General features: G+C 40.7%; 3 protein-coding genes across 3 annotated transcripts in view; all 3 read left to right on the forward strand.

Moving 5' to 3' along the window:
* Positions 1-21,373: 21,373 nt before the first annotated feature.
* LOC147855451 (GTP-binding nuclear protein Ran1A-like) lies at positions 21,374-24,097 on the forward strand. The gene is made up of 8 exons (XM_087330702.1): positions 21,374-21,503; positions 22,078-22,144; positions 22,370-22,426; positions 22,523-22,640; positions 22,952-23,041; positions 23,186-23,365; positions 23,542-23,619; positions 23,819-24,097. The coding sequence occupies exons 1-8, from the start codon at positions 21,501-21,503 to the stop codon at positions 23,886-23,888; spliced, it is 663 nt and encodes a 220-aa protein (XP_087186828.1). The 5' UTR covers positions 21,374-21,500; the 3' UTR covers positions 23,889-24,097.
* Positions 24,098-49,557: 25,460 nt separating this feature from the next.
* LOC147855452 (Insulinase (Peptidase family M16) family protein) lies at positions 49,558-63,261 on the forward strand. The gene is made up of 24 exons (XM_087330531.1): positions 49,558-49,752; positions 51,417-51,648; positions 51,932-52,182; positions 53,712-53,910; positions 54,002-54,049; positions 54,163-54,270; positions 55,313-55,501; positions 55,846-56,136; positions 56,771-56,872; positions 57,845-57,979; positions 58,063-58,287; positions 58,829-59,032; positions 59,121-59,291; positions 59,713-59,862; positions 59,940-60,077; positions 60,155-60,382; positions 60,480-60,638; positions 60,728-60,854; positions 61,275-61,413; positions 61,488-61,608; positions 61,725-61,805; positions 61,889-61,990; positions 62,636-62,804; positions 62,885-63,261. Exons 1-24 carry the CDS (start codon positions 49,589-49,591, stop codon positions 62,962-62,964), a joined length of 3,813 nt encoding a protein of 1,270 aa, XP_087186657.1. The 5' UTR covers positions 49,558-49,588; the 3' UTR covers positions 62,965-63,261.
* Positions 63,262-71,018: 7,757 nt separating this feature from the next.
* LOC147855453 (putative indole-3-pyruvate monooxygenase YUCCA9) overlaps positions 71,019-72,089 on the forward strand; it is a 2,396-nt gene continuing 1,325 nt past the window's right edge. Inside the window, exons 1-2 of the mRNA XM_087330804.1 lie at positions 71,019-71,775; positions 71,997-72,089. The exon at positions 71,997-72,089 is cut by the window's right edge and continues 156 nt beyond it. Of these exons, the coding sequence (XP_087186930.1) occupies positions 71,050-71,775; positions 71,997-72,089 (819 nt within the window). The 5' untranslated portion in view covers positions 71,019-71,049. The remainder of the gene's footprint in view (positions 71,776-71,996) is intronic.

Genomic DNA, 72,089 nt, shown 5'->3' on the forward strand with positions numbered 1-72,089 from the left:
GTCGGCTACCGCATCTAACACCCCGTCCGTAAATGGTAGTGGAAACGCATCGGTCACTGTTGCGGCATTTAGTTTCCGGTAGTCCACGCATACCCGGATTTTGCCGTTCTTTTTCGGGACCACCACTATCGGACTCAGCCAGGTTGCCTGCTTGACCGGTCGGATAAATCCGACCCGGAGGAGCTTATCAATCTCCTCCTTCACCTTCGCCGCATAATCCGGATTCATCCGGTACCTGCGTTGAGCGATCGGTTTCGCGTCCGTACTTAGGTGAATTTGGTGCTGATAGAGCTGGGGGTCCAGCCCTCGCATGTCTTCGTACGACCACGTGAACACATCCTTGAAGTCTGTTAATAATGCTACCATTGCCTTCCTCCGGGTTGGAGAAGAATGCCGGTGTTGGCGTCGGCTTCGGTTTGCTCACGGATGCCTGTAAGTCTGCCGTAAACCGTGGCACCAACTTGTATTAGCCGTGCTAACGGCAGCACGATTTGAGAGTCCTGTAGCGCTTGCCACGTCGGGTTTTCTCCCGGCTGTATGATTTCTTCGTCTTTTGGCATATTTTGGTCTCTTACTTCTGCCGCATTCTGTTCATTGGCCTCCTTGATCCATTATGCCGCTTGTTTTCTGATTGCCTCCTGGGCTTCCCACTCGGCGGTCTTTCCCTTTGACCGGGTTGTGACCTGCTGTACTTCTGTTATTTCGGCTGTAACCATGTTGACTACCGGCTGCTTGTCATTGGTCTTGCTTGGGCATTGGTTACTATAGTGGACTTCCTTACGGCAGTAATAACAGTACACCTTGTGACTGTTGCTCGTTTCTCCTTTGTCCCCGGTTTGGAGGGTGGTTATGCTTCGGCAGTCGTCTTCGGTTTTTCGGTTATCCAGTACCGATACCGGGTTGTCATTCCTCGCTGCCTCCCGACGTTCCTCTCTTCGGAAAAATCCACGCTTCTGATTCCGTCGGAAATTTCGGTTCCCTTGTCGCCTCTCTTCTCTGCGTCGTTCGTATTCCGGGGATTCGTCTCGGTCGTACCGGTCCTGGGGGTAGCTATCTCTGCGTTTCTCCTCTCGGTCATAGTTATCGCGTCTTCTATCAGCGTATCTGTTACCGCGTTCGCATTGGTAGCGGTCCTCTCTCCAGAATCGATCCTCATCCGGGTTCTGATTGCGCGGTTCTATGTGTCGAACCGGTGCTGCCTGCCGATTTAACAGGTTATATTCGCATCGGTCCGTTGTATGGGCTCGAGAGTTGCAGATCATACATTGTGTCCGCAGGGTGCAGTCTACTGTTGAGTGGCCCAAATTTAGGCATGTTGTGCATTGTAAGGCCTGTCGGAACCTCAGGTCTTCCTCCTTCGGGAGTGCCCGGTGTAACATCCCCATCGACAAGAAGGGGCTAGTCTTGTCCATTTCTAAAACCCGATCAATAACTTGGTCCATTGTGCTGGTGTGGAAATCAAGGACTCCGCACATTGTTCGAAGTGGCTCTTTCAGCGCGGCTAAAAAGACTGCTTTGGCTTCATCTTCGGGTGGTGCTCTCATCAGTTGGCTATGCAGGGTCTGAAACCGAATGATGAATTGTGACACAGTCTCGTACTCTTCCTGCCGGGTGGTGTAGAACTGCCCGACCAATTCCCTTTGCTCAACTTGTCTGTGAAAAAGCCTGAGGAATCTGGCCTTCAAGGCATCGAATGTGGCAAAGCTGCCCGGTAAGTGCTTTGCGTGCCATCGGGCCGCTGGTCCTTCTAAGGTTATGCCGAATTCGGCGACTTTGGATCGTTCGGCTTCGGGCTCCGTCAGTCTTTGGGAGACATGGTTGGCTTCCCATGTTTGGAGGAATGCGTACACGTGTGCCTCCGCGTCGGGCTCATCCCGGTACTTTGGGTATGGGTACGGCATCGTGTCGTCCAACTGACTCTCCTACTCTCTCCACTCTTTGTCCGCCGTTGGCGTCGGTGTGAGAACCTTTGGTTCCTCCGCGGTTGGTGCCGGTATTCGCTCCTTCAGTTCCTCCGCGGGTGTTGCCGGTGTCCGGTCCTTTGGTTCCTCCGCGGGTGTTGTCGGTATCCGCTCCTTCGGTTCCTTCGCGGGTGTTGTCGGTATCCGGTCTGTTGGTTCCTCTGCAGGTGTTGTCAGTATCCTGTCAGCCTCCCTCAGCGATTGCCGGTCACCGAACTCCAAGGTTATTTCTTCCTCTGGCTCCGGTGTTACTGAGTCTTCCGACCCCTCTTCCCCCGGGTCGTTTGGTGTGTCGTGGCTGCTTTTATACCGGGACGCAACGCTTCCGTCGCTTTCCGACTCCGCCTCAAGTGTTGCGAATGCTTCCGAGTCCCCGTCGCCCCCGACGAGCGCCTGTAGTATCGTTTCCGCCTCTTGCAGGCTTGTTATGCTACTGCCTTCGTCGGGGATTTGCAGAACCCGGAACTGCGGTGTATCGTCTCCCTCGTTCGGTGATGTGGTCGTCGTTTGGTCTAGACATCCATCCCCCGGTTGTCCTCTGCACTTTGCAGGAATCGTGGTCGCCAAAATAGTGTTGTCTGCCTGGCCGGACTAGCCTCAACACAGGTGTCTATCCGACACTTCTCCAAAGGGGTGGTAAGGATTGGATGCTAGGTTACACGCGTAAGATGATTACAATTAAGCACAGACGGTAAACAATACGAAGATACAGATAAACACGCAATAATTACTTTTGTATTACTTCTGTCAAACCCTTTACAAATCATTGGATCCTTTTATAGGCATCCGGCAAGGTTACAATCGGTGCGCTTAGGCAACCGACATCCGAATCGGTCTGGATCCGGATCGGTACAATTGTACCGGATCCGTCCCTCCGAAGAATAATTCTACTATTATTTACTTCCTATTATCCGATCCGACTCCGCCTTCCCACTTTTCCTTGCTCTTCTGATACCTGATGAGTTGCTCCAGGGTTGGATTGTCGATCGTGAGTATGCCTCCCTCCGGAAGGCCTGTTAACGCTCGAATCGCCTCTGCCGTTATGACCTCTGTGTCGATTTCTTTGATCACTTTGTCGGCTTCTTTGTGTGGCGGTACTTCCATCATCATCAAGAAGCCCTCGAGCCCGTGTTGCTTTAGCCATGTCTTGGCGGCTTCCGACAGCGTTTGCGGGTCCATTTCTATGTCGAGGTCGGATTGCGGTGGCGAGGTTGGATGATGATGAGAGTGAGGTTGAGAGAGAGAGAGTTCAGAAGGCGGAGGTTCTCTGTGTGCAGGTTCTCGTCTGATGATCTTGCAGCGTCTTGGTGCTTCTATGCTCCTGGGTTCGCGAAAGTAAAGGGTCTCTACGCGCAGTGGTTTTTGTCTGTGCATTCTGGCGCCTTTTTCGAATGTGTGCATGTCGTGTACTAAAATAGCATTATGTCCTATGTTGGCGCTTTAAACGCCCACTACGTACCTTTTCGCTCCTCGCTCTTTCATCCATTCATTCCTCGCTTTTGCATGATTGTTTTTTTTTTTTTTTTTTTTTTAATTTAATTTAGTGTGATGTCACTTGTCCGTTGGTCCTCTTGGACCCTTACCGGCCTCATTCTCCCCAGTTACCGGCTCGCCTTCTCTGCCGTCTTGGTGGTTGCCGTTTCCCTCACTAGTGTCGGTCGTTTGCTCAAATGGGTTCTTAGGCATCGGTCCTCTATATGGCTTCAACCGGAATCCGTTGACCCATTTGCCTAGCACTTCGCTGGCAAGTGTCCCTAACTGGTAGGACCCATTATACTCCCGTGTTAGCCAATACGGTCCAGTCCATCTAAACCGTAGTTTACCCGGCATCTTGCCCATCCGGGTTTGGAAGACTAACACCGGTTTGCCGATTGCGAACATTTTTTCGTTACCTTTCCTGTGCCGGTCAACAAATGCTTTCTGTCGCCGTTGCTCCAATTCTAAATGTAGGATGTTGGCCAGTCATTGTTCCTCGAGCTCACACAGCGCTGTCAACCGTATTGCCTCCAACTCCTTCTCGTTCAGCCGTTCCCGTAGCTGGATCTGTAAGCTGGGTACTTGGAATTCTACCGGCATGACCGCCTCTAGTCCGAATGCTAACTGGAACGGTGTTGTTCGGATGCTCGTTTTGTATGCCGTCCGGTATGCCCAAAGCGCGCTATGTAGCTTTGTGTCCCAATCCGTCTGGTTTTCGTTGACGATCTTCCGGAGGATATTCTGGAGCGTCTTGTTCGTTGATTCCGCTAACCCGTTCGCCTGTGGATAGTAAGGTGTGCTCCGTTTGTGGACAACGGCATAGAATGTCGTCAAGCTTTCCACTACTTGGCCGAGAAAGTGCCCCCCTTGGTCACTTATTAATTCAATTGGGCATCCGTAACGGCACCAGATGTACTCATATAGAAACTTCGTCGTTGACGCAGCGGTGTTATCCCTTAATACTTTGGCCTCCACCCATTTCGTGCAATAATCCGTAGCAACGATGACGTACCGATTACCCATTCTCATTGCCGGTGGCTTGAAGGGTCCTACAAAGTCCAGCCCCCACTTCTGGAATGGCTCGAGTGGTAGTACCGGCTGGTGTGGCATACGAGCCTGCTCCGTTGGCTGGCCCATTCTCTGGCATAGGTCACATTCTTTTGCGTATCGTACCGCATCTCTTAGTGTCGTTGGCCACCATAGGCACTTTGCCATATTTTCCTGGCCGTCGCATCTCCGGCATAGTGACCTCCGGCAACTCCGCAGTGGGCTTCCCTCAGTATCAGTTCCTTTTCATCGCTGCGCACCACCCGTCTCCATATGCCGTCCGCGCCCTTGTGGTACAGTGTGTCTTGCAGTAAGCAGAAATGTCGGCTTTGCACCGCCAGGCGTTTCCGTTCGTCCCGGTTCATCTCTTCCGGAGGCAATCCTGTGCTTAGAAACTGGTGCATATTTGTGAGCCATTTGTCTTCCTGTGCCACCGTCTCATCTGCTGTCGTCTCCGTAGTGACTCGAAACAGCTCTGCATCCGGAAACTCATCCGGTACTCCGTCTCCCGTCTCTCTGGACTCTAATTGGCTTAAGTAATCCGCCACGGTATGTTGTATACCGGGTCGGTGGAATATTTCAAACTCGAACTCCTGTAACAGTAAGGTCCACCGGGCCAATTTTCCGGTGAGTGACGCTTTGGACACCAGGTAAAGGAGTGCCGAATGATCTACATGGAAGGAAAACTTACTTCCCAATAAATAATGCCGAAACTTTGTCACACTGTAGATCATCCCTAGGGCTTCCCGTTCCGTGGTAGAGTAGTTTTGTTCTGCTTGGGATAGCTTTCGGCTAGCATAGTACACTAGCCGGTACCATTTTGGCTCTGTAAGCTGCATAAGTACGCTTCCGATTGCGATGTCGGAGGCGTCTACGAACACGTGAAATTCTTTACTCCAATCCGGAGGTTGTACTACCGGTGCCTGCGACAATAGTACCTTGAGGGCCCTATATGCTCTATCCTCAGTGTCGGTCCACTAGAATGGTGTCCGATGTACGGCGGCATGCAACGGTGTAGCCAGGTCGGCTAAGTATCGGAGCATCCGGCTGTGCCACCGGATCTGGCCTAAGAACCGGCTTAATGCCTTTGCCGTTGCCGGCACCGGTGCTTCTAATATGGCTTTCACTTTGTCCGGGTCGACTGCAATACCTTCCTGGCTCACAATATGTCCTAATAAAGTTCCACTGGACACGCCAAATACACACTTTGCCGGATTCAAGCTTAGCCGGTACGCTCTACACTTTTCTAGACAAAGACGGAGGTGCTAAAAATGGTCCTCCTCCCGGCTATAGACGGCGAAATCGTCAAGGAAAACCTGCATAAAAGCCGGTATATATTCACCAAAGATTTCCATGATGATTCGTTGAAATGTTGTCGATGCCGTTTTGAGTCCGAACATCATCACCACGGCCACAAACACCCCCCATTCGGTGACGAATGCCGTTTTCTCTTGGTCATCGGGGTGCATCCGGATCTGATTATACCCGCTGAATCCGTCTAGGAAGCTATAGACCTCATGGCCGGCGACGGCATCCAACACTCCATCTGTGAACGGAAGTGGAAACGCATCCGTTACCGTAGCCGCATTGAGTTTCCGGTAGTCCACGCAAACTCGAATTTTTCCATTCTTCTTCGGTACGACTACGATCGGGCTCAGCCATGTCGCTTTCTTTACCGGACGGATAAAGTCAACTCTTAGCAATTTGTCGATTTCCTCCTTGACTTTGGCGGCATAATTGGGATTCATCCGGTACCGTCTTTGTGCCACTGGTTTTGCGTCCTTGCTCAAGTGCACCTGATGCTGGTATAACTGAGGGTCGAGTCCTCGCATATCTTCGTATGACCAGGCGAACACATCGCGGAATTCCGTGAGAAGTGTGATCATCGCCGTTTTGTCTTCGGACTTCAGCTCCTTGGCGATGTGCACCGGTTTTGCTTCGTCCATGGTGCCTAGGTTCACCTCTTCCAGATGCGACGCTTTCACGCGCTGTGAAACGGCCATTTCCCGTTCCAACGCTTCGTGCGCTTGCCGTAACTCCCGGATTGCGTCTTTATCCGGTTCTGCTTCAGCCTCTTCCGGTTGCGGTAAGTATGGTGCTACTGCTTCGGCAATGTCAATTTCGAAGAGGGGTATGATCTTCGGGTTTTCCTACAGGTACTGAGCTTCTTCTTCGTCCGCTAACCCTTCTAGCATGTTGACGCATTCCGCATACAACGGTGTACATTCCTTGCCAGTGCTCGTCCTTGGCTGTGTTGGTACCCGTACCTTGGCTTTTCCTCGCCGGAAGGTAATTATATTTTTCTGCCAATTCTGTTTGATATGTGTCGTTTTCAACCATGGCCGCCCCAGCAATAGCGGGTATGCGCCTTGTGCCTGTAATTGTAGCACTACGGCCGAGATGTAAAATGTATGACCGCCAACGGTGACTTCTAATTTCCGTATTAATCCTGTCGGCCGCACTGAGCTTGTATCGGCCATCCGCAACCAGAACGGACACGGCTCCCACTCGTGAATTCCTAGGGCATCACACGTCCGGAGGCTTATTACATTCACCCCAGAGCCTCCGTCTATAACTATGCCGGGGAGTTCTTTCCCTTTTACAATGGCAGTGATTACCGGACTGCTGGTGTCCACCACCGTTGGTCCCTCCTCCGGATTCGAGAAGAGTACCGATGCCGGTGATGGTTCTCCTGCCGTCATGGCCGTCTTCAGTCCTTCCGTGAATCTTGGCACGAGTTGTAGGAGTCTTCCTAGTGGCAACGTAATCTGGCACTCTTGCAACGCCTGCCATGTCTCGTTCTCGGAGTGACTACCGCCGGCAAGCCCTGCGGTGTTCTCCTTTTGCCACTGTAAATCTGGGACATTCTGTTCGTTTGCTTTCTTTACCCATTCCGTTGCTTGTTTCCAAATGGTCTCCTGCGTCTCCCATTCCTTGGCCATGCCCTTCGACCTTGTGGTCACCTACTGCAGATCTGCCACCTCAGGGACTACCATATTTACCGCCGGTCGTTTTTCATAGCTCTTCACCGGGCATTGGTTACTATAATGGCCTTCCTGTCGGCAGTAGTAGCAGTAGGCTTTCCGGGTATTGCTAGATTCGGCATTGTCTGTTGTACCCGGGGCAGGTCCTGCGGTACGCGGGGGGTTTTGTACCGGTTGGCTGCTTGGAGCTCCTTGTTCCGGATCCCGGGGGTAGCCGCCTTTTTTAAAATGTCGTTTTTTGTTATAGCTCTTCTTATTTCGGTACTCTTGACGGGGTTGCCCGTTATATCTGCCGTATCCCTCCCGTTGCTGACGATACCCGGGGGAGTGCTCCCGGTCGTAATGTTCGTATCGTCTATTGTAAACCTGGTACCGATCATACCGGTCATAATTATCCCGCTAATCACCGTACCGGACATCATTTTCCTGTCGATCGTTGTGCCAGACATCCTGTGCTGGTCGGTCGCGGTCCATTCGCCGCCAACGTTCGTCTTCTTCATCCCGGCTGCTGCATGGCTCAATTTGTCGGACGGGCGGTGCTTGCCGGTTCAACAGATTATACTCGCACCTATCCTTCGTATGGCTCTTGGATTGACAGATTACACATTGCATCCTCATAGTGCATTCTAGAACCGAGTGTCCGGAATTCAAGCAGGTTGTGCACTGTATTGCTTGCCGAAACCGGAGGTCTTCATCAGACGGTAACGCCCGTTAAAGTGCTCCCAGTGTGAGCCAGGAGCTTGTTTTTTCCATCTCTCTCACCCGGTCAATGACCTGGTCGATGGTACTTGTGCAGAAGTCAATTACCGTGCAAACCGTGCGTAGAGGTTCCCGGAGCGCTGTCGTGAAGATTTTCGGCAATAGTGTGAAAATCCCATAAAACGTACAAAATCGAGTATGAATCATGTAATACAATAATTGTGAAGATAACATTTTTAATATCTAAGTACAAAATGATGGAGGTTTCGAATGCACTTTATTACACGAGAAATGGACAACTAAATGTCAAGATATGAGGGTATAAAGTTTGTGAAAAGAAAAGAGAAAATTGTGAGATATCCCACATAGGCACGACAAATACGGCTCTCATCATATATAAGGTGGAGCAAAAGATATTATCTTTGTGTCTATGTGTGGAGCATAGAGAGTTCAAGGTAACTTGAACTTAGAGTGGAGGTGGCTAGCTACTCGAAAAGGGTTTTGGCCAACCAAAACCGGACCGGCGATGGAGCCGGTGATCCGACGGCATCCGACCGGTATCCGGCGTCGGCGTCGGCATCCGGCAACGGTATCCTGCGAACCGGCGACTAGATAAAATAAATATATAAAAGTATATACATATACAAGGAGGACAAGTATGGATTCGAACCTTGCACCTCCAAGTTAGGAGTCAAATGGCTTACCATTAAGCCATAGTATTTAGTTGAAATTATATTTTTATCATTATACTTTTACATGTAAATTCTCATCCATGAGTGCTAAAATGAGTGACATGGTTAGCATGCACCACATGTAATACTTAAGCGCCAAATGGCAAACATGCAATTTATGCATGTCTTGTACCCTCACATGCATCATGTGCATGAGAGCATCTATAAAAGAGGGAAGGGGGAGGAGAAAAACACGGTTTTTTTGTATGAAAATTAAGAAGAAGAAATTCGTTTTGAAATCAATCGTGTAATCTCATCTTCTCTCTTTCCCAATCTATCTTAAGTACTTTCTCGCCAAAGCTTGTATCGACTCTAAATCCTTCTGGTCCAGAACCCCGGCGGTTCCGCCTCACGATCCGCGCGTAGTGACGGATCTTCACGACAGCGCGTTTAGGAATATAGTCCGTAATTCCTCCTCCGGGGGTGCGCGGGCAAGCTGACTATGCATCCGTTGAAACCGGATGACAAATTGGGGAATGCTCTCCCCTGCCTCTTGCCGGATGGTATAAAATAAGCCTACCATTACGGTCTGGTCCACCTCCTTTTGAAAAAAATGCAAGAATTTAGCTTTTAAATCTGCAAAGGTGTTGATGGTAGACAGGTCCTGCGTCCGGCGCCATCTTGCTGCCGGTCCCTCCAATGTGACGCCAAATTCCGCTATCTTAGAGCGTTCTTCTTCCTCCGGGGTCAATCGCCGGGACACATGGTTGGCTTCCCATGTCTGTTCAAAGGCGTTCACATGAGCTTCCACGTCCGGATCATCTCTATACTTGGAGTACTGGAACGGCATGTCGTTGTCCGGTATCGGTGCGCGAGCTGGTAGTGTTGGTGCTCGTTCCGGAATTTTCTCCGGCGTCAGTGGTCTTTCCCGATTTGTTTCCGGCGTCGGTTGTTTTTCCTCTTCCTTTGGTGACGGAGGCCTCTGTCGAATACATGTGTATAATGGACGTATTCACACTATCCCGTTTTGGCCATTTATGTAATTAGCATAAAGGGTAGTTGCCCTAAGTCGGTCACTATATATAGTGACCTTGTAACCTTTTTGTAAGGTTGGGTTGTTGTATTACTGCTTTGTGGAATAAAGAGTCTTTTGTGTCTCTCTCTCTCTCTCTCTCTCTGTGCAACGACCTAGAAACTGTCATACGCAGGTACTCAACAGCAATCGAATGCTTCTTGATCTTCCGCATAGACGACCTTGTTTCCCAACATCTGGTATCAGAGCCTGCACAGCATTCGGTCCTTCAATCCGCTGTCGGCCGTCGTCTCAGCCTGCACAGCATTCGGTTTCTTGCGTCATTCGAAGAAGAGAGAAGAAGAAGAAAAACGAGGCTCGCATCTCATCGCGTTAGATCATCTTCACTTGGAGTAAGCCAGCAGGTTGTACTCTGTTCCTTGTGATCGTAACCACTCGAGGTGAAATCCCCCTGTGCAACATTGACACGATCGTGCTCCACTCGGTTAAACGGCATCCGAAGAGGTCATCAAACGCCGCTCGTTGTAACCACTCGGTGCAGATCGGTCTCAAGACAACAACCCCAATTCGCGCTTCATCCGGCTGATCGACATTCAGGAGGATCAGTTGGATCTGTCTCTCTCGTCGCTGCAGCCACCCGAAGCAGAATCGGTCCAGATAATCGGTTTCAATAATCGGTATTCGGCATATATATCCGAAGCGAACCGGGCTCACTCCGACTCGGCAACATTCGGGAAGACCAGTCGGTTCTGTCCCTCAAGTTACCGGAGTCAATTCGAGCAAGTTCCGAAGCCGAACCGACTCGGGTTCAAATCCGACTAGAACGATATCGGGTGAGCCAACTGGCTGCACTCCAACAAGGTTCGTAGTCAACTCCGAACCGAGCTTCGTCAACCAAAACCGAACTTGATGGCATCAACATCCGGCTCGTCAGAAATGAGTCTACGAAAGTTCGATGGATCGAACTTCAACTTCTGGAAGGAACAAATGCAGGACTATCTCATATTCAAGGGGCAAATCGATCCCATCGAAAATGAAGAACCTCCAGAAGGATACAAACCAATTGAGTGGCAGAAGCTGGACAGAATTGTCCGCGCCACAATTCGGATGCACCTATCGGAATCGGTATACTTTACGGTGCAATCGTGTACGACAGCATTCGAACTGTGGAAAACACTGTCGGACACTTACGAAAAGAAGGTCGCCGCAACGAAGATGTTTCTGATCCGGCGCCTCTACAACTTGCGGATGAAAGAATCCGATTCGGTTCAAGCACATCTCAATGAGTACGAAAGCATAAGCTCCCAAATCTCATCACAGGGGACGGCAATCGAGGATGAACTCAGAGCAATGATACTCATGAGCAGCCTTCCCTCATCATGGGAAACTTTCGTCACAACCGTGTGCAACGCGTCAACCACGGCTGTTAAATACTCCGAAGTCACGAGCACAATCCTGACCGAAGCAGCTCGGAGAAAGTCTTTCGCCAAAGACTCAACAGACGACGCTTACGTAGTACAAGGTTCGACAGACCGATCGAACATACGAGGAAGAGATTCCTCACGGCCGCCGAACAATCAGCGAAGACGGAGCCAGTCACGGGATAACCGAATCTGCAACTATTGCAAGAAACCCGGACACATCAAAGCCGACTGCCGCGCACTCAAGAACAAGAACAACAAGAAGAGTGGCCGGCATGAGGAGATCAATTACGTCAGCTTCTCAGCTGATGTGCTACCAAACGACCCGAATATACTATCAATCGAAAATCCAGTCGGCTCAGAAGTTCTGCTCACGACTGAAGAATCGAGCACATGGCTCTTGGATTCGGGTGCGTCATTTCACGTGACTCCTCATCAATCCCAATTTCGGCAATATACGATCCGTCACTCCGACTCAGTTCGAGTCGGCAACTCACAACACTGTGACATCATCGGAATCGGCACAGTAGAGCTCAACCTTGCAGGTGGCTCTACACTTGTACTTCACAATGTCCGACATGTACCCGAGCTCTCAAGGCCATTGATCTCAGTCGGACAACTAGATGAAGACGGCATTCGTGCCGGTTTTTCTTCGGGAGGGTGGACACTCCACAGGGGGAACCTCCTGCTTGCTAGAGGACCCAAGATACACTCACTGTATCCGTTACATGTTACGCTCAGAGAGGGTAACCTGTTTTTGGTGGATATCCCTGTGTCATCACTATGGCACCGAAGATTAGGACACCTCAGCAAGGCCGGCATTACGCATCTATCTAGAGCCGGATACATCCCCAAACTCTCCTTCTCCGACCATCAATTCTGCGAGCATTGTCAGTATGGCAAACAAGCAGCCGCATCACACCCGACATCAGCACCAAGAGAAACGAGACCTCTTGATTTGGTCCACTCGGACGTCTGTGGCCCAATGCCGCATCAGTCTCTCGGCGGTGCCTCTTACTTCGTCACTTTTATTGACGATTCGACTCGAAAGGTGTGGGCTTATCCAATTCGCACCAAAGATCGGGTCTTCTCGATCTTCACCGATTGGCTCGCTATGGTAGAAAATCAAACCGACCGAAAGCTGAAATGCTTTCGGACAGACAATGGGGGAGAGTTTAAATCCGAAGAATTCGTCAAATTCTGCCGACAACGCGGCATCCGACGTGAATTTACGGCACCACACAGTCCGGAGCAAAACGGGATTGCCGAACGCATGAATCGGACAATCCAAGAACGGACAGTTTCCATGCTCCAACACTCCGGACTGTCGGATGGCTTCTGGGCAGAGGCTCTACTCACGGCAGTACACATAATCAATATGTCGCCAAGTAGACCTCTAGGACTTCAAATTCCTCAGGAACTATGGATCGGCAGTAAGCCGAATTACGACAAGCTGAGGATCTTCGGATGCGAGGCGTACGCCCTTATTCCGAAAGATGATCGCCGAAAACTTGCACCTCGGTCCAGGAAATGCATTTTCCTTGGATATGGATCCGACGGCGAAATGGGATACCGACTCTGGGACCCCGAACGCAGACAAATCGTTCGAAGTTCGGACGTTGTGTTCAACGAGTCGGCTATGAATCCATCAGTCGAAAAACCGATCGAAGTCCGAAGGGTAACATTTTCCGATGTGCCGACCCTTCAAGAAGGCCCCGCTCTCAACACACGGTCAGCTTCACGGGTAGCTGAACCTTACACTACCGACTCGGACAACCCCGACTCGGCACCGCAGAACAATCCGCTTTCGGACCATCCGACCTTGATACCCGATGCGACCAGTCCAATCATACCTCGACGATCCGAGAGACTGTCGCAACCTCCGGAGAGGTATTCTCCTGGAATTTTCTTCACCGACGCCGGCGAACCGACGTCTTACGAAGAAGCATCGACATCTGTCGATTCAGCCACCTGGCATCTGGCGATGGAGTCGGAAATGCACTCCATTCGGGCAAACAAGACTTGGGATCTGGTCGACTTACCTAGGAACCGACGTGCTCTTCCTTGCAAGTGGGTTTATCGACTAAAAGAGACGTCTGATTCGACCACCCCAAAGTACAAGGCCAGATTAGTTGCGAAGGGCTTCCGACAAGAATATGGCGTCGACTTCGACGAGATTTTTTCACCAGTGGTGAAAATGACAACCCTTCGTTTCCTACTCGGCGTAGTGGCAGCCGACAACTTGGAGCTGATTCAGCTAGATGTCAAAACAGCCTTCCTCCATGGTGATCTTGACGAGGAAATTTATATGGAGCAGCCAAAAGGCTTCGTGGCGACTGGCCAAGAACATCTAGTCTGCCGACTCAGGAAGAGTCTATACGGCCTCAAACAGGCACCGCGACAATGGTACAAGAAGTTCGACGACTTCATCCAATCGATCGGCTTCTCAAAAAGCGATGAGGACCATTGTCTTTTCACCAACACAGCTCAAGATGGATCACCCATCTTCCTCATCATTTACGTGGACGACATGCTAATTTCTGGACGCCACGCGGGCGAACTTGCCGATCTCATTCGGCAACTGCGGTTGAAGTTTGCCATGAAGGACCTCGGTCCGGCACGACACATCCTTGGCATGAAGATTAGTCGGCATCGCGATAAATGACATCTTTTTTTGTCTCAGACCGACTATACCCGACGTGTCTTAGAACGCTTCAACATGCAATCAGCCAAATCTGCCTCAACCCCGCTCCCCATGAATCTTCGGCTCTCTCAGCGAGACTGCCCGACATCCGGTCCGGAGGGGGAAGATATGAAGTCGGTACCGTATGCACCGGCAGTCGGCTCCCTTATGTACCTGATGGTCGCGACACGACCTGATATTTCTCACGCCGTAGGAGTCGTTAGCAGATTTATGCACAATCCTGGCCGATCGCATTGGAACGCAGTCAAGCATGTGTTCAGATATCTGGCTGGCACAAAAGACCACGGCATTCTTTTCGGTCCGAACCGAACCTCAGGCGTAGTCGGTTACACCGACTCGGACTTCGCCGGCTGTATAGACAGTCGGAAATCAACAACCGGATACTGCTTCAAATTCGGCAATGGAGCAATCTCGTGGAAGTCGAAACTTCAGGAGTGCACAGCGACCTCAACGACCGAAGTAGAATATGTAGCTGCGTCCGACGCAGCAAAAGAAGCTTTGTGGCTCGGTCGGCTGGCGCACACGTTTCGACAAGTCGACCATGACTCGGCTCCAGTTGTCTACAGCGACAGTCAAGGTGTTGTTGCCTTGTCGAAAAATCCGGTTCACCACAACGCCTCCAAACATATCGACGTTCGATATCACTTCGTTCGGGACTGCGTCATTTCAGGGAAAATCGGTCTAAAGAAAATATCCACAACCGACAATGTCGCAGATGGAATGACCAAGTGTCTTTCGGCAGACCGTTTTCGGTCTCTTCGGCATCAGATGGGCGTAACGACAAACCAGTCCGGTTAGAGCCGGACACAGAGCAGGATGGTTCCCGACAACCGACATCAGTTCCTTAATGATCGGCTTCAACTGTTCCGACCCGACCAGTTCGGTCTTCTGCCTTCGGACCCTGCCGACTCGAACAAAGCTGATATGTCCGAGAACCTAAGTCTATACCTATAATCTTAGATAACCCATGTATACGCCCATTACGGGGGAGTGTCGAATACATGTGTATAATGGACGTATTCACACTATCCCGTTTTGGCCATTTATGTAATTAGCATAAAGGGTAGTTGCCCTAAGTCGGTCACTATATATAGTGACCTTGTAACCTTTTTGTAAGGTTGGGTTGTTGTATTACTGCTTTGTGGAATAAAGAGTCTTTTGTGTCTCTCTCTCTCTCTCTCTCTCTGTGCAACGACCTAGAAACTGTCATACGCAGGTACTCAACAGCAATCGAATGCTTCTTGATCTTCCACATAGACGACCTTGTTTCCCAACAGCCTCTCCTCTTTGACTTCCGGTGTCGGCGGTCACTCTTCCTCTGCTGGTTCTGGGGGTTCCAGCGTTAGCACTTCCGGTTCTAATGTCGGTAAGGTATCCGATCCTTGGTCCCCCGGTCCGCCCAGGGTTTCGTTGCTGCTACGGTAGTTCGTGTGCACGCTGTATTCCCCTTCGGAGTCCGATTCATATGCTGAAAAGGCTTTTGCTTCGCCTTCTCCGTTTGCCAACGCATGGAGAAGGGATTCGGTTTCCCGGAGGCTGCTTAGGCTGTTGCCGTCGTCCGGGTGCGATGTTTGCTGTAACCAGAGGGAGTCCTCCGCTACTCTCCGGATTACGTTGGAAAACGAGCGATCCGCTCTAATTTCCTGCACCGCTCGCTGGAAAGCCTCGTGTCTCCTTTGCCTTTCGGCAAGGCGTCGAGTTCGATCTGTAACCAGGTCGTGCGTTGATCTAGACATCCATCCGTGCCGTCGTTCGCTGCAAAAACAGGAATCGTGGTCGCCAAAAACTGTGTTAACTCTTAGGGCCGGACAATGGCCTAACACAGGGTGTCTACGGAAGACACTTCCCCAAAGGGTGTTACGGCAACCGGATCTGCCTCAACGCTTAATCCTACTTGATTAAGTTACTTATTATGATCGTCTTTCATAACACATGCGTAAGATATAACAATTAAGACAGAACGGCAATTAACATAGAGAGATAACAACGCTTAAGCTTTCATTAATTAACCGCTAATGATTACATTGTATCCGGCCTTTAAATAGGTTTCCGGTCTGTTCGGGATCGGTCCGGATCCGGAACGGCATACCGTTTCCGGTCCGTCCGTCCACACTCATAGCTTAATTACAACCACATTCCTACTACTTAAATAACTCTCCGTTTCCCACTCTGGAATCCTTTGCCGGCCGGTAACACACACGGCTCGCGGCCTGCTCCCACGCTAGGTAGTCGGCGCGTGTTGGGTTGGGTTGCATTTCGTGAGCTCCCTCAATGTAGCTCCAATAACCTTGTCCGACAAGGTACTGATGCATCTTTTACTCCAAAGATGCGAAGTTTGTTCTATCGAGCTTCTTGGTGAGAAGAGCGCTTCACATCTAGGTGTTCACTGTCGAACTTCTTCTACTCTTGAAGTGAGTTGTGCAGGAATCGTTGCTATTGCAATCAGTCGGTTCTCTGTGAGCTTGAGCACAACACACGTGAAGGCGATGGGCTTGGATCAAGCTACCACGCGCTTTGATACCATGTCAAGAATCGAGAGTGATTCTATGTAGAGGAAGGATTGTGTGTGTGTGTGTGTGTGCATGAGACAAGAGAGAGAGAGAGAGAGGGGGGGGGGGGGAGAGGGGGAGAGGGAGGGAAGGAGGGAGGAAGAGGGAGAGAGCCCTCAAAACAAGAAATTGTATATTACGTTCAATAGTAACTAGGTTACAAGAGGTTGGTTTAAATACCAACTGATCTAGGGCAAGTGCCCAAGTTTCTACTAATTACAAACATATCCTAGTACGATGTCCATTGACTAGTGTGAACACTCTCTCTAGGGGAAGTTGAGTTCAATTCTCAACAAGAATCAACAAAAGAGCCCAATGGTGTGAAGATCTTTCGATTGTCAGGGGTATGAACTAGATCAGTTCTCAAGATGAAATGAAGACTTGCATCGAGGAGGATAGTGGGAGTCTGTCAACTATTTCCAAGGTACCTGAAACGGTGATGGACGATCTTATCAAAGGTATATGAGATCTTTCATTACATGTTGCAAGGCTATAATAAGAAGAAAAATCCTTGTAGCCCCAAAAAGATTTTGAAAGAAGATGCATATGGTATGATAGCGTTGACCATACAAGAGGAGGGTGTGATAACTATCAAGAAGCGATAGACAGAGGGGTGATATTCTTCAAAGATGGTAAAATTCATTCTTCTGAAGCTCGATTACCTCTCCGAACTAACTTTAGAAGAGGTGGTATGAGAAAGATCATGGAAGATGCAGAAACAACTAGGACGCAAGTTGTCTATCAACCAATAACTACAGTCATCCATGTTGGTGGAGGATCCGAATCTGAATTTTGGTCGTGTATTTTGAAAGCTACAAGAAAGGGTAAAATTGAGTTTGAAAAGCTGAAGTCTGGAGGTGATGTTGTCAGAAGCAATACTAGTTGGGAAGATCCAGCGGATGGCCTCTCAGCTTTCACGAAGGTTGCAACAAACCAGGCCCATGAAGTGATCATGGAAGAGAAATGGAAATGGGCGGAAAATGAAGATAACAAGAAGAGGGAGCTAAGAAGCACTAAAAAGAGGTCTGAGACGAAAAAACTGAAAATGGTAAGCCTTGACGTTGAAAAAGGTACAGATAAGAAAAGTCCCTCATTCAAATTATTGTCAGATATTGACGCTTCAACTTATTTGAAAAAAGTAATGGAAGAAAGAATTTTCGATAGCAAAGTGGAGCTTTCCTTGAGGGAGCTTTTGGGCATAGCTAAAAAAGAATTTCATGATGCACTAATAGATGGAATTAAAAGAAAATGGCAAAGTATTGAAGCCGTTGAAAACCTAGGAAATAAAGTAAAGAAATCAATGGTGGAAGTCATCAAAGGTGAACCAAGCTCTTCCATTGTTGGTTCACAAGCTATTGCGACGACAACTTTTGAAGAGAAGCTGAAAGAGCTAAAAAACTACTATGCTAAGAAACATTGGGCGAGAGCAACAACTAAAACACTTGTGAAGATTGGAAACCTTGAAGATCTGGTCATGGTCGTAATCGACCACGGCTCTTCCATCTGAAGACGAAGGTGCTTGAAGATGGCTCGCCATATGCTAGGATTCGAAGTACCAATGGTAAAAGGAGTGTTCAATTTCTTACTGTTAGGCAGGAGAATGATAGAAATAAAGAAGTGTTAATAATTAGGTAATTAACTAGGGTTAATTAGTTACTAATTATGTGAGTAGTTAAACAACGGAAGATTATATGATTTGTGTGTGTATGTGTGTGAGAGGAAGAGAGAGAGGAAGATACACTTATGAACAATAATGTAAATGGGGGATGATTAACAAGAGTCTAGCAAAGACCTTTCCTCTATATTAATTAACCATCATCAAATACAAAAATACCCACAATGAGGTATATATATATATATCTCATGTGCAAAGGTGCACATGCATGAGTAGACTATAGGTACAAAAAGTATAAGTCCTATATTAAATGAACATGGGAGTGGAGGATCTACAATGTATCACACTCAAGTACAAAATCCTATTTAAGGCTTTAAGGTTAACACACTAACTAGATTCTATCTAGGTAACTACTAAGTTACGTGTGTTAACTAACTAACTAAATCTAGTTGAGCTTGATATCTCAACAAGAAGAATTACGAATTAACTCGTGCGGACATGATATGGCATCTTATGAGTCAAATTTTAAAGGAAGATCAAAGTGTTAACTTCCTCAAAGAAGATGACATCCATGAAGTTGAAGAAGGAGATGTTCATTGGCGCATGTCGAAGGATATGCGGGTCTAGAGGGGGAGGATGTTGTGACGTTTTCGTGCCACGATGAGAAAATAACCGTTACCAAATTATACAAACTGATTCAAATCTTTGTAAATGGTTGTTTAGCTAAGCGATAGCTAATAAGTTAATAAGAATCACTCGTCATAGGATGATAATTTATTATGTGCAAATAACTAGTTGAATCTACGGAAAAACATAATATCTTAGAGCTAAATACATGTTATCAACACATTTTTCTATTATCATTATTAGATATTTTAGCTATTAAAGCTAAAGACCTATTATCAACACACTTGTTATTATCACTGTCAGCTATTTTAGCTATTAAAGTTATTACCCACTTTTAAAGCTAAATACTTATTATCAACACACTTGTTATTATCAATATCAGCTATTTTAGCTATTAAAGCTATTACCCACTTTTAAAGATAAATACTTACTCAAAGCACATTTTTATCAAGTATTTTAGCTATTACCCACTAAAGTAGGTGCCCCTTATGCATGGGTGACACTTGGCACTCATACACCCACCTTCCTAATACGTGGGTAACAGTTGCCACTCATGAACCCACTTGTTCATGCATGGGTGACACTTGGCACTCATGCACCCACCTTCCTCATGTATAAAAAGGGGAAGAGTAATCTTATCAAAAGGGGAGGGGAATAACAGTAGACATGAAATACTACTGTAATGAGATAAATAAGTTATATTATTGTAAGAAAAGAGTAACAATAAATACTTTGTAATCATCTTGATATATCAACACAAGCTATTTTCGTTTCTCCTCTTTCTTTGACAAGAAGCCCGATGCTTACTTCCCAGATTCGCAACTTTCTTTTCCGTTTGCTCACGTACACCATGATCAACATCACAACGGGATACTTCTTCAAATTCTACAATGGAGCAATTTCATGGAAGTTGAAACTCCATGAGTGCAAGGCAACTTCAACCACCGAAGACGAATATGTAGCCACGTCCGATGCGGCAAAAGAGGCTCTATGGCTTGGTCGGCTAGCGTGTACATTTTGACAAGTCGATCTCAATTTGGCTCCAGTTCTCTATAGCGGCAGTCAAGGTGTTATCGTCTTATCGAAGAACCCTGTCCAACACAATGCCTCGAAGCACATCGACGTTTGATACCACTTCGTTTGGGACTGTCTAACCTCAAGTAAGCTTGGCCTCAAGAAGATTTCCACAGCCGAAAACATATCAAATGAGATGTCCAAGTGTCTCGCAGTTGACCGATTCTTGTCATTTCAGCACTAGATGGGCTTAAGGAAAAATTAGTCTAATCAAGTCGGGCAACAGAGATAACTTTGAACAATCAGTCTTGATAACCGATCCGGCTTCTCTCAAACCAACCGATTTAGCCAAACCTTAATCACTTCTTTTCTTGTATGTGTTGGGTGACTCCTTTAATTAATAGAGGTGTTGTGTTGTAAGTGCCATTACAAGTAATCTAAATTGCTTTTACATGTGAATGTACTTAACAGTTAGGCCCTTGTGAGATATAAGTTAACTGCTTAATTTAGGATATTCTTAATGAGGTGAGTGTGAGAGTTCTTGAGGCTAGGGCCCAACGATGATAGCGATATGAGGACGATTGATGAGCATCCTCGCTTGGTTCACTACCATCAGCTTGAATCTCGTTGAAACATTCATTCCACTTTCAAATGTTTTTCCTTCAATTCTTCGGAATTCAAGATTTCCTTATACTCCTCCATTGTAAGAATTGCATTGTTTTTAGTTTGCATATATTGATCAGCATATCCATTATATGTCTATAAGAAATGTGACCAAGAATGGGACAAAATCTAACACTTGACCATCATCATTGATTTTGAGATCTATATTTTCGAGACAAAGGACACGTCTATTATATAGTCATCCAAGTGCCTTTTAATGTGGTGGAACTTTCCTTCTTCATGCAAATATCGAAGAATATAAGATTGGTTTCTATTTCTTTCAAATAGAGAGTTGGTGTAGGAAGTGGTGTGGTCATGTACAAGAGCTTTCCAGCTTCAATTGACCGTAGCCTGATTGTCACGTCCTCGTGTAGGACGTCTGTCCTCCAGAAAACATCAATCTCTCGCAAAGCACAACAATGAGTGGTGTATTATACGTAAAAAAAACACACACACACATGCATGGGGGTTTTTTCCAATACGCATCGAACATGAGGCAAGCAGAGGAACCATGAATGTACATATGTGTATGTGTGTGTGTGTGTGTATATATACATAAGACACATAATCCTTTTCTCTAAGTTGGGAATGGCTTAATCCTGAAAAGAAGTAGCAATAGTAGTGTTAAATTTTGATGTTAAAAAGAGGAGGAGTTATTATTGTGTGTGAACCGTATTCCTTCAGAAAATAGAACGTCTACATCCACAGTGGCGCCTGCGTGGCGTGTGTTAGTGTAACACGTGGCGGCATCTCAACGTAGCGTTGATGTAAAGCTAATTCGTATGGACGGTCGATATGCTGCCACGTGTCCGCAGAAGAGGGGAGGGGAGCGGAAGGGGCGTTCCTCAAAAACCTCCTCGAATGAAATGGATGAATCCCACACGTCTCCATTGCGATTGCGACTGCAGAAGAGAAGCAGCAGCAGCCATAGCCATAGCCATAGCCATCGCCATCGCCATCGCCATCCCATCACTTCGTTAAGCCACGATAAACAATACAATCCAATCCAACACAACACATACAGAAGGCCAGTAATATGGTAAGCAAATCCTCCTCCTCCTTGATTCTGTTTCTGCTTCATCATCATCGCGATCCTCTTCTTTTTCTGAATCTTTATTGTGCTATTGCTTCATCGTCGTTGCCTTCTTCAAATTCCTCTTCTTCCTCATCATCTTTCCTGTGCTTCTGCTTCATCTTTCGGGCTCCTCTTCTTGATCTTCTTCTCACTCAATGCCCTTTCTTTGGCTTAATGCATGAATATGTCGATCAACGATCAACGAATTAGTTACGTATCATCTTAAGGTAGCTGAAACTATTAACAAATCCAGTATGTTGCTTGGATTTATATTGACCGTCAAATTTTGTGTTATGGTCGACATGATGATCATGATGCTTTTTCATATGCAACATCTGTTCACGTTATAAACTTGCCTGCGTATAAGTGCTATAATGCATGACCCTATTTTACATGATGGACAACAATATTAGGGTTGTTCATGTATTCTAGATTGAATGTGTTGGCTTTGATACCATTAAATATTTAGTTCTCTAGTTATTTAATGTCGAAATAATGATTAAGACTATTAAATGAAATCTTATGCCTTCATACGTAGGCTCTTGCAGGTCAGCAAGCGGATTGCCCTAGCTTTAAACTTGTCATTGTTGGAGATGGAGGGACAGGTATAATATAATATTATTGTTTGAGTCAGTATGGTATTTACTCTTCCTTCATGTGTTTATATCTCACTATATATACATATATCATATCAATATGTATGTCTGTGTGTGCATAATCATCTGCATGTGCGTGTATACAATGTTCCACATGAAATGAATTCTGGCAGTGACTGTTTTTGCCAACTTTGTATATGTGAAATTAACTCTCCTTACTGATGCTTATTACAGGCAAAACTACCTTTGTGAAGCGTCACTTGACTGGTGAATTTGAGAAGAAATATGAGCGTAAGCTTAAATTACTTTGTTTGTCTGAACGCATATCACATGTTGGTTCTGTTAATGGTTATAAGTAAAACTTGGCAAAGCTTCTTTTTTGCGCAGCTACCATTGGTGTAGAAGTGCATCCTCTAGATTTCTTCACAAATTGTGGAAAGATCCGGTACTATTGCTGGGATACGGCTGGCCAAGAGAAGTTTGGAGGTCTTCGTGATGGATACTAGTAAGTATATCTCATTTCCCCTCTTAATTTTTTCTTAATGTTATGCTGCTGTTGTCAGATAGGTATGTCAAACATACTTTGCTATGCCTGTGTCAGATACATGCGTTATGCTAGTGTAAGGATACTTATGGCTTAAGAGTCCATTTCTTCGTTGATCTTCAATCCTTACTATTATTCTAGTATCAGATATATGGATAATATGGTGTGAATTCTTGCAACATGTATTCTCCTTAATACACTATGCTAGTGAAAGATAAATATCTATTGTTTTATTATTTCTGTTTAAATGATTTAAATGTGATTTATTGTAGTATTCATGGACAATGCGCTATTATCATGTTTGATGTAACTTCTCGGTTGACATACAAAAATGTACCAACATGGCACAGAGATCTTTGCCGGTAAGATAATGGTTTTCATGGTATATCAGCAATTCTTAATGTTCCAAATATCTGAAAGTAAATTGGCCTTTATTTCAGATGTTTTTCGTCAAATATTATTTAGAGAGTTTGAAATTCGTTTTAAGTTTCATTTTTTTTCCTCAGGGTCTGTGAGAATATTCCTATCGTTTTGTGTGGGAATAAGGTTGATGTCAAGAACAGACAGGTGAAAGCAAAGCAAGTTACTTTCCATAGGAAGAAGAATCTCCAGTACTATGAAATCTCAGCCAAAAGCAACTATAATTTTGAGAAACCATTTCTTTATCTTGCCAGGAAGTTGTCTGGGTAAGCTTATAAATTAGGAATAGTAGCCTAATGCATCAATCAACCTAGTGACTGAAATTTGACAAACTAGTTAATTCTATTATATGTCAATGTTCTTGAAAAATAACAAATTAATTCATGTCATATTGTTGTGGTGGTGACTGAAATTAGAAATATTGACCTTGGATTTTTCTCAGAGATCCAAATCTTCATTTTGTGGAATCACCTGCCCTTGCTCCTCCCGAGGTCCAAATCGACTTAGCTACACAGGCACAGTAAGTTCTTGGATGCTTCTCAATGGTTTAAGATATTGTTCTTGGACATTGAGATTCTGTTGAGAAATGCTTAAAGATTGTTGTACTAAATCAACAGTATGTTAACTGATTGCAACTATGTCAAGATATTGCAATACCAGTCAAGTTGCGATCATGTCAAATGTATAGTTCTAAGTCGAAGACGATGATGTTATTTCAGGCATGAAGCTGAACTGAGGCAAGCTGCAGAACAACCTTTGCCAGATGATGATGATGCAGATTTTGATTAGTTAAAAACGCATTGTATCACAACAATTCTTACACACTAATTATTTGCTTAAGCTGTGACTTAAGAAAAGCACTGATATAGGTTAGGAGGGCCAAACGCCATCCTGGTGACTTCACTGTTATTTATATTTTCTTCACCTCAGTGTGATGTTATATTTGATGAAACAGAAGATATATTCAGCTCACTAAATCTACGAATCAACACATAGTGTTGACAATTAATTCATGCTGGGTCAGTTTGTTTTAAGGTTGTGTTTTCATTATTCATTATGAATCGACACAGAATTAAGCATGAAACCGTACAGAACATTGAAAACATTTGCACTGGACTGTGATGAAGATAATCAGGTACACCGAACCACACCCTCTTAAGACAAATACAATATAGAATATTAGGGTATGTATGAATGATACCATGAAAATCTAAAGACATAGAACCAACTACATAAAGACTGGTTTTTTCTTCTTTGATGTGTGGTTTTCTGAAGTGGTATTACTCCCTTCCGGAAGTAAGTTTTCATTAGTGATGAGATTATCACAATTTTGTGAAAATTGTGTTTCCAGATCAGATCATTAAACAGAGATTGTCTTCTATCAGCAGACATTTTTCTTCTGTCTAAGACATATACATCGCATTCAGTGCTAGTATTTGGTTCATTAATGCAAAGCATCATGTGTCTTTGATATATTTAGATCATTTAAGACCATCCATCTGCAAAGCAGATAATTCATTTACCCTTGGAAAAAATATAAAGTATTTTATAACTTGTTTAAGATTCATCTGCCTGGTACATAAACCCTAAACCGTTCCAAAAATTTCAAATGATTTTTTTGAGCTTCTTTGGAGTTTAATCTAGTTTACTTAAAACATTTAAGCTTAAGCTGCACAATCAAAGTCATTGAATAAATGAAACAATCAGCTGCATGGGTAATTCTGTATGAATCATAAAAAGGAGACAATACCGCCAAGTTCTCCATAGACCTTAGCTACAGTAACAAAGGCTGAATGTGTGTGCTTGCTATCAATCATCTCTTCTATATGGAGTCACAATCATTGTAACAATTCTCCTCATCTAAACCCTCTGAACTTGTAATTTCATACAACTCATACAAACCCTCGATAAATGACTCTTACATATATTACAAACCCTTGCATCAACCCTTCTGAAGATCTACAAAAGACCTTATTCGTGTGATTTCAAAATCTCTAGTTCCTAACCTCTACAACATTAGATAAGTCCATTTATAATTTTCTTAAATAGTTAACAAAGCTTCATGAAATGCCTTACATACAATAGCGCTATTTGGTCACAAAAGATCTAGACAATTAACTTTCATAACAAACCTGAAATGAGAAGATACAAAGATAGGGAAGAAATTAAAGCAACCAAGTAGGAGTGTAGCATCATACATACTATTATAGTGCAGAGTATGACAGCAGCAAGCATGGCCAAATTTATATGCGTGAAATCGGAGAGCATACATATGTGATATTATGAAGTCACCTTTAACCATGCAAAACCACAAGCGAGACACAAGAGAGAAGGATTTAAATTTACGCCATTACATAGGAGAACTACAAAACCATTAGAAGCCATGTCAAATCAATAATGAGAAGTCAGAACTACCATAAAACCCTGTGAGACGCTAGAAAATGAGTTTTAAAATGAACTACTGATCATCTTAAGATACATATATCAAATCATTAATTATATCACAAATTTCCAAATCACCAACTAAAACCAAGAAATTATCTAAGTAAAATATCATAATGATAGGCCTAAAAGTAATTTAAAACCAGGCCACATGACAGGATGGAACCTCCAATTTTTACTTCAAATTTATGGCAAATAAGCAATGAGAAACTACATGAATAATCCTCAATTACGCCAGAACACTAATAGGAAGCTAGATATCAAATTAAGGGAGCAACAGATATCTAATGAGGGAATAGATATCTTCCTCAACAATGCAGCAGTAAAAAATCTCTGATGAAATACTAGATATCATCCTCAACCATGCCACAGTAAGAAATCTCAAAGAAAAGACTAGACATTTTCAACCATACCACAGCAAGAAAACCTTCCCAAAAGACTAAATAACAACTCCGATTGAACCACGCCGATAAAAAGATATAAAAATAAGCTTTAAATTGTCCAAATTATTTCAGAGAATAATGGATCATCTTAAAACTGCGCCAAATACTACTCGTTCACAAGAAATATCCTGACATTATCAAGAGAGAAAAATAGAGAGGAAAGAAACCATGTCCAATAAAGCATCTCGGTTAACAAAACATGTAAAAGTATCTTTACAATATGACAAAGGAAAAACGTTCAATTTCCCTTCGGATTTGGATAAGACACAAATTTAAAGAAAGGAACAAGAAAGACAACCCGAAAGGAAAGGATGCACAAGAAAATAGACATAATCGGATCTAAATGTAACTCGTATCACCTCCATTAAGCCATTAAGTAGGATCATACAAGAGAGAGAGAGGGAGAGAGAGACGAGGAGGAAGAGGAAGAGGAAGAAGAAGAAGAAAGACGACAGAATAATTAGAAACACTATATAAATTGTACATAAATGTAAAAATCCTCTCTTAGTAGAACTAAACCCTCATAAGAAAGCCAGGGGGGGGCTGAGATGGAGCACCTAAGACAGTGGTCTGGTGGCCTTCAAGCTCAACGAGCTGAGCTTCTCTGTCTAATTCGATTATTAGGGGGACAGCGAGAACAAGAAGTGAGGTTCCAATGTACCAGAAGGCGTTCCTTGTCCTCCGAAATACCTCAGAGGCGGCTTTCTTCGATCGTATCACCACAGGAGATTGAAACAGAGATTCATTCAGTCGGGAGAGGAGACTCTCGCTACCTCCTCCTCCTCCTCCTCCTGATCCTGTCTTCGCAGCCTCGATTCGCCTCCTGTTGCTGTTGCTGTTGCTGCCTCCTCTCTGAGCCATTGATCCAATTACAGCGGCCTCTCGCTCCACGCTGCTGTTTCTGTCTGTCTGTCTGTCCCTCTGAGTCTTCCTGACACACACGCACAGAAAGAATCCTCCCAACTCGCAGTGATTTATATAGTCTGAGGCTTGAGCCTAAAACCCTAATAAATAAATAAACCCTCGAAGCTTTCCAAATTCGCCTGCATACCCCCCCACCCACCCACCCACCCTCTCTGATACATTTCAATATTTACCAAAATACCCTCTTCCTTCTCTTCGTGGATATGTATTTTACTAGGCTCTTCAGATCATTCAGAGAAGAATCCCTTCATTATCTCTCTATCCTAGTTCTCTGCCTTGAGAATCCCCTTCATTACCACGTTATACATCCTCCTTTATATGAAGTCTTGAGTTCTTGCCATTTCTAATCATATCATCCAAGGTTGTCGTTTAGGCACCACAATCCTCAAACCTTCATGATCATGGATCTCCTCTCTATTATCAACTTGTGACCCACTGGCAACCCCTCTCCATCGATGATTTGGTCATCAACATATGTACTATAATGTCCATAAGGGGGGGGGTACCAAAGCAAGCATGTGCATCCACAACATTGTCCTATGTGTGCAGTTTAGGAACATAATTTTGATTCTTCTCGACATAGTCTTGTTTGAAGTGATGTCACACCTCAATGTACTTCGGCTTTATGCGAGGAAGACCAAATTGCACACTAGTTTGATCACACCTTTAAGTATCACTATATAGATTCGATATTTAGCCGGTCACTCCCACATCAACTACTATACATGTGAAGGTCAAGCTACCTTTCAATATTTAGTTGGTCTAGGAGACTTAGGTGTTGAGCTATATAACAGGGAATAGCTAGCCCTTCATTACAATGCTATCTTAATATGATAAATATAAAATACCAATGGTGCCCCATACCATTGAATATTATCTAATGTTATACCTTGGTTGTTACAAGATGGATCAAAATAAGAGAACTTAACATCACTAACAGAGTTTCCACGAGGTCTCAAGATGTCATGATTAAGTGGTATACTTCTTGAATTTGGATGATGTAGCAAAAACTTAGATTGACATTGAAGTATGTTAAACTAGGCTTTCCACATTAACCCTAGCTAAAACTTGGAATGCTAGACAAAACTCGCACAAAGGTGAAGGGTAAGCCACTATTTGAGTGACCCTTACAATATGGAGTAGCACTAACCCCTGCAAATTAAACTAATTCTAGAAAGAAAAATACACTTATTAATGGTGTGGCTCCCAATGCAACGCGAAACATGTGTGGCTCTGTGTTTCCCTCAATCAAATTTTTTTTATACTTAAAAAGGACACATCTCACTTTTCTTTCTTTTTGGTTTGTTTGGAGCATATAAGATATTGTCCCAGGAGCATGCCAAGTGTTGGTTATCTTACGAGTTATTCTAAAATAAACAAGTACATGATCTGGCATCTATAAATATTAAGCGGGCTTTAATGCCTTATTAAGAATAGGATAATTTACTGGATATTTGAATAGGTTAAGTCAATCATCTCAAAGGAGTTAAAGGGTCAAATCACAATGAATGAAGTATAACTAGATAAAATAATGGTTGGATCTATGATCTCATTCTACCACCCACATCTAAGAAAAGCAAGAGCAATTCAACGGTGACGAAAGAGAGAGAGAGAGAGAGAGAGAGAGAGAGAGAGAGAGAAAGTAACAACATCAATAATAATAAGAGAGTATGAAAGCCATTAGAAGATGGGGCAAACATCATCCCTCATATACAGCTCAAACTTTATCTAGTGAGAAAGGGTGTCTATTTTTTGGGATCATGGTTAGAGTGAGATTTGAAATCTTCACCTACGAGAAAGTTGGCCCAGTAATCTTGCTAACTAACAAAGGTATGGATGGTAGAGTACATGAGGTTTGTAATCTATGACCACCCAGGGGTGATTTTGAACCCTCAAAAAGTAAGCATGCCATCCCTCAAATGTGGAGATGATAGAGATCAACAACTTATCATATGGTGAGCAAAAAATTGGGAGTAGAGTGTGATAATATGTAGGATACCACAATCATCCAACTAGGGTAGGATGGTGACAAGGGCAAAATTGAGCCATCTACTTGAACTAAACGGGCTTGCTTGGAGTTAGTTGGATGGAGGATAGTACCATGCCAATATGAAGGCATGTTTGAGAAACTTGAAGGTCAATTGAACTTTGCCATCCCAACAAAAGGATGATTCTTGTAAAGGCGGTTAATGGGACATCGTGATTGTTGGTAACTCCTAAAGAAATATGTATTTGTAAGGTCTAAACCTTGTACCAATCTAGATCAATAAAACACTAAAATGCATTATAACTATAATCATATAAAAATAAAACATGAAATTATTCTATTATAAAATGCAACATTAGACCCATTTGTTGGTTGTTGAACCCATCCTTGATGAAAAAGGTTGCAAAGCACAAAATAATGCCTTATGCTATCCTCTCCAAAGAAGAGACGTTGCCTCTAACATAAAATGAGTTTGGCAGCTTCGATGTACCAATCAGAGCTAAGAAAGCCCTCATCTCTGCAAATGAAAAGCTCCATCGCTCCACCCGTGAAAAGAATCCAGTCAGTCGATTCGGCTACAACGACTACATGGCATATCACTATGCCTTTATGATGAAGGTGGCAACAGTACGCGAGCCGGAAACATTTTCCGAAGCAGCCAAGGATCCGCGATGGATCAAAGCCATGAACGAGGAGATGCAGGCACTACGCAAGAACGAGACATGGGATCTCGTTCCCATCTCACCACACAAAAAGGCGATCGGATGCAGATGGATTTACAAAGTAAGTACAACACCAACAGTTCCGTCAACCGCTACAAAGCGCGACTCGTAGCAAAAGGCTACGCCCAAACGCACAGAGTTGACTACGAGGAGACCTTTGCCCTGGTGGCAAAGATGACGACGGTACGGACCGTAATTGCGCTTGCCACGGCGAAAAGGTGGCACCTCCATCAAATGGACGTCAAGAACGCCTTTCTACAGGGCGAATTAGAAGAGGAGGTGTACATGATACAACCACCCAGCTTCACCTCGAGCACCCATCCGAAAGCTGTATGCCGACTCAAGAAGCCACTCTACGGCCTCAAGCAAGCACCGCGTGCTTGGCATTTGAAGATAACGCAATATCTTCATCAAATCAGCTTCCGTATGTCAAAATCGGACAACTCCCTCTACATATGAAGTGATTCCTCAAGTTCGATCGTCATCATCTTATATGTGGATGACCTAGTCATTGCAGGTGAGCATCTCATCGAAATCAATAAGGTCAAATCCCTCCTTTCCGACAAGTTCGAGATGACAGACATGAAGGAGCTCCACTACTTCCTCGACATCGAGGTAATTCGGACTCCGGCCGGAATCATAATCTCTCAACGGCACGACATCCTAAACTTGTTATACAAGTTCGGTATGGCTGAGTGCAAATCCGCGGCAACCCCGCTCGATCGCAATCTCAAACTAGATGCGAGCTCCAGCACCAAAGCGTGTGAGCCGACTCAGTATTGGCAACTCATCGGGAGTCTCATCTACCTCATGATCACTCGACCCGATCTCAGTTATCCGGTCGGTCTCCTTAGTCAATTCATGCAAACACCGCGTGATACTCACTTGAATTGCACTAAGCGAGTTCTACGATACGTGAGTGGCACAATGGATTGCGGCATCCTCTACAAGACCGCGATGCCAATACGACTCGAGGGGTACACAGACGTTGTCGTAGTGTAGGTTGCACACTATGTGGAAATTATATTTTTGTCCCTCCGGATAGAGAATGGAGTGCTCGGTGAGAACCGGAAGAAAACGGCATACCGGCAAGGAGGAAAAACGGCATACCGGCAAGGAGGAAAACGGCATACCGGCAAGGAGGAAAAACGGCATACCGGCAAGGAAGAGCCGGATAAAGAGACATAAATGTAAAAAGAAAGGAAATACTCACTACTGCGCAGGGCGTGATTCGAACTCTGCACCTCCACGTTGACAAACCCCAACCTTACCATTACATTAAATTATCTTAAGTGTTTTAAATATAGATTTAATATGTATAAGACCTTTATTTATGCATACCTTTATTAAAAGGTAAATCGTGTATTTCTTTAATATATGAAAAAGAAAAAGCACGAGACACTAAAAAAAAAATAACTCATGCACATCTAGCGTGCGTGAGCCCTATACTTAGGAAATAATAATAATAAAAAAAAAAGCATCACATGCACATTTAGGGTGCATGAACATATGAGAAAAAGCATGTAGCTATGCTTAGTCTCTCCCATCACTATATAAGGATGGGGAGCACATTGTAGTGGTTGTTGATTATTTGGATTAAGAATTAATCAATACAAAAATTATTCGTGGGATTCACGATTTATACATCTACTTCTCTCTTAACACCCTAAGTACCAATTAATATAGTATACTCGTGTGATTCACGAGTTTCTTATCTTTCTCTTCGCTATTTATTCATAATTAATCTCTATCTCACGAACTTCTTTCTCCTAGTCCAAGACCTCTGTGGTTCCCACCCGACTCACGCAACGATCCGGAGCCGAAAGGCACGACACAATTGGTGAACCCGACGTGAAGACGGGTGGCAAGGAGATGGAGGCTCAACAAGCTAACAATATGATGGCGATGTTCGAACGGATGCTTCAAGAACAACGCACGATGTCGGAGATTTCGGCATCAGTAGAGCGGCTCGTGCAACGCAACGGGCAATTTAATGGTAAGGATGTGTCGCGATATTTGCAGGACTACAAGGCGGAGATGCTCCGGTGCCGGGCTTCGGAAGGACTGCAAGTGACATCCTTTAACCGGGTGGCGACCGACGGGCTTCAAGGGAGTATCCACGGGTTGCAACAACAAAATCCGACGTGGGAAGCATTCGAAGAGGCGTTAAAGACCACGTTTGCCATCGAGGACTCCTCCAAGGCAACGCGGAGGGGATTCGAGGATTGGGTGGAAACGTCAGGTAAGGGGCTGAAGGTCCTCGAAGTGTTTTCGACATTCGAAAGTCGGTTCGGGAGGTTGTCCGCGAGAGATCAAACTATTCTTGCACCGGACAAAGTCATCATGTTTTTGCGAGCTGTGGACGTCCGGGACCGGAAAGATCTCGGAGTGCTTCTTGAGGACACGACCACGGAAAGCGGCCTCACCGAAACATGGGAAAGCGTGCGGGATATCGTCGCGCGGTACACGAAGAGGGGGCAATGGCTTGCCAACGAAGAAAAGAGGGTTTCGGAACCGATTCCGAAACCGAGAACGGGATTGGAAGACCATCAACCGAGGGCTCGGGAGATTACGGCCGAGAAGGGAGTCGACGCGTCTACGGTGGAGCAGCTGCTGAAGGAGATGGAGAATCTAAAGATCGCGATGGTGAAGAAGTCGGATGACCGCCCCACAAGCTCCAAATATACGGATCGACGGTGCATATGGTGCGATAGCGCCGAACACGATCGGAGGGATTGCGACGACCATAAGGAGGCGCTACGACGGGATCTCATCTACTACGAGGGAAACCGGATTCATTCGATGGACTCTCGGAAGCCACTCCGACCGAACTTCCGGAAAGGCGGCATGAAGAAGGTGCTCGAGGAGGAGTTAGCGGCAAGAAGCAACTATGCGACAACCGCGGGAATATGTGTCGGGGAGTCAACGGAAGCGAAGGCGTCTTTCTGGCCGGAGGTGCTAGGAAACACCGAGAAAACCGACTCCAACGATATCCGAAACACCGCGGAAGGCGTCCGGGAAGCTACGGGATGGGAGTGCCCTGTTGACAAGAATAGCATATACGCCCTGTGTCAATTACATGAGGTGTATGTGGACGAGAAACGACGGCGCACGGAGGATGCGGCCGGGCCATCGAAGATACCGGAAAGCTGGAACTCCGGAGGTAAGGGAAAAGAAAAGGCGACTCCGGCATTCAAGCTCGCCTCGGACATAGAACAACAAACCGACTTGAAAAGAGTGTTCGAGGAAAGAATCTTGGATAGCCGGGTAGATTTTTCGCTGCGGGAACTACTCGGAATAGCGAAGAAGGAGTTTCACGATCTTCTCGTGGATCTCGTAAAAAGGAAGAGACAAAGTACGGAGGAAAATGCTCCAAGGGTGAATGCAAATACCGTTTCAATGAACGACACCGAAGTGGAAGGCGAAATTCCGAACTCCCACTATACAAAGCCACACTGGGCACGTGCGACTACGGAGACTCCGGTCCGAATCGGCAACATCAAAGAACCCGTGCTAGCATTGATTGATCACGGATCGGAGATCAACTTGATGTCCAAGGAGTTCTACCGAAAGGGGAAGTGGCCTATAAACACCAACCATGGATGGAAGATTCGGGCAGCCACGAAAACGACAGAAGACCTATTTGCGGCTTGTCCGGATGTGACGGTAAAGATCGGGGATGTCGAAATTGACCAAAATTTCTTTGTGCAGGATGAGGTTTCACATTCTGTCATCCTCGGCCAACCCTTTATCACGGCTTCACGGATGGAGACGAAGGTGCTCGATAGTGGTGCGGCTTTTGCGCGAATTCGGAGCCAAAACGGAGGGAAATCCGTCCAATTCCTAACGGTGCCGGCAAATCACGAAAGGAACAAGAGGGAACTCTTGTCCCAAGTGAGAATGGATTTTTAAAGCGGACTGTTGCGGAGTGGGGGAGTGATAGTCCGAGAAGCCCTGATACCCCACACAGGAAGAAAACTCTCGGAGCAAAACAAGTACGAATCGGGCCGGATGGGGCATCTACGTACACGGCCGTAACCGGAGGAATGAAGAAACAATACCGACAAGTGGAGGATAAGTTACGGTCGGCATCAATAATAAAAGAAGACGAAGAAATCGTGGGAGTGATCGAGGAAGTGTTCTATGGGAATACACTACAACGGCTTGAAGAGCTTGCGGAAGATAAAAGCCAAGGGAACCGGGTAGTCCCGGTGGAATCGGTCGAGATGTACGAGATCATTGCGAAAATGGGGCCGGATGCGCTCCGCAAAGAAGAAGCAATGGTAAGTACGAAATACAAGACCGTGGAGAAGAAGGTGAAACCGGCCGCGGGACCACTACCCGCCGATAGCGAACAAAAGAAGAAAGAAGTCTCGGGAGATCCGACACTTCGGAAGTCCGTGGATATCGGACATGCCTTCACAGATGAGACCCGGAAGAAACTTTGGATCGGTGGAGGTGGGTTCCTCTTACAAGAAGAAGAAAAACGGTTTCGAGAGATGTTGGAGCAACACGGCAAAGCATTCGCGTTCGCATCGAGGGAGATCGGATGCATTGATCCAAAGATAGTGGAGCCGATGGTGATTTTCACGATTGATCATGTACCGTGGAACCTGAAGCCGATTCCGGTGCCACGGGCGCATATTCCGAAAGTCATCGACTTGCTCAAGGAGAAGGTGGCGATGGGGATTCTAGAGCCATCAAGTGCTCCGTACTCAAATCGATGGTTTACGGTTCCGAAGAAGAATGGGTCACTCCGATTCATCCAAGACTTGCAACCGGTGAACAAGGTCACGATCCGGAACTCGGGAGTCGGTCCGATAGTGGACGAATTCGCGGAAGCTTTTGCCGGACGTGCGATATACTCCATCGGGGACCTATACTCGGGGTATGACCAATTCCAACTAGCCGTGGAGAGCCGAGACATCACTACCATGCGGACACCGATAGGACTAGTTCGAATGTGCACACTACCACAAGGAGCGACAAACTCGGTTGCACATATGATGAACGCGATGAACAAGGTGCTTCGAGATTGCATCCCGGAGATAACGATGCCGTTTCTAGATGACATTCCGATGAAAGGATGCGCGGTGGAAGAAAAAGATGAGACTATGGATGATCGGGGATGCCGAAAGTTCGTGGTCGACCATATTCATGATTGCGAGAAAGTGTTGCGAAAGCTAGAAGATGTGCACCTAACACTTTCCGGGGAGAAATCGGCATTCGGGCAAGAAGAAATATTGGTGGTCGGACATCTATGTGGACCCTACGGCCGAAGACCGTCACCAACAAAGATCGATGCGATTCAAGCTATGAAGGAAGTATGTGAGTCAACGTCGGAAGTCCGAAGGTTTCTAGGTGCGTGTGCATTCTATCACATATGGATTCCGCACTATGCACATATAGCGGACCCGCTCTATCACTTGTTGCGGAAAGGTAAGAAATTCGAGTGGAAACCGGAACACACTAAAGCCATGAGGAAGCTCAAGAAGACACTATGGAGGGCGGAATCACTTAAGAAGCCAAGCTACGAGCGGCCAATCATAGTAACGGTTGATACAAGTCCAACCGGTATCGGGTGGGTCATCAATCAAGCCGACTCGGATGGTTCGCGGTATCCGATCCGATTTGGAGCAAAGGTCCTCAACGAAAGGCAACGCGGATATGCACAAGTCAAAAGAGAATTGTGGGGAGTCGTGTCGGCGATAAAATCGGATCGGGATTATTTGATCGGAGCTGAAGTGGTGATCGAGACGGATTGTCTTCCGATACTCGGGATGATGCGGTGTTGTACGATACCGGATGTGGCTATGCTAAGGTGGATTGCATATGTCAAGTCACTTAATCCGGAGGTTCGACACATCTCGGGGAAGGACAACGCGGTAGCGGACATGTTATCGAGGGCGCGGTTTGAAGACGACATAACCGAATCAGATAATGAAGAAGTTTCCGAAGACTACTTCACGTCGGAACACATATGCCGAGTGAACGTGATCCGAGAATTCCGGGAAGAAGAATACGAGGGGGAAACCTTGATGATCGGGAAGATGCTACAAGAGGTCGAGGATTCAACCAATGATAAAGAAAGGAGAGCCGAGATCCGAAGGAAGAAGAGGCAAGTCCAAAAGTTCTTCTTGGAAAACGGTTTAATATGGAGGACGCCGAAAAGACCGGATGGGATACCACTTCGAGTAGTCGGGATGAAAGAACAACGAAACCGGATAATGTCTGAGTTCCACGAATCCGATTGGGCTGGACATCGAGGAACATGGGCAACTTTTGTGAAAATCAAGCAAAGATATTGGTGGAAGAACATGTATAAAGATGTCGCGGAGTTCACAGAAAGCTGCGAGAAATGTCAAGTCTACTCCGGGGTCCGACACCGAGATGAGCTGCATCCGACATTCTCACCGACAATCAACTTCAAGTGGATGGTCGACATTGTAGCTATGCCGACCGGGATTGGACGAAAGAAATACTTGGTGTTAGCTCGAGAAGATCTCACAAACCAAGTTGAAGGTCGAGCGCTTCGGAGGAAAACGTGTGCCGCGGTGTGCCAATTTCTTTTGGAAGAAGTGTTTTGTAGGTACGGCTGCGTAGGACAAGTGATTGCGGACCGGGGAGAACTCGACTCGGACAAAGCTAGGGGATTCTTCGCCAAACATGGAGTTCGGTTAACGTTGACAACGGCCTACAATCCGGAGGCCAACGGGAAGATCGAACGAGGACATAGTCCGATCGTGAAAGCACTTGCGAAGGCATGCGACGGAAGGGTGAAGGATTGGCCACAAATGCTTCCGTATGCACTATGGGCGGATCGGACGACGCATAGCTCCGTGACCGGTTACATGCCGGCAGAACTCATGACCGGACAAGCACCGGTAATGCCAACGGAAACCGCAATCGCGACATGGACAATACTACCGTGGAAGGAGGAGATGAGCCGGGAAGAACTACTAGCGGTCCGGATACGACAACTGGAAGGAAGACCGAAAGATGTAGCGGAAGCGTCACGCCGACAGCAAGAAGCACGATTCCGGAACAAAAGCCGGTTCGACACAAAGCACCGACTACGACCGAGGAGGATTGAAGAAGGAGATTGGGTGATCGTCTATGATAGTAGCTTGGACCATCAACATACAACGATGAGGAAATTCGCGAAAAGGTGGTTCGGGCCGTACGAGGTTCGGAAGGTCTTCGACAACGGGACGTACCGACTGTCCGAGTTGGATGGAACAATACTACGAGTGCCTATAGCCGGGAAGCGGGTGAAGATTTTCAAGAAGCGGACCGACGACAAACCTTATGTGATCCAAGTCGAGGCCGACAACGAGGAGCAATCGGACGAAGACCACAATGATGCGGGAAGCGAAGAAAGTGGATTACAACTCATAGTCGACATAAGGGGAGAATCGGAGGAAGCTTCGGATGAAGACGGATACGAAGAATCAAGAACTTCGGCACATACCGGAGGATGTGCGGGTTTGGAGGGGGCGAGTGTCGTAGTGTAGGTTGCACACTATGTGGAAATTATATTTTTGTCCCTCCGGATAGAGAATGGAGTGCTCGGTGAGAACCGGAAGAAAACGGCATACCGGCAAGGAGGAAAAACGGCATACCGGCAAGGAGGAAAACGGCATACCGGCAAGGAGGAAAAACGGCATACCGGCAAGGAAGAGCCGGATAAAGAGACATAAATGTAAAAAGAAAGGAAATACTCACTACTGCGCAGGGCGTGATTCGAACTCTGCACCTCCACGTTGACAAACCCCAACCTTACCATTACATTAAATTATCTTAAGTGTTTTAAATATAGATTTAATATGTATAAGACCTTTATTTATGCATACCTTTATTAAAAGGTAAATCGTGTATTTCTTTAATATATGAAAAAGAAAAAGCACGAGACACTAAAAAAAAAATAACTCATGCACATCTAGCGTGCGTGAGCCCTATACTTAGGAAATAATAATAATAAAAAAAAAAGCATCACATGCACATTTAGGGTGCATGAACATATGAGAAAAAGCATGTAGCTATGCTTAGTCTCTCCCATCACTATATAAGGATGGGGAGCACATTGTAGTGGTTGTTGATTATTTGGATTAAGAATTAATCAATACAAAAATTATTCGTGGGATTCACGATTTATACATCTACTTCTCTCTTAACACCCTAAGTACCAATTAATATAGTATACTCGTGTGATTCACGAGTTTCTTATCTTTCTCTTCGCTATTTATTCATAATTAATCTCTATCTCACGAACTTCTTTCTCCTAGTCCAAGACCTCTGTGGTTCCCACCCGACTCACGCAACGATCCGGAGCCGAAAGGCACGACAACGTTGATTGGGCCGGCTACAAAGCCGATAGAAGATCAACCTCCGGATTTGTTTTTCCCTCGGCAACGGAGCAATATCCTGGAGCAGCAAAAAGCAACCAACCGTCGCTCTTTCGAGCACAAAGGCAGAATACAGGGGCGCGACAGTGGCCGCATGTGAAACCGTATGGCTCAAGAGGATTTTGAAGGATCTGGGCGTACCCATCAAGGATCCGACTTCCCTTTACTGCGACAACATGAGCAGTATCTATCTGGCTCGGAACCCGGTGTTCCACGCGTAGACAAAGCACATCGAAGTGCATTATCACTTCATCTGAGAGCGCGTTCTAGCTGGCGATGTCGACCTACAACACATTAACACAAATCTTCAAACGATCAACATCTTCACTAAAGCCTTAGGAGCTGACAAGCTATGGCAATTCATGACCGATCTCGGATTGACGATCCCTGACCTGTCAAGCTTGAGGGGGAGTACTGAAGACACTACGCAATAACGCGTGGATTCCGCAACCGCGCAATGAAGCCGCGAAGAGCCGATCTACCGTGCAAAGTCGCGAAGAAATACGCAAGCCGAAGCACAGACTTCGCAACTACGCACAATGCAAGCTGGAGCACGGATTCCGCAACTCCGCATAAATGCGAGTCGACGCAGACTCCGTAACGCGAGTCAAAGCGGATTTCGGATACCGTCTGAAACCGACCCGACTTGAGCTTGAGGGGGCGTATTAAGAATCAAGCTCAACTTGGTCTAGTGTGTGAACTCACCTTGAGAGTGAATAGACACTCCAACGGTCAAGAGTCACCATTATGTCACCACTTTGTATTCTAGCATTTAGTACGAGTCATAGAATCATATTCTATGACACATAACTTATGAGCTTTCACATTCCCCATGCTCCATGAGTCTTGTAGTTAATGAAGAGAGAGGGTGACTATATAAAGCACCCTCCTCCCACCTTGTATAATGTTGAGTCTTTCTCCTTTGTTAATATACTTTACCTTGCGTATTCTCTGTGTCTTACTCCTTGTCTCTCTCACTCACTCTCTCTCTCTCATACACACAGAGAGTTCATATCTATTCCGCTGCACAGAATCCATCTCCTGATTCTTAACATTATAAAATGCAACATTAGACCCATTTGTTGGTTGTTGAACCCATCCTTGATGAAAAAGGTTGCAAAGCACAAAATAATGCCTTATGCTATTCTCTCCAAAGAAGAGACATTGCCTCTAACATAAAATGTCTTGTGGTTAAGATATTTTAAAAAGTGACCAAGGACCCAAACATTGATAAAGCTTGGTTTTGATGGATGCAAGATCAACCTTTTCAATAGTTATTTGTGGTACTAGATTATTACTAAATTAAGAGTTATTTGTAGGATTTTATATAGGCATGGAAGTTGAGGCTCTTTTCATTAGGAATCGGCAACGATTCGGTTTAGGCTTAGCCGGTTTGGCCTTATCCAAGCCAAAATGCTTAAGCATAAACCGTTTAATGGTTCTCAATCCTGAACTGAACTGATCCCTAAACTGGTTTAGGCTAAAACGGATTGTGAACCAGTTTGGAATATTGTAGCTTAACTGTTTGAAATATGTATCAAAACCTCCTAACCCTAAACCTTACATATCGTCATTACCCAATAATATAGGTAGTGTTAGAACTCATGGAAGTATTCTATGAGAACAAAAAGTATTCTCATAAATGGTAAGTAAAGACAAGTGATGAAGATCAAATAATATGTTCCGATAAAAACAACTAAAATGCTTAATGCTTTGTTTAACATTTCAATCTCTGAAGAATTAGTGAATTTAATGACAATTGAAACACATTATAAGGATCAAAATGTCTCTTTAGTACCTACTACCAACAATAGTACGAAAACTAAATCAATGACAAAAATTTAAAGAAAAACAAGACAAATGTCTCTTAGTTTATAAAGGAGGAGAAAACATAAAGTGAGAAAAATGTAAATGTTTACTATTCCAAAAATGTAAGAAGTCATCAATTGTCCGAGTTGGTTGTATTCCAACCATTTTCACTTGTCCAAGTACAAGTATTCAATAACATCAACCTCTGTCATCATCTGTTCTATATTGATATCTAAACTATTATAGGCATTATTAATATCTTTAGGTAGAGGAATGTTTACATTGTCAAGTAAATCTAACCAAGATCGTATGTACATCTCTACCTTGAAAGTGCATGAATGCAACCGGTGCCTATCTTCGAAGTTATAACGAGCTTCGGAGCTAGCTTCCTCTGAAGGCACCAATGAAGCTGGAATTGCCAAATAATCACATGCCATTTTGTACATCCTTGGAAAAGTAGATATGTTTTAAATGACCAAAAAAGATAATGTCAAAATGTGTTTCTTAATTACCAACAATAGCAACAAATTTGTTTAATAAAACTTGATGAAACCTATTGGTAAACCACCAATGTAGAGGGTCTATGGTAGTCTTGGCCTGTGGAAGCTTCACGAAATATTCAATTTCAGACCGGACTGATGATTCATGAGATTTCTCATTGTTGATACACCAAAACTCCATATATTCAAATTGAGATCCTTCACATGCATCATTGGATGGAGAATCTTTGACATTAGGATCATGATATTCTGTTGTTAAAACAATTTGCACCAACTCTACATCGAGGTCTCTCTCAATTGGATTTGCTGGTTTTGGAACTCTACATCCAAACATAAGACATTATTAGTAAGAAAAAAAGATTAAAAAAGGGAAATTTTCAATTAAAAAACATTAACACCGGGTCATTTGAAATAGGTAATATGTCGCATTCTCTTTAACATATCTTAGTGAGATGTTAAAAAATGCCTTATTTAAGCAGAATTTCAACAAGGCACGACGCATGTGTATGCGGTTTATGAAAACATAGCGAAAAAAAGAACTAACTAATATCACGTCAACAAAATCATCCGACGTATATTCTATCTACCATGTTTTTGTCCAAATCTTAGACAGGGGTGTATTTGTCAACACAAGTATAATAGTAACACGGGTCCTTGTGCATATTCTAAAAAGCATGCCCCATTGAATAAGTGACTTCTTCTAATTATGTGTGTATATTTAAATATAATACATCTTAAAGAAAATTGTGAACCTTGCAATTATTGACACGTGATACATGACACTGTCAATGTATAAATAAACTAGTCTACAATAACATTCCAATCATACGAGTAAATGATAGAGTATAAACTTATCTCCGATATACCCCAAATGATAAAGGAGAGTTTAGATAACATGTACACATACAAGTATACTTAATTTCTAAGTTCAATGATTGTTACACGAAAATTATAAGTAAGCTCAACTTATATATTACGTCAAAATTTAACAATTCATATTGTTCAAAATTTACAATAAGCCATAACCATTCAATCGAATAATAAGTCTGGTAAAGCCGTCTACTCAGGATTAGCTCTTTCATTCGGATTGTCCTCATTGGCTTCGTCAGTACGCTAAGTTGAATTGTTAGTATGTTCAGACTCTGAAACGTCTTCTAATTCAACAAGTTGCCCTGTGTCTTCATCTATAGTTCCACAAGTTTTCTAAAAGTCATCTGGAACATCTAAGTTTTATTGATATGCTTTGCCCCAACTTCTTGGTCTTGATCAGGACAACCCCAGATACCTTGGATCCTCATTTTGATGACATTAACTTGCTCAAGGTCCTTCTCTAATGCAACAGAGTTCTTGATAATCTTTAAGGCGTATGTTTTAGTAGTACATGATAGTAGAATGAAATTGCACAGGTAACATCAAACTGAAGAATAGAATATAACGTTAATCTAAATTGATGTAAGTTTTATATTATATACCTGTGTCAGAAAACTAATCTAAAACCCATTGAAATTTTGAAACAATAAAATTTGAAAAAATAAAAAATCTTGGATTTTTAATTGGAATCGAATGCGATGCACTAGATTTCAGTTGAAAATCCAAGTTTGTTTTTTTTTTTTGTAATTTTTAAAATTTTTTCCATTAAAAAATAAAAAATGGATTTTCAGTTAAAATACTATGCACTACATTATATTTTAGTATATATAGCTAGAATCTAATGCAATGCGTTGGATTAGAGTCGAAAATCCATTTTTCTTTTTTCTTTTTCCAATGTTATTTATTTATTTATTTTCCATATAAAAAAATAATAAACGACTTTTCAACTGAAATCCGATACACTACATCAGATCGTAGTCAATACAGCTAGACATTGATGCATTGCATCAGATTTTAGCTGGCAATCCTCTTTCTTTTCAATTGTTTTTCATTTTTTCAAAAAATAAATAAAAATATATTAAAAAAGTGGATTTCCAACTGAAATCTAATGCACTACATCGAATTTCAATTAAAAATCCAAATTTCTTTTAGGTTTTTCATAAAACAATGAGATAATAAAAAAATATTACATTTTCAACAAAATCTGAACCATTGAGTCGGATTTCAATTGCAAATTAATGTTTTATGAAATAACATAAGAAAAATATTGGACTTTCAACGGAAATCCGATGCACTGCATCGGATTTCTGTTGAAACTCAGTGATTTTGAATGGAAATCCGATGCAGTGCATCGGATTTCCATTGAAAATCCTGTTGAAAATGATCTGTTTTCAACGGGAATCCGTTGCACTGCATCGGATTCCCGTTGAAAACACATCATTTTAAATGGAGAAAATCACAATTTGTTTATTTTTAACACTTTTTTAGAGAAAAATATAAACAAATAAGAAAATTTGTAAACAAACAAGAAAAAGTGGACTTTCAATGGAAATCCGATGCAGTGCATCGGATTTCCGTTGAAAATCCATTTTTTTTCAATTCCTATATATTTATTTATGATAAAAACAAAAACAATTCAAAACAAATACAAAAACAAATTCAAAATATCTGAAAAATTGGAAACAAATAAGACAAAATGGATTTTCAATAGAAAATCGATGTAGTGCATCGGATTTCTGTTGAAAACCCATTTTTTGCAATTTTTATTTATTTATTTATGGGAAAAAATGAAAACAAATTTAAAAAATACAAAAAAATATTTTAAAATATGAAAATTTGGTAACAAATAGCAAAAAGTGGACTTTCAATAGAAATCCGATGCAATGCATCGGATTTCCTTTGAAAATTCATTTTTTCAATTTCTATATAGTTATTTATGAGAAAATAGACAAACAAAATACCAAAAAAATTCTAAAAAATATGAAAATTTGGATTGAAAATCTATTTTTTCAATATTTATTTATTTTTTATAGAAAAAATTCAAAAAAATTCAAAAGAAAAAGCAAATTTGGAAAAAAAATACGTAAAAGTGGACTTTCAACCAAAATCCAATGCAGTGCATCGGATTTCCGTTGAAAATCCATTTTTTCAATTTTTATTTATTTTTTTATGGGAAAAATTCAAAAAAAAAAGCAAATTTGGAAAAACATACATAAAAGTAGACTTTCAACCAAAATCCGATGCAGTGCATTGGATTTCCGTTGAAAATCCATTTTTTCAATTTTTATTTATTTTTTTATGGGAAAAATAAAAACAAATTCAAAAAAAATTCAAAAAATAAGAAAATTTTCAAAAAAATAAGAGAAATTGGATTTTCAATTGAATCCGATGCACGGAATTGGATTTCCATTGAAATCTAATTTTTCAATTTTTATTTATTTATTTACGAGTAAAATAAAAAATGTTTATTTATTTATTTATGGGAAAATGTTTTATTTTTTCAATTTGTATTTATTTATGTATTTTCGGGAAATCCATGCAATGTATCATATTTTAGTCTATGTAGCTAGAATTCAATGCAGTGCATTAAAATGCAAGAGTATTTTTTTAATGGAAATTTTTAAAAAAATTCCAAGACTTACAGGAATCTGATGCATTATATCCAATTCTAGATGTATAGAGTAAAATTCGACATGTTGCGTCAAATCTAGATGGAATGAATCGGATTTCTGTACGACATCAAAGGCTTACTATGAGAATCTAAGAAAAATGGAAAACATCTTTAAGACATTTTTTAGATTCTAATGATTTTGGTAGAAAGCTTCTCTCACATAATCTAATCTTGTAAATGGAAAGTACATAATGAAATATCATAACCAAAAAGTGAGGAGGAAAGATGCATCAAGCACATCTACTCTTACATTGGATAATGTTTATATATTAGTGTATGACTTATCTTTGACCAAAACAAGTTATCTGTGATAGACCACAATGAAGATACTAAAAGAGGATCTGGAATGTGGCTTTAGACACAACACAAAGACAAACAAGAAGCATGACTCATAAACTCGATGAGGTTGGATTGCAATTGGATCAACACAATGCATTAGTTGCCATTGATGATGAGGATGAGACCTCATAAACTCGTACTAGTTCATCTAATGGGTATGAAGATGATGACATAAACTTGAAAAATGATTGTCCTGATACGTTAACTATAAATATTGTATTGCACATCAAGATTTGGATTCAGAATTTCTATAAATATTGGGGTAAGTCATTTTGGACATTCATTTGTAAGTTTGGCATGTCCATTATTTAGGCATTTTTTTGAACACCTAAATTTCCGTACATGTTAAAAATCGATATATTTTTGGGTCATTTTTAAAATTCCTTTACGCATGCGGCACCCCTTTTTGTGAATCACCCTAATTTGTGTCATTTTTTGATGGACAGTTCTCAAAATGCGACATATTACCTGTTTCAAATGTCCCGGTGTTCATTACTAAGGGTCAAGAAACATTGTGATTCGAGATGGAACAGATTTCAAGGATTCTTGGTACTTGATTAGATATTGTAGGCATTTGGTACTAGCCTCATGTTGCACTTGAAGAGTAATCTTCTCAAAGGGTGAATCAACGGAGTTCATATCCATAATATATATACTTATTACAATGTGATAATAAGTGGTTGAATGCAAGCACTACTAGTGAGAGGGTAGGGTACTTTGTCCCACTCAAGTAATTACAAATTTTAGCAGTCACAAGCAACCATTGTTCCATACTTTGTGTATGATTCCAATCTTCTATGGAGAGCGTATGGTCAACAAACTCATTAGCAATGGCCTTGTCACTTGTGGTACAAATCAAGACATCTCTTAACTTTAGGGATTGTTGATACATAATTAGAGTTGATTTCCATTTAGTAATGCAATCTAGACACGGTGGTTCTTGTTCCCCATTCTCATGCATGAAATATTTTTTAAATATAGCTCTACTCACCAAGGTTGTTAGGTACGGTACAGATACCATACGTATTTAACGTATTAATACCCGTATAGTACCTCTCAATTTAAAAATACGTTAAATACGTTTTCTTAATATGTTAAATACTTATAAAATATGTAAAATATGTAAAATATGTATTTTACATATAGTACGTTAAATACTTCTAGAATTTGAAAATTATTTACCTTTCAAAAAAATATCTATAATATTGTAAAAAACATCTATGATGACACAATTTTGTGATGTACAATATAGTTCTACATCCTAAAATGCATATAAGACATTTGAACATTTCACATCCTAAAATACTTGTAGTAATATGATGTCGACATTCCCTTATTCTATAAATTAGTGTAAGTGTGTATCACGATGTTCTACTTCAAATTGTAATTATTTACAATTATGCCTTCATAGATTGAGGAATCGTCTACGATTATCACGCTTATGATAGGTTTCTCTTTTCTTCGTTTTCTTCTTCTTCTTCTTCTATCTTCTATGATTATCACACTCAAGACAGGTTTATGTCTTCTTTTCTCTCTTCTTCTTCTTCTTCTTCATCGTCATCTCTTTTATTCTTCTTCCTTCCTTCCTTTGGCTTCTTTTTCACTAAAATCTTTTTTTTCTTTTGCTTTTTGTTAGGGTTTTACTTACATTTTCTTTATAAATACGTATTAGACCTGTTTTTTTATAAATACGTTAAATACCGTATTGGACAAACGTACATGATATTTGACTAAACAACATTGAGGTATAGTATGTACTATACAAATGATGAGGTACTATACGTATTTAAACGTTAAATATGAGTACGTAAACAACCATGCTACTCACTTTACTTGTACGTATAGAATGTAATGTCTTCCTTAACTTTATAGTAGAAGGAGTAATAGCTTCTAATGCAGACTTTACACCAAGTTGTTAGGTATGCACCATGCATCTTAACATATGTGATGATTGTAAAATGTATTGTCCATGATGATTAAGTAATAACTGAGCCAATTCTTTTGATGCAACTAGAGATTCACCAGCACCATCAGAAGTTGTAGATAGAATACATGAAGAGATACTAAATGACTTTAGATGCGAGAATAAAGCTTTTTCGACACGTTTTCCTACCCCATCTCCCGAAAAGACATCTAGAAAGTCTAAGAGCACACTAGTCGGCTTACTAGACTCCAAAGAGACCCAATGTAATGTCACGGGATAAAATCCTTTCAAACTATTATTTGTCCACCCATCATAAGTTATATAGCATATTGAAAACTTTGTGAGGACAAATAACTAAGAACTAAATGATGAAGAACAACATACATTCGTAACACTAATCGTTTAAGTGTACGAGCTGATTTAAGTTGATAATTGGGCAAGACATCATGCATTAATCTTTTAAAACTAGAAGACTCAATATGTGCATGAGGTAACATTGGTGAAACTATATATCTAACAATTGTACTATCAATTTTCTTCTCTTGAGGATGAGATACAACTAATGTAGATGTAGATGCATCTATTTGAGTTTGGACAAGAATACTGCGAGAAGCTTGAGGTTGTGATGTGCTATTAATATTATGCTTATCTAATAAATGCTTGGCAATAGAACTTGTAGATGTAGAGTTTGACCATAACAAGTGACAATAAGCACACCGACGTTTAGATGCATCTCCCTCCTTGATGGTGACCATGAGCTTGTTTTTCTTGCTCTTGATTTGATCGTAAGGACGGATACTGATGTTGCGTCTGTGGGTGAAGATAAAAGAGTTGTCGCTTGACTATTTTCCATGTTTATGTATGTACCTATACATAAATTTAAAAACATAGAATAATCAATAAAAACAAGACAAAAAAATTTTGAACAATAAATGAATTTGGGTGCTTGAGATTGTGAAATGGATTCAAATATAGGGACTTGACGATTCATTGGAGCTTTCAGGTCATTCTATGAAGTATGTGATCATTGAGGATAGTATAATCCCCGTTCCAGGAATGAGTACAAGATGATATGTTCATATGGGCCTGGCATGGGCCATACGTTAAAATACACATTCTGGTGGATGATGGAAAATATTTTTTATTCTCCACTCTCTCATATATACTATCAACATGAATGTATTTATGGATGTGTATTGATCGCCCACAAGCAATTCGTCAAACTCAATCCATGGTTCAATTACTAATCCTAAAAAACAATTCAAATTAATTAATAATCCTCAAACTCAATCCATGGTTCAGTTACACACAACAACATAAACGACAAAACATTCAACAACATAAATGACATCTTGGTTTGATGACAAAAGAAGCATTTGGCCACATCAAATGCATATATATCAGTGCCTTAAAAACTATATATATGCAAGCACAATTATGTAAATTCTGATTCGTGCACAACAAAAGCCTCAAGAGTCAACATCAAGTATGTTAGCAATTTCAACAACATAAATGACATCTTGGTTTGATGACAAAAGAAGCATTTGGCCACATCAAATGCATATATATCAGTGCCTTAAAAACTATATATATGCAAGCACAATTATGTAAATTCTGATTCGGTAATAGGTATGTTGCGGTCCGCCGGTACTTGGTAGACTGTAGAAGGCTTTAGGTTGAAGCCTGAAGGCGTGCACTGCGCACTGGTGTAGGTTGCAGGTTGCATGAGGTCCTTGCTCGTCGCGTGCAATCTCCCTCTTGAGCCCCTCTCTCTCTCTCTAATGTTTGTGACTAAACACTAAAGGCAGTGAACAAACGACTCTCTGCTTCAACCTTCTAAGTTCTAACTGTAGTGTAACTTAAAATTTTTAATTGTTTTAACTTTTTAACATGCATGAATGACCTAAATTTAATAATCAGCTTAATTGGTTTGAGTTGGTTTGGCATGGCTCAAGCCGAATCGAGTCGAGCTCAAACCGTTAAACCAAGCTCAAGCCTAAGCTGAACCACACCGAGCCGCTAAATCGCCAAATTGGTCTAAACCGATTTAGGCTTCAGCTGAGCCGTTGCCGATTCCTACTTTTCACACAAGGAAAGAAGAAATTGCAATGTTTTTTATTGGTTATATGTGCACATCTCTATCCCTCTAATTAGTTTTTTAGATTGTCATGGTCCCAACATGGATAAGCAATAAAATCTTAAATTTGGAAGTTTTTCTTTAAGACACAAAAGGGGTGGGACGAAAAATGCTTCTCAATAGATCATGGTAAAAAAAGCGCATTCCATACAAATGTGCAAGCCATCTATTGATTAGTCTAACTAGGGTTACATATCCCACATGTTATGATTACGTGTTAACCTTTGTCTAATGTGATATAATAATCCTGTAGGGATATTTGTTAATCAATGGTGCATTAACACAACTAAAGTAATGAAAGCAAGATAACACAAGGAAGGTCTATTTGACTCCCTGATTTCTAAAGTACATGTGTTATTTTAACATGCAAATGCCTTATATTCACCATAGAAGAAAGAGCTAAACACTTGCCATCAACTAGGGAGATTTCATGCTTAGACCACGAAGAAGAAAGAATACTAAATAGTTCACATTATCCTCATTTATATTGATTTAATCACAAGTCTTTGTCTAGATTATAACATCTAGACCACAAAAGATAGAATGGTGGGTAATGGTCCACCTAGGTAATGGGAATATAACACATTTAATTGCACCCTTGATCGTTGTATAATTATGTACGTGAACGTAACACATACCTTCCACGCTTTTCATGACCATCAACATTGGCTTTTATCCATGAACTAAAGCTCGTTTTCTTGGCCATACCACATGTTTATTGTAAACGTCAACATTGGCTTCAGTCTCAACAATCCCGTTCATTTCCGTGCTCTTTACCCTGCATTTTTCTGGCAACCGAACGATTACATGACATATCCGCATGGATTCATGACCATGCAGCTCGAGGATCAATCTCTTTGTGGAAGACATTGGAGTGGCAACATGTGTACATTGATATCGCGGCTTTCTATCGATGCCAAAAGGCAGGCATTTTTCTCTTGCTTATTACTATCAGGGTTTGGTTGCTCAGGGCCGACGAACACATCATGGGCAAGAAAGAAAGAAAGAAAGAAAGAAAGAAGCTCTGTTGGGGCGCGCCATTGTTTTCACGGCCCACCAATGAGTTTGAGCCACCGCACGAGCAATCGCGGGTTTTCCGCGCCTGTACCGAGAGACCATGGGTGTGATGACCAATGAGATTGTGCCACGTAAGCATAGATGGGTTGGCCGTCCAATGGGAGCGGAGGAAGAGCTGGCCACGTGTCACGACACGGTCAAAACATTTATCTTTGCCCAACCCTAATAGCCTCTCTCTCTCTCTCTCTCTCTCTCTCTCTCTCTCTCTGTGTCTGTCTGTGCCTGCAGCAGCAGCAGCTATGGCGAAGCTTGCCTCCTTCTGTGGTCCTCTCTCCTCACTCAGCAGCAGCAGAGCAAAAGACGAACACGCGCCCTCCCCCTCTTCTGTAGTCAGTTTCCATTTCCCTTCTGGATCAGCTCGCTTCAGCACAGAGAAGGATCGATGCAGGAAATCCAATCGTCGGTTAGTATACTCGTGTATAGATGGAGAGATTGATAATCAAATAATCGACAATCCTTCTAAATTACTTTTTCCAACTGAAGCTATTCTTTCCTTTCTCCTTGACTTTTTTGCTGTCCAAATTTGAGCTGTCATGCGGGTATATTGAAACTCTGATGATGATAGTGAAAATAAAGATGTTTTGGTGCTAAATTCACGTACTCTTAACCCCAACTATATGAATGCCAATGAAAGGAAGCTCAAAGAAGGGCAGTATGCAGGAAATCAACTGTCTTTTGTGGACATCTAGGATATTTCACACACTCTTTGCATAAAACTGGAACTCAAAGAGCGAGAGCACATGCTTGAAAGATGCTAGACTTGCACTAACCATGTGGCCTAGGCATTATGTTCGAATACAGAGGTGAAAGAGCAAATAAACACTTTCTTTAAAGAACGTAGACATGCTACCATTATGTATGAATATCAAGTATTATTCACACACTCTTAACATGCAGAATGGGATTGTCCGCCCTAGGTAAAGATCTTATCTATGAAAAATTCAAACCAAACGAACTTGTCACTGCATCAGTGCACAAGAAGCTAGACATGAAACCCAATGGTTATCTATTAAAACAAAGATGAGAGCGGAACTTCTCTAAAAAACCTAGAGACGAAACAAACTTACCTAGAAACTATCTATGAACATCAAGGATAATTTGCACACTTCAACATGAACAAGAGAATCACCGCTTCTTGAAGCTACCTTTTGCTCTTTATATCAATGTCCCCTTTGCTCGTTCTCTATACACTCTTGGGCACTATTTTCTTCTGTGCTAGACACTATATCCATAGAAATTCAACCTTTTCTAACTTGATTTCAAGAAATAGTAATATTTCTATGCATCTCGCAAATGCCCAAATTATAGGATTATTAAGAGAAGCAGCAGAGTGTTGAAGGTTAATGTTATTATAAAATAACCTGAAAGCTCAGTATCAAGGAGAAAAGAAAAGAAATATGGATGCACATTGGTGAGAAATACTTGTCCTACAAGAAACTATTTTGTATTATGCACTCCCTGTTGAATTTGATCACAGATCATGTTGCTTAATAAATTATGACCAAATGGTTAAATATCTTCTAAAGTTGCAAATAGGTACATATACATGAAGACACATCATATTTATCTCTTACAATCAATGGAAAAAAAAGTACTGAAGGAAAAGCAATTCAAGTCAAAATTCATTGAAATCATTCATTCATGATTAAATTAACATGTAAGACTATCAACTACTTTATATTTAAATGGATAGATGTGTACAAACTTGACACCTACGAGTTATTGGGATGCAAGAGTAATTGCAGACCTATAAACGAAGAAGGTAAATCGTCACTTGTTGCCACATAATAGTCCCTATCTTTAGAGATCTAAATAATTAAAAAAACTATCTTGAAAGGAGAAGGAAAAGATCAAACAGATTTATGTGCAAGGCCAAGACATATGAAAATTACCTGGTGGAGCAGATACATCCACTATGGATATTAAAGATTCCAAATATCTCTAGGAAGACTTTGAATGCCTTAATATTTATTATTGCAAATGAATCTGCCGATTGTATTAGCTATTGCCCTTCGTATGTGATCTTCACTTATATATCTAATGACACTTCTTATATAATTTGTTCAGAATGCACTGTAAAGTTGATTCATCCCTGGTTAGAAAGTCTGTGAATCATTGGAAAGATGGAAGATTGGATGGCTCAGTGGGACAGAAAGACAGATGTAAACATAAGGTGGTTGCTGGTCAACAAAGCTTAATTCTATACAAACACTTTAAAGATAGTCCTGAAACAAGCTTTTGGAGAGGAAATACAACATTAAGGAGCTCTATTCGTTCCTGTCCATGGCACATATGTCAGGTGATTTTGTGTATCTATAGAAAAAGGTTGTATAACATGATTTTTGGATAAGTAATAGTGTATGATGTTAGTGAAAACATGAAATAAAACAGCACAAAATTATCAATCATTAATGGAAATTTGAAATTTTACTGGAAAATCCTGTATATGAGGACTTGTGATTTCAGAGTCATTTTTTTTCAAGATTAGAATTAATTTTCTTCTTGCTTCACTTTTTAACTGCTGTTTTGAATGCAATCCATTCATTATTAAGGTTTTGATGTTGAAACTCACATTTCAACAGACGAAATCCAAACCAATGAGAACTGTGGCATCAGCTGGTAGCAATCAGCCCCATGCAGCTGCTAGTTCTATTGCTTTACCAGGAGAATCTCTAGAGAATATGGACACGAGTAATATGCAGAAACTTATTGGCAAGGATGACATGGAGAACATACTATTATCAAGATTACCATCACATCCCAAAATCCATAGAGGCCAACTTAAAAATGGGCTTCGGTTTGTTGTTCTTCCCAACAAGGTTCCATTAAACAGGTTTGTTGGAGCTACGTTATTGATTAATAAAGAGTTACAAAGAATAAGTTTCTAAAATTGATGAGCTATTCGGAATCTGCATTCTACTGCAGTAAAGTGTTCGTTGGAATGTACATGTTGATAGTCTGGTTTGATGCCATTAGAATATTACTTTAAATGTTTATACCTTATATGTTGTTTTTGTTCCTATGTACAGACTTTAGACATCATTAAAAACCTAGAAAAACTTGAATTAGCTGTCTAACTTTATTCTATCTTTAACTAAGTAAATTTCAGCTGATTGACTCTGAATTTTGAAGGTAAATGTATTCGTACTTAAACTGTAGAGCTCACTAACTTTGAAATATGAAGGAACATTTATTTATGAGCTATTAGTAATTTACAACTTAATGTTTCTCCTTCATATATTCACACATGATATGCTACATGTGACATTATACAGACCACATGGAAAATAACATTATTTTATTCCTTCTCCGGAGTGCCACAGTTAATAAATGTATTATCATTTCCCTTTCAAGGTGTTACATATCCAAGATGAAGCTTCCTACAGGTTTCTTGATTCGTTGAAATATGTTGGGCTTATAGTTTTGTTGTAGTATCCATGCTTGACTGGTGATGCCATTAAATGTTCTTAAGTTGAGGCCTTTACATTAAATGTAATTCTGCTCATGTGAGATTGGGATTCTACCTAAGGTTTTAACTGTCACACATTGGTTAACAGTGACATTTTGAGATCTTCTATGAATCTTCATCATTAGTTCACTTGAAAATACACAACTCAAGCTATGGATGCCCCAGTCTAGCTATGTATCTTTAACTAAAAAACGTCAAACAGAAAGGAAAGCTCAAAAGTGCATCAGTCATAGGTAAATTATCCATATACTAGGTTAGTATTGAAGATTTGTCCACATTGCACTGATGATAAGATCATTTTAAGGGACTCTCTAAATGGTAAATCCATATATGTTATCTAATTGTTCAAAAAACTCATATCCTGCAATAACTTCTTATTATGTTATGATATAAAAATTATGGACACTAAAAAACTCATGAGCTACTTGCGGAGGTGAAAAAAAGCAAAATATCAATGCATGTAAATAAGCATAATGCACATGGACCTCTTATTGGTTAAAATCTGCAGGTTAGAGATCAAATCCCACAAATTTAGACCGAATTAAGGAAATATGTCTCTGCAGCAATATTTTCCACCACCTCTTCATCTGTCATGCTTTATTACTGATAATGCAACTTAATTAGAAGCTCAAAACTCTAGAAAATGTTCATTTTATCACATTTTCTCTTCTTTTACATTTTATTCCTGTAAGATAACAAGGATCAACCAAAGGTTTTAGCCTTTTTGAGCTTAAGAGAAAACATATACTATTTCTTTGATAATAGGCATTGGTCAGATTGTTTATGACCAATACGCTTATAAACTGTATCTTTTTATTGCATGATAAAATCTGCAATGATTTTTACATGTTATTAGTCATGTAAGCGAGTTTTCTGTATCACTATTTATATAGGTTTGAAGCACACTTGGAGATGCATGTGGGTTCAGTAGATGAAGCAGAGAATGAGCAAGGCATAGCACACATGATTGAACATGTTACATTTCTGGGAAGTAAAAAGCGTGAACAACTTCTTTCAAATGGTGCTCGATCCAATGCTTATACAGACTTTCATCATACAGTGTTTCATGTGCATGCTCCTGTGCTTGTTCCGGTAAATTTACACTTCATCTTATTTCTTCATTGTAAGATTTGACAGAAATGCCTTGTTTTTCTCATCCATTTGATACTATCCTTGTCTATAGGGAACTAATGAACCTATGCTACCACGAGTATTAGACACATTGCATGAGGTATGCTTTATGTTAAGGTTACAAAATAATATTCAAATCTAGGACAGGGACAACATGCAAATAGTTGGTTGTGGACCGTGAATTTATTAAGTTGTAGATATATTTTACTTTAGATTGCATTCATGCCCAAGATTGTGGAGTCAAGAGTTGAGAAGGAGAGGCGAGCTATTCTTTCAGAATTGCAAATGATGAACACTATTGAATACAGAGTTGACTGCCAGGTAAATATTTGTGTTAACATTTTATCACTTATTATTCACAATGGTATTTTAATTTTGAATGCGTTTACATAAGTATACATTCTTTACCACTAATTGAAATTTGAAGCTAATCAGATGCTCTTTCAAATCAGTGGATTATCATAATGCAGCAGGCCTGATTTAATACCTTGTTAAGAAAAACTAATCGGCCATGAATGGTCTAAAACTTAAGGCACTATTCTTTGTGTGGATACCGAGTAGAGTTAGTGTGATTGGTTATCCACTTATTTTGTGGGCATGATTCCTAAATTTCTAGAAGATTCCTAGTTGAGAATTCGTTATCCTGGAGAATACGATTGTTATGAACTTCGTAGAAATTTTCCATTTCCTTACTATCTTTGAAGAATTTTGCGTCATTATTTTTTAATCACGAGCATTCAGAATGAAGTCAAAATTTTTTTGCGGAAATTGGATAGTTTGGAATTTTATGCAAACGTTTTGGCAAGATAAGTTTACATGACGGGATTTTGCTTTTTTTTAAGTGAAAAATTGATATATTCGCTGTTAATGATATCATCAATGGAAAGCATCTAAATCATTTTTTATCACCTTGAAGAAACTTACCATGTAGCTGATTCCAAATGTAACGTGAGGATTCCGTTCTCTTTTACTTGTATCCTGTGGTATCTTCTGTTGTGGGCAGATTTGTTGTACAGCATAAAGTTGCATCTATTTATTTCAATGTTTAATGAAGAGACTTGGGTCTAATGTTTTTGCATGAGGAATGTCTTAGTTTGCTTGTTGAGTACACTTCCTTTTGTGACGAATAAATTCTATAAAGTACTTTACATATGATTTCATTTTTTATTGAACAATTCAAATAGATGATTCTATAATGCTTAAATATATGATTACAATTATATAATTTTGCTCTGGAAATGTCTCTTTTTATTTATATTTGCTATCAACTATAAGTGGTATATCAATAAAGAAGCTAGAATTTCTTTTCAATGTGAAATGTGTGAATGTGACTTCTGATTATTTGTGCTCTTAATATTCACAGCTTTTGCAGCAACTCCATTCAGAAAATTTATTGGGCTACAGATTCCCTATTGGTCTGGAGGACCAGATAAAGAAATGGGACGTGGACATGATTAAGGCATTTCATGAACGCTGGTACTTCCCTGCAAATGCCACTCTATATATTGTGGGAGATATCGATAGTGTCGACAAGGCAATTGAGCAAATTGAAGTATGTTTGTAATCCACTTGTCTAGGATCAAATTTGCATACTACTTCGTTTTTGGACCCACCAAGCTTGTTAAATCAAGTTTCTTAGTTTTTTATTTACCACATTTAAATAAATTTTTTGTTGCTATATATACAGAATTTAGTTCTCTTATTGCCTTTTTTTGCTTTGTGTTTCAAATATCTAATGAAGAAACATACTCTGCTCTAGTATATATTTCTGATGGTAGTCTCTGATTTTGTAATTTTGATAACACATTAATGTGAGATAATCATGTTTTAGTAAGTTGAGCTTAAAGATTCATGCTGTATCAGGGTGAAAACATAGACGATTATAATTTTCTGCAGGCAGTCTTTGGCCGAGTCCCTGCTGGATATTATCCTCCTGTTGAGAAGTCTCCTGCAACGGGGCCCGCTGCTCATCTCCAAATGCCAAAGTTCCAGAGCTTTTTGATTGGGGCGGGTATTGTTGATCCACCAGCCATGGCTCCAGTGCCACCTCTAGTAAAAAAGGAAAGGCATGCAGTTCGACCTCCTGTAAAGCATGAATGGTCATCACCACAGCCTGTAACTGCTGTAAAACCATATATATTTCAGCATGAGCTGCTACAAAATTTCTCTTTAAGTTTGTTTTGCAAGGTAAGTACTGCAATGCTGCAATGAGAGGGAGGGAGGGAAATGAAATACCACAGTAAGGTTCACTTAAATGACCCGTGAGACCAAAATTAGAACCATAATCTGAATGAAATAAAGGGTAAAGAAAAAAGAGCTACAAATCCAAAAGCTGGAGACACATTCAAGTACCAGTTGTAGGGGTTTGGGACAGAGGGTTACGATATGACTGGGAGAGAGGTGTACACTCTTGTATGTCTCTGTCTTATAATATTGATATCAACTTTTGTCCAAAGAGGAACGGTCACTCATTTTCCAGGAAAGATAATCTTGGGTTTTGGGGGCAGAAGTAGATAATGGGAATGGACACCAAAATGCAAAAATGATAAAAACATTGGCATTATATAATCCTTATGGGAGCAGCCTATAGCCACGGTCATAGGCATGAAGCTGCATTGCATAGGCATGGCATGGAGTATGCAATACATAGGTTGTGAAGTGGGGCATATTTTATGTATCTTTTTCTTTCTAGATTTGCTCATTTTCAGAGTTAGTCCAGTACCTTATGGAGCATATTTTCTAAATTAGAAATATTATTAGATAAACAAAATTACAATAAATGTATTTAGCTCTTAATATACCTCCTTACTATTTGGAGCAGCAACCTGTACAAAGAGTTGTTACATATTCTGATTTGCGGGATGTGCTTATGAGGAGGATTGTATTGTCAGCATTGCAGTTTCGGATCAACAATCGCTACAAAGTATGTTTCACTGAGCTTACTTTCTTATTGGCTATTCCCAATGCCATTTCTATTTAATTGAAGTCTCTTTTCGGGGTTTTCCAGTTCTGACAGTTGCCTTCATCTTTAACTAAGTGTGTTTTCTCTCAAATAGACTATTTTTGGAAATTGTATTAATGGGATGCAAGTGTTTCAACAACCTATTGCAAAGACATTTTGTAATGGCAATGGATGCTCAGGAGCTATTGTATTTCATGGTCTATGTACACCATTTGTTTCACATGTAACTGGTTTTTCATGGTCTATGTACACCATTTTTTCATAGTTTTTGCACGGTTTTTGGGATGCTAGTGTTTCGACAACCTATAGCAAATATATTTTGTAATGGCAATGGATGCTCAGGAACTTTTGTATTTTCTCTCCAATAATACTTACAGATATTTCCTTTTTAAAATGAAAATGTTCTGATCCCTGGTTTTATTGGTATTTTTGGCTCGCTTTAACTTTTTCTTTGAGATTTATCAATGCATTTTCTGTGTCCTCATTTAAGAATATCTTCTGGCCTCTCAACTGAAGTGTATTCTAATATTTCTATTGCTGTTTCTACTTCATCTCTACTATATTATTTTTCTGCTGCCACTGCTACTGATACCCAAGCTGTTCAGTCCCTTATGTTTCTTTTTCTCCAATATTCCAGTATATTCTTGATCAAAGAATGATCTTCTTAACCCCATATCATGTGCTCATCTCTCAGAGAATAACTCAATTGTTTTAGGCATGATATTTGTAACTTAAAAAAAACATGCTTATGTCATAAACCACATGATAACCACAGATACAGATAAGTTGAACTGTTTGAGTAATATACTGTGGTTGGTATGTCTATTTCATGTCACATCTTTAGTGTTCACTGTGTGGATCTGTAAAACACTTCAATTCAGTAGGCCAACATGTAATGAAGCTTTCCTTACACTGAGGAAATGGTGGTGACAGAGTGCAAATCCTCCGTTTATAGGGATTGAGCTTGATCACAGCGATTCTGGTAGGGAGGGATGTTCTGTAAGTACACTCACTATAACTGCACAAGCAAAGGACTGGAAGGGAGCCGTAAATGTATCTGTTCAGGAGGTGACTACTGATAACTAATTTTTCTGTTGTCAGTTTGTATGTTTAAGCAAGATCCTTCATTTATTTTATTTTATTTAGTGCAGGTTCGGCGTTTGAAAGAGTTTGGTGTTACAAATGGTGAGCTGACTAGGTATTTGGCAGCTTTATTGAAAGACAGTGAACATCTTGCAGCCATGGTTGATAGTGTTGCCTCAGTTGATAATTTGGAATTCATAATGGAAAGTGACGCTCTTGGTCACACAGTTATGAATCAACTTCAGGGGCATGAAAGTTTGTTGGCTGTGGCACAAACAGTCACTTTGGAAGATGTAAGTCTATCTGATGTAGTGCTGCTTCCATTAGGAAGTGTTGATGGATTCAACATTATATTTACAATTTGTTGCAAGGTATGAGCTCAGTAGAAATAAAGAAAGGAATTTGCCGAAAATAGCCTATGATACTGAATAGAAGATTACATCTTAAATTGTTATGTATCTTTGACCAAAATAAATTTAAAGTACCAGAGAAACTTAAAATAGGAAAACTGTATAAGGTACCAGAGAAATTTATTAGCTATGCACTTACAGATTTTAAGCCTAGATGGACTGAAATTTCTGCCTTACAAAGATCTCCAACATGGGATACTAATCCTGGATATCGAGATGCATAAGGGTATGGGACAACGTGAGTGCTCAGGGATGCATGATGTTGTTCCAGATCTTCTGATGCAATCGCCACCTCTAATGTGAAGAGCTGTGCATCTGAGAGAGGGAGGAAGAGAATTGTAGAGCGATTGTGTGACCTTTATAACTATTGTATATTTTTCGTTTTGTAATACAATACTCATTGCAATAAAAGAGTTTCTTGCAGGTAAATGCCATAGGTGCATCTCTTCTTGAATATATTGGTGATTTTGGCAAACCGTATGCTTCATCACCAGCTGCTATAGTAGCATGTATTCCAAAAACTATTCATCAAGATACAGGTGGAGTCATAGAGTTCTCTTTGACTGGTGATGAGATTATAGGTGTGCTAACTGAAAGTCTAGATGGACCCTTATCTCCAGAAGCAGAGGTTCAGTACCTCCTCAAAATTATATTTTAATTAATCCAGATATCCAATTTTATTGTCAATAACTTGGTTTGGTAACTTGGTTGTGTAGTTGGAAGTTCCGAAGGAGTTGATTTCTGAGTCCACAGTTGAGAAGCTCAAGTCACTGCGCAAACCTTATTTTGTTGGTGTTACAGAAAGTAATAAAAATGTTAAAGAATATGATGAGGCCACAGGGATCACCCAACGTAGACTTTCAAATGGCATTCGTGTCAATTACAAGGTACTTCTTATTTGAGGATAGGATTTTTGCATAGCTGTTCAATCATGGCTATGTATTCATATTGATCAGCTTTTTATCTTGTCCAGTGAATGATACACTTGAGAATTAGAAGTATGGTCAGATTTCAGATTAATGAAGCATCGCAACACTAAGAAATATATTGAATTTTCTGGTTCATGACTGGAAGGAATGGAAACTGAAGTTGTTCACAAGCATGTAGCCACTGTAGTATTATTTTATGGTAACTGGGAGACAAAGTAACAGAACTTACCATATTGTATGACCATGCTGTTATGGTATTCCATGATGGTTATCTGTGTATATATAATGACTGTAGCTGTCAGTGATTGAACATTGGATCTGAAAGAAATATGACAAACAGGATAGCTGTTGATTGTTGGTATCAATTGTTATTTTGCAGAAATCTGTGAATGAAGCAAAAGGAGGTGTCATGAGGCTTGTAGTACCTGGTGGAAGAGCACGGGAAACTGTTGAAGCTAGTGGGGCAGTTGCTGTTGGCATGCGCACTCTTAGTGAAGGTGGCACTGTCGGTACATTTGAACGGGAGCAGGCATATATCTGATTACTGAGAGTGTCCACTTATAGGAACTGAAAACCTTTGATCTAACACTCTTATTATTAATATAGGTGGAGGTGTTTTGTGTAAGTCGTTTAATCAATTGCATGCTTGAGGCTGATGAAGAGTTCATTTGTATGGATTTCCATTTCACATTACGCGATGATGGTATGCGTGCTACTTTCCAATTACTGCATATGATTCTGGAGGTGTGTATTTATCACTTTCTTGTATATGCATGGTCACATAATACTCTAGTAGGTCTTCAACTCTCGTTATGTTACAGAACAATGTTTGGTTGGAGAATGCATGTGATCGTGCAAAGCAGTTATATTTAACGTACTATCGAGCAATGCCAAAAAGTCTGGAGCGTGCCACAGCGAATTGCATCATGCGTACAATGCTGGGTGGAGAAGAGCGTTTTGTTGAGCCCTCACCCCATGCACTTCAAACTCTTTCTCTTTCAGTTGTTAAGGATGCTGTTTTGCAACAGCTTGTCACTGAAAACATGGAGGTATATCTGCAAATGTCCCATGAATGAGTAACACATTTGGGAATGTGTAAAAACATGGAAGATTTGTAGCATCATGACCAGTGCAAAATCTTTGCAGGTCAGTATTGTGGGGGATTTTACAGATGAGGAGGTGGAAGATTGCATAATTGACTACCTAGGAACAATTTCACCGACAAAAGCTAACATAGAACTAGAATTAAAAGAGCGTCCATTAGCAATTCAGCCACCTGCAAAACCTGAATTGCGGCATCAGAAGGTAAAATCTCTTTCTAAGCTAAGAATTTAGCTGCATATAACTGAAATCAGCAAATCAATGAGTCTTTTGGCAAAATAATTGTTTTATAGGTATTCATTAAAGACACAGATGAAAGAGCTTGTGCATACATAGCTGGTGCAGCTCCTAACAGATGGGGCTTGACAGCTGATGGACAAGATTTAGGCTGTTGGATTGAGCATACAAACTGCACTACAGGTAAGCCATTTATTTAGTGTCTACTGTTCTTATATTTTCTTGTGATGGAATAGAACTCTTCTCTATGTAGATGAATGCTAATTTTCAGTAGGCGTGGTCCGTACGTTCTATTATTACTTTGAGCTGAATACACTCATATCTGGTGGCATTGTGATTCAAATAGAGGTAGCAATGCAACTTATAATGTATTCATAATGATCACTGTTAGTTCAGAGTCGAATGTGAACTCTGTTTCTCACCCAATGTCAATGTCAAAAGCAAGGGAAACCTCTCAATGCAGCACATCTGAAAAGACTGATTCAAGTAAAACCTAGGGCAAGGGAGGATGAGTTGCTGAATCTTTTTTCATCTATAGGTAGGGCATACAACTGTTTAAAAATCTTCATTAACGATTCCTTTTGTATCTCTTCAACGATTCAGAAGAACAGGCATTGGCATTGGCATCAGATGGTGACGAAGTAGTCATGGATGGTAATGGTGTCTTCAGTTTACGGCATAAACACCATCCTTTATATAGTTGTGTGGCTTTGACACTCCTGGCAGAAATAATCAATGCTAGGTAAATTTTTGGTTTGTTCATATGACAAGAGGAGACTGCTGTGCATGTCTAATTTATAGCTCTGTACATTTCAGGTTGTTTACGACAGTACGGGATACTCTAGGGCTAACTTATGATGTTTCATTTGAAATGAGCCTATTCGACCGACTCAAAGGGGGTTGGTTTGTTATATCAGTTACATCTACTCCAGAGAAGGTACCATTCCCCATTTAATGTTTGGTTTAAGATTTATTATCATGTTTGTTTAAATCTACCTCAGAAGGTATGAATTGTAGATTTAATATCATCCTTTGGATTCATGTGATATTTAGGTGACCAAGGCTGTAGATGCATCTCTTAAAGTTTTGCGGGACTTGCGTGATATTCCAATTACTCAACGGGACCTTGATAGGGTATGTATAACTAGGTTCCTAGCACAGGATGTGTAATGATGGTGTCAATTGTGAATGTTGTTTTATGCTGTGAACTCGTGCAGGCTAGACGCACACTCATGATGCGTCATGAATCTGATTCAAAAGATAACATATATTGGTTGGGTTTGATAACGCATTTGCAGTCAACGAAGGTGTTTAGAAAGGTATCTTTCTTCCACTAATTCTATCTACAGAAGATACTCAAACTTTCTGATTATTATTTCTATTTCCGGTTATAAGCAGCAGATTTAAGTATCCCAAATGTACAATAATAGTTTTAAAATGGTAGGGAATGCAGCAGATTCAACTATCCAAAATGCACAATAATAGTTTTAAAATGATAGGCTATGCCAGTGAATGCAGAAGGATAGTTTATGAGACAGTGAAATAGAGTATGCATAATAGCACCGATTAGAGTTGTCTATAGAAGTTTCATGGATATTCAGAGTGACTCCAGAACATGGGTCATGGATGCGATGGAACCTGGTTCCTTTTTGTAGCAGTTATTGAGGCCATTGGCTTTGTTGATTGAAGATCTTCTTTAAGCACTTGCCACTCACCAAATATTTTGTTCTGATTGTACTTTGAAATGTTATTTTACATGGAACCAATGGGTTGGTTCTGATACTAACCATAACCATTATGGTGAGGACAATAAGATGAGGAATATTTAAGTTTACATTTACAATGCTCATTGGTAATTATTAGTAATTGACCAGCTGTGGAGAACTGAAGATGACCCAATCTAATCTAGTATCTGCAAACATCACACTTCCAGAAGTTAAGAGTCTTTTTCTTTTATATAACAGGATATCAGCTGCGTTAGAGATCTGCTCCAGCTTTATCAAGCTGCCACTATTGAAGATGTATACAATGCGTATAATCTTCTTAAAGTAGATGATGAGTCCCTTTTCACATGTATTGGAGTTGCTGGAAGTCAGGTAGCGAAGGAGACGCTGGTTATAGAAGGACAAAATGGTTAGTTTATTTTCACATATATGTTTGTAACATGCATCTAGTGTGTTGAATCTTATGTAGTGATGTTGACATTTCTACAGGTGATGGTGAAGGTATCGGTATGTCAGGATCCCTTACACATGGAAGGGGCATGTCAACAATGACTAGGCCAACTATGTGATTGTTGAATGTTCTGAAAGGTTGTGTACTGGAGGGCATGGTAAAGCTCAGAATAAGACACATTTGTCACTTCATTTAATATGATTGGGCTCTCGAAAATATTTTGATTTGCTCAACACCTTCATTAGAGTGTAATATAAATCATTATGATATAATATTCACATAATTCATTTACATCAGTATAGTTAAAAATGGAAACCACTGACCTTACAATCCATCCAAGGGGTAATCTTTGCTCACTCTCTTAGTTAATATATCCAGAAGATAATTCATGAAATTCTTTTTTCTTTTTGATTAATTTGTTCAAACTGGTTGAAAGGAGTTTTAATGGCTATCAAATTCTAAATTCTGTAATGAGCAAAACTTGACTTCAATGTTATCGAACTTGTATATACAAAGGAAGTTGATTAAGTCTTGATATTCAACTTGAATTTATTGTGGAATAGTATCAAGTTTAATTAAATTGAATTTCAGTTTGTAGTATGACTTTATCATATTAAATTCTAGCAAACTTTTTGAAATGATAAAGAAATGGTGAAAAGAGTTTCTTTTCTTCAGATGTGTTTTGATATCAAAGGTGAATTTACAAATGAAGAGATGCTAGAAATGTACAAAGCCTATATATGCATGACAGAGTGACGCCTATGCATGAGAACATTGAAACACGTTGTAATACATGCATTGATCTTGACGAAAGAAGATGATGAACGGGAAAGTAGCTGATGTAACTCTTATTACAAGTGAGCTTATGAAATGGATAATGTTAAGTACTCGAGTTGGCTCATGATTATCATAGATCAAGCTATTAAACAAGGTTTGTCTAATAATTGACTCGAGAATTGGATTAAGCCAAAATTTAAAGCAAAGAACAAAAATTTAGTATCAAATTATCATACAATTATGACGAGCTCAATTGTTGTTGGAGCAAAAGGTAATTGTATGGGTTAAAACTCAAAACAAAGAGCACTTGGGCAAGTAGGTTTTAGATCAAACATTTGGTTATATTAAGAGCAATTATGGAAATTTGCTCTAATGTTGCTTTGTTGATTTTAAGAAAGCATTTGATACAATACTATGAAGTGAGCTTTGGAATAGAGTGGAAATTGGCATGCAATTAAGAGTATCAAGTTGTTATGAGCAAGTTTAATGCCAACTAAATTGAGAATGGTTTCTCATAATACTTTTTAAGTAACATGGGGGTTCAACAAGGATGTTTATTATCACTTACACCCTTTGGTTACAAATAAATGCATGTTACAAATAAATGGAACGTATGCTTGAGTCTAGACTTCAAAGCTGGTTGGAAAAGTTATTATACAACCAGAGTGATACTCAAAGTGTGGGGAGGAACTATCTCTCTACATGCATGGAATAAGATTGAGAAGATTGAGAAGATTGAGAAGATGTTTATAAGGAGACCATTGAGAGTTAAATTCATCTCCTCCTATTAAGTTATGCTTTTGGAAACAGGTATTCGACCTATAAAGCTATTGGCGCTATAGATAACAATCAACAACAACTCAGTTTGAATCGGCTTGAACCGCGAAACTACAGCTTAATGGTTTAAATGCTTTTGTTCGGTTAGGTTTAGGTTCAAGTTTTCTTTAACGGTTTGGTTTGGGTGGTGAACAATTTGGTTTAGTTCAGTTTTAACCGTTTAAAATTGCGGCTTAAACGGTTTGATGTTTTTTAAATATATTTTTAAACAAGCTTTTTATTTTTAAGCCTAATTCTAACATTTTAGGAAAAATCTTTAAAATTTTAAATAATGAAAATATTTAAAAAATAAAAAATAAAATAAAAAATTGAAATTTGACCCAAGTTGCAAACTAAAACCGAACCACGAAACCGTGGTTTTAACGGTTTAATGGTTTGTATTTTATTTCTCATGGATCGGTTTAAATGGTTTCTGTTAAAACGGTTTCATGGTTATGTTAAGTTTGATCGAAGTTTCAAAATTTTTAAGTAGTTCGATTTTAAGAGTATATAGATATATTAAAAAAAGACAAGAATATGCCAAATAGTAGATTACCACATCTTGGTTGCAAAGTTGGACGTAAACTACAAAAGAATCACAAGAGCAAAATTCTCTCATTTGGTTGGGTAACAAACATCAAAAACTAGTTTAAAAGATGGAATGTTATGAAATATGTAGTTATCGAGGAAAGATTAATGGAGCCACTAAGGAAGAATCGTGAATATGCTAAAAGGACAAAATTAGAATATTATGTTGCAAACATCAATCTTAAATATTGGGTTCTATATAATGCAAAAAGTCCTATTGATCGTATTCAACTTTACCTCATTACTAACATGAGTTTAACTCTAGTAGAGCCTTAACACTCCTTCACACTTGATCACACAACCTAGGTATTGATGTTACAATATGGAATCAAAATCAACCAAATATAAAGACATGTAAAGTATGCAAGGGCTAGTACAAAATAATATCACTTCATTTTTACATGCTCTGCATATAGTACAATTTGTGAAAGCTATGACGATATATTAAGAGGGGGTGATGACTTAAGTATCACACTAAATAGAACACTTCGAAGGTTGAGCGCATATGTGTAGGCCTTATTCGCACATTGAGACTTGGTGCTTCGAAGTATGAGTATCCCTTCTTAGAAAGGACACACACATCAAGCGAATTTTCGTACTTAGGTTCCATGGGTCGATGTTGGCCTCTCTATAGACGCTTAAAAAAATATCTATATAGAGGGTTTTAATAAAAAAACATTGTTGTAAGCATGAGGTGAACTTTGACATCAAGCCTTGGGTAAGGATGAAGGGCTATTAAAGCCTTGAGAATGTCTTGACCAAGTAGATCTTTTCAACTCACTTTACTTCCACTACACTGTTGATGTGTTACTAGTAGCATTTCAACACACCACTTTGAATTTCAGATTCCATTTAGTACTCATAACTTTCTAAACATAGTCTCCACTTTTGTCTCCTTGAACCTTAATGTGTATGTGTGTTACTTTTTCCTACCCACAACTCATTTCAAAAACCAAAGGTTAAGGGGTTCAAATGGCTTTTTTCTTGATAAGTTGATTGGTATGAAGATGTTGCGGGTCTCTTTACATTTTTTATCTCCAATTTTGGGCTATTTGTCTACTTCCACGAGGACTATTGTATTATACCTAGCTTATTATGAAGATGTTGCAGGTTGCTTTAACTTCAACTCCAAACAAACATAGAAAAATATTGTTGTGTTTAGTTCTCGTAAAGGCAACTCTCTATGGTACTTCTCATAACTTTTCGAAGTAACATAAAAGCACGTAAGTTTTAACCATAAAAATGGTTGGTATATTGCCCATTTAGAAGCATGTGGGGAATTCAGCTATTCGATAATAACATGCATATACTCCTTTGCCTTCGTAGATGCATTCAATAATCTCTCATACCAATACACCATGATTTTTATAATAGTGTGGTGTACCTTTGTGCCACCTTTTTAGCAAGTGCAAGCCTTCATGTTATGGTGTACCTTTGTGCCTTGGTGCCACCTTTTTAGCATGCATGTATGTGTGCATTAGTTGCTAGCCAACCCAACCCAAATGGGTATCTCGGTATCAACTATAAACTAAGCAGGAAGGAGCAAGACAAACTTGCTTGGATCCTCTCTATGTGCATTTCACAATAGCATGCAAGTACACTTTTGTCTTCATAGACATATTCAATAATTTCTCATACTTATATGCCATGAATATGTGAAAATAGTAATGTTATTGGTTGACTATGAAATAGGGTGACCCTAAACCCTAAACCCTAAACCAGCTTAGTTTTGGGTACAACATGAGTTGGTTGAATTTGGGTACAACATCAGATGATTTTTTAATATATTAATTATGCTTCAAGAATGCTGGAGTGACTTTACAACTGATATGAAGGAAACTAATGAAAGAATACAGAAAAAAAGGAAAGTAAATGATGTGGATCATGCTTTGATTTTTGTCTTAGTTTGATGGATCCATTTTATTGCATAATGGTTTGTTTCCTTTCATTTCATATATTTTGATTGATTCCCCCTTACTCTAAATGTGGGGAAAATTGTGTGGTTAAATGTTGATGTAGAGAAAGATGGAATAATTGTGTGCAAGGATGCAGTTGGGATGATAAATATCATATCTTAAGCAGGATAAAGTGGGAATGATAAATATTATATGTTAAGTATCCAGAACCCTTTTTGAGGAAGGATATATATCATACTTTGTATCAAAAAATTGTAATCATAATTTTGGAATAATTGTTGATCTATGTAGAGGCTATAAATGTTTATCATGTGGGATCTCATTTACTATGATATTGTGAGAAATAACGAATCACTCATCTTGATGAGATCTCATTTAGTAAGATACCTTGGCCTATTCTAACATCAACTAAAGATTTGCCACCATCATATGTGAAACCTATGGTGTTTTGTTATATCTACAGAAACAAAAGACAAAATCATAGGAGTAAACTCATGAACTTTGTGAACCCTATATGATACTTTGTAAATATTGCTATGCATCATTGATCTTTTGTTACATTGCAAAGTTGGTATTTGTTCCTCTCCACAACACATTGTTTGCTCAATAATAATACATTGAAGCGTCACGTTTTAATGTAAATTTTGGTTCCAATAGTTTCTTACTTATTAATGTATGTGTAGTACCATCAAACATTAGTTGTTGTACCATAACTTCAATTTATTTTTTTTCCAAAAAAATACTGCTTCGCATTAGTTAGCAAACAAAATTACATCATAGAACTCTCAAAATTCCTCTCAACAACCCTCACTTTGGTCTTCCCACCAAAGCGGACATAGTCCCCACCTCATTTTCAATAAACGTATCCAAACAACTCCAATAACCTAGTTATTTGTACCATAACTATACAAATTTACAGCACCTAGACGTTGTTGGAAACTATTGGGGGAAACAGCCATCGGGGTGCTTGGTAGTGCCATTGAGGCCCTGATGATGATCTGCCGACCATAGGAGAATTACCCCATTTCAGCAAGAACTTTGATCGAGATCTTTCAGCTGCATCAGATTTCCCCTTAATCGAGTCGTATCGTCCCCGCAGCCAAGAGACCAACTCAAACCAGATATTTATTAATACCTCACCACTAGGGATCTTTTGTTGTTGAAAAACAAACTTACAATTGTTGGTCCAAATGTGCCAGACCGATAAACAAGCCACCATCCTCCATATCTCTTCAAAAAGTTCTGAGTTAGTGCCAGGTCGAACTCCAGCCCGTTGAAACACCTTTCCACCTTGCACTATAAATCCATGTCCGTGAGGGTTTAACTGTTTAGCCCAACCTTCCCCTGTTAACTTCAGCCCCTGTACGGACCCCCATACAACTCTCCCATTCACGCTGCATGCTGCCACTATTCGGAGACTTCTACCCCAAATGTTAATAGCCTCGTTACAATTCCAAAAACAATGAGGAATCGATTCCAAAGGGTGACCACAAATTTTGCATCCATACCATAACTTCAAATTATTCATCAAAACCAGAATTTCTATTGTGATAAGAGTCAAAACTACATGACTTGTCCTAATCCACAAGCTAGGAATGATCTATTATGGTTTTTTCGTTTCATTTATATTCTCTCTCGGAAACTTCATCTTGTTTGGATGCATCAAAGAGTTTTGATTAGAATTCCCATTTAAAGCACATTTCATTGCATAGTTTTTATAAGGACTACCATAAGAAATTGGGCACACAAAACATGATGACCCACAACATAATGCTACAAGCCACATGCTCCTTTTAACATGATACCTTCATGTTTGCTATAATCGACAAGCTAGGAATGATCTATTATGGTTTTTTCGCTTCATTTATATTCTCTCTCGGATACTTCATCTTGTTTGGATGCATGAAAGAGTTTTGATTAGAATTGCCATTTAAAGCACATTTCATTGCTTAGTTTTTATAAGGACTACCATAAGAAATTGGGCACTCAAAACATGATGACCCACAACATAATGCTACAAGCCACATGTTCCTTTTAACATGATACCTTCATGTTTGCTATATCTTTCATGATGTACACAGGCATATGTATACCCTATTTTTTTTAGTGTTTGTACCTCATAGGTAAATATTTTTTGATGGGTTTCATGTGACTATGAGGTTTTCTTACCATTAATATGATGCACAACAAAAACAATGTGTGGGTGGATATGTTTCCTCTTCCCATCTCAACCACATGGAACTAGTGAGCACGTTTCTTGTTTACTTTAGCTCAAAGATCCTTGCCTAATGTATGCTCTTTACATGAATCAATCCTATGAAATTGGATCCTTAGTCATACTTTTGTTTTCTTAAAAAACAGAAAACATGATTTTTTATTATTGAATCCTTTGTTCTCCCTTGACACATGGACATGAATGGTTCTAACATCCATCCTAATGTGGTGCTCATATTTGAGCTATCTATAATTTAATCACAAAGAACAATTGTTTGGTTATTTAATATAAGAGGGGTTTATTTGCAACAAATTATGGTAATGACTTGTTTTTTGCCTGGAAAAGCCATAAATTTCTGATATTAAATTTGTATCTTTGTCTCTTTACAAGAAATGCTTTATTCAATGAACATTTTTTGTGTGTTGTTGAATTAGACTCATTGGTATTCTTGAATCTTGAAATGCCAATAAGATTTCTCTTCACCATATTTTACATGCATTTTTTATAGAAATCCCAATCCTAGAATCAATGTCAATATGAAAAACCTTGAAACGATTATGAACCACATCCCAACAGAGAAGAAAATGTTTGCTTAGTTGATAAGTTACGTGAGGTTGTGCTCCAACATATGTTTTATTATCCTACCTCATTTGAACATCATCATAAAGAAAAACCAAGTTGTCATTCTCAATTCCTTACTAATGGTCTTTTGAGAGAGTCATGATCTAACCATTTATATGAAACTTATCATCGATGACCAGTTCTTCAAATACAAATAACCTTAACATGTGGTCTAAATTGTGCCACTCCTTCCACATAAAATAAAAAAAGTAGACTCTCTTAATAATTGCAATACCATTTTTGACCTTTTTAAGCACCCAGACTTCCATCTTATCATGATAGCCAAACTTTAAAGGATGGATATATACACAATGACTACAATTGGAGGTTTCAATGTTTACGTCATAAATGAATATTTGTCTCAATTGAATACAACCTTTATACAACAAGAACTTTCATTGTTTGCTTGCCTTTACTTACCTTAATAGGAAATGCTATCCTATAAATCATAAGAAATTACTATTTTCACACCATCAAACATTTTTTAACATCACCCTAGGATTTTAAAGAGAACAAGCACTATGCACACAATCAAATTTGTAGAAAGCTTGGCTACGTGGGAGAAGTCTCCATTGTTATCTTGACATGTTGAATTTGTAGGGTTGTTGGTTTTACCAACCCTTACACCTCCTTCCTCTCTTTGTCACATAGAATTCAAACCACATGCTCCTAGATTAGGAAATAGGGAAGAAAACCACTAACGAATTATAGATATGAAAGAGACCAACACTTTATAACAAAAAGAGCTATTGGAACCTTGGTGAGAGTGGATAAAATCTTGTTGAATATACCCTAACGTCATTTTCATACTATACTTTTGGATTTTTTGCCCCAAAAGTGGCAAAGCAAAGGTTGGAGGAGGCCCACGCGGACAACTAGAAGTGAATGTTACATATAGAGAACAAGCGAGGGAAGCTTGATGGCCAAAGTTCATCCACATAATTCTCTCGAAAAGGCACAACATATGTTGCTGGACCCGGAGAAGCTAAAGAATGCGTTGAATGTGCACAATTTCAATGAAAACACCAACCATTTTAAAGATAGGGTAAGGTTGATGTGATGGGAAAACACCAAACTTTCGTCTCTTTACACAATTAATGTTGGTGATGTGATAGGAAACATGCCTACTCATTTTGAAGCTTGGAAAAAGGTTTCGCGAGGATTGGTCTAAGAAGCGCTACTCTTTGGGTTTCAATAGAATATATGTATATGTATATATATATATATATAGCCGTATATGTCCTTTTAAGTTATATATCTATAATATCAAATGGAGCCTAACATTATTGGTAGTCATGTTCACACTAGTGTTGTTATTGTGGGGGCTGGACCTTCGGGCTTGGCCACTGCTGCTTGCCTTAAGCACAATGGTATTCCTTTCATACTCATTGAGAGATCTGGGTGCATTGCCTCCTTGTGGAAAGAAAGAACCTATGATTCTCTACACCTCCACCTTAGTAGAGAGTATTGTAGCCTCCCTTTAATGCCAATCCCAGACCCCCAACCTGAGACCCAAGATGCCGGCCACCCGACCACTCATAACGACAATCCTAACAATAACTCTAACCAGTTCCTAAGCCGTGCACAATTCATCGGGTATCTCGAGAGTTATGCGGCCAAATTCGAGCTCCGGCCGAGGTTCAATGAGACAGTGCGGTCGGCAAGCTTCGATGAGGCATCCCATAAGTGGGTCATCCATGCCGCGGTCATCGGCCCTTTCGCGGAAGGTCCGCGATGTCTCCGCAATGTCACTTATGTTGGTCGGTGGCTCGTTGTTGCCACTGGCGAGAACTCCGAGCCTGTTCTCCCTGGCGATGCCGATCTCCCCGGGCTCAAGGATTTCCATGGCTCATACATCCATTCTAGCCGATACATGAATGCATTTCCCTATAAGGGCAAGAGAGTGCTCGTCATTGGCTCGGGAAACTCGGGAATGGAGATTGCTGGTGAGCTCTCGCATCAAGCCGCACAAACTTCGGTCGTGGTACGAAGTCCGGTAAGGTCATAAGTTTAGACAAAGGTCTACATTAGTAACATATATAGAGTTTGAACAAAATTTAACCAAATCATATGAAGTTTCAAGACACTTTCCCCATGACATGGAAAAGACACCACTTTCCCTTGTGTTTTCACAATAATGGTGGTTAATCCATGGTACTTGTACATTCCCCAATGTCCCATACTTAACTTACTAGTCTTTTTATTAACTTGTCACAGATGCATATCCTTCCCCGGGAGGTGTTCGGCAAGTCAACTTTCTCTGTGGGTATCCAACTGTTGAAGTCTTTCCCTGTTTGGGTTGTGGACCGC

The sequence above is a fragment of the Azolla caroliniana genome, unplaced genomic scaffold (assembly GCF_043228905.1).
Source record: "Azolla caroliniana isolate FFs.n. ecotype wild unplaced genomic scaffold, voAzoCaro1.0.p SCAF_14, whole genome shotgun sequence".
NCBI lineage: Eukaryota > Viridiplantae > Streptophyta > Polypodiopsida > Salviniales > Salviniaceae > Azolla > Azolla caroliniana.

Coding starts and splice junctions, on each gene's coding strand:
- LOC147855451 (XM_087330702.1), top strand. Junction 22,145..22,369: donor TGTTGGAGATGGAGGGACAG/GTATAATATAAT, acceptor TGCTTATTACAG/GCAAAACTACCTTTGTGAAG. Junction 22,641..22,951: donor GGTCTTCGTGATGGATACTA/GTAAGTATATCT, acceptor GATTTATTGTAG/TATTCATGGACAATGCGCTA.
- LOC147855452 (XM_087330531.1), top strand. CDS start 49,589: ATGGCGAAGCTTGCCTCCTTCTGTGGTCCTCTCTCCTCACTCAGCAGC. Junction 49,753..51,416: donor TGCAGGAAATCCAATCGTCG/GTTAGTATACTC, acceptor TAATTTGTTCAG/AATGCACTGTAAAGTTGATT. Junction 60,383..60,479: donor TTGTCACTGAAAACATGGAG/GTATATCTGCAA, acceptor AAATCTTTGCAG/GTCAGTATTGTGGGGGATTT.